General features: G+C 46.8%; 1 long non-coding RNA gene across 1 annotated transcript; it reads left to right on the top strand.

Moving 5' to 3' along the window:
* Nucleotides 1-27901: 27901 nt before the first annotated feature.
* On the top strand, nt 27902-36374 carry LOC144726195 (uncharacterized). The gene is made up of 3 exons (XR_013587244.1): nt 27902-28331; nt 30125-30215; nt 33876-36374. It is a non-coding gene; the product is annotated as an uncharacterized LOC144726195 (long non-coding RNA).
* Nucleotides 36375-72089: the final 35715 nt, after the last annotated feature.

Here is a 72089-nt window from a genome sequence, read left to right as displayed (position 1 = left end):
CACAGCTACACTTGGTTACAATGTTTACAAAACCGCACCCAGTATTCTCCGTTCATGTAATAACAACACACGATACCCTCTAGGCAACAAGTTCCTCAAGAGCATCACCCCAACGTCAGAGCTGCAGAGCGTGCTACGGTTGCTATGATGGTTTTGAATTTACGGTACGGTCTGCCTGAACATATCACTGCATCAATAACCTTGGACCAATTTAATCGAAATCTAAATTTTTATTTAGACTGGAAGAATCTGATGAGCTACGAAGTTCTTTTTCACAAACGTCCAGTAGGGGCGGGTCAGAAAGTTACAACAAACAATACATAAACCGATAGGAGTTAAAAGTGTAGGAAAGCTAAGCAAGTCACTAAATACAAATAAATAAACTAAATACTGTAAGTAGAAATTGCATAAATACATCAAAACGCAAGAACAGTTGCAGGACTGTTTTTATTATTATTTATTTTTTATAAATTTTCTATCTACGTGAATTTACCAGTAACTGCTGTGGTGCTGATGGCAGCTTCTCCAAGACAAGCGGTGGCTGCTGTGGGACTGGCGATGGCTGCTGCGGAACTGGCGGTGGCGGTGGTTGCTGTAGGACTGGCACTGGCTGCTTGGAGATCGGGGTGGTGGTGGTGGTGGCGGATGCTCTGGGACTAGCGGCGGCGGCCGCGGCTGTTGCGTTCCTGGCGTTGCCGGTAGCAGCTGCTGCTGCCGCTGTTTTTGCCGTCGCCCTTGCAGTTGCTCCCGTTGGGGTGGTTCGCCATCTTGAGTTTCTGGAGATAAACAAGATGAGGGCGCTCAAGTCCAAACCGCTCGACATTGAGTGAATGAAACAAAACTGGTCTAAAGTAGACACAAGAACATTGCTGTACTTCACCATTCCTGTAATGTAAAATTATGCACTGCCAGGGTGTACATTCTCCCCGGGCAGTTCCACGCACGTGGGGTAACGTTTCAAAACCATCCTTTACCTTGCGCGCCGGTGAAGAGAGCTGCTGTTCAGTGACGAGGTCCTGGGTCTCCATCGACGAGTGGGAACGTTTCATGCACAACTTAGACGTCGCCTTGACGTGCTCCAGCGGGCGGTAGCTGTCCGCTGGTGGCGCATTCAATTCTGGGGACCTGAATGCCCGCACCACACATCGCAAACTGCGGTTAACACCACCGCTCGCTCCACCGCTTAGCTGTCTGGCCGGACACTCATCGAGCCGCTAAGCTCCAAATTAGCCGGAACAACTCAACTGCCTAGAAAGGAGACACTGCTGCTGATGCCCGCGTAAGACAATATCTGTGCAGTGAGCTTGTCTGGGGGACGGTTGTAAGTGGAGGTCAAAGTGGAGGGGAGAGAAGGCGACTTACCGAATATAGAAGAGCATGTAGGCCTGCTCACTCATCGCAGCCTTGGTGTCGACGAGCCGCATGATGGAGTCGTTCATACGGCACCATTTTCCATCGCTGATCTGTGCACAGTTAATACACAGCTACACTTGGTTACAATGTTTACAAAACCGCACCCAGTATTCTCCGTTCATGTAATAACAACACACGATACCCTCTAGGCAACAAGTTCCTCAAGAGCATCACCCCAACGTCAGAGCTGCAGAGCGTGCTACGGTTGCTATGATGGTTTTGAATTTATGGTACGGTCTGCCTGAACATATCACTGCATCAATAACCTTGGACCAATTTAATCAAAATCTAAATTTTTATTTAGACTGGAAGAATCTGATGAGCTACGAAGCTCTTTTTCACAAATGCCCGGTAGGGGCGGGTCAGAAAGTTACAACAAACAATACATAAACCGATAGGAGTTAAAAGTGTAGGAAAGCTAAGCAAGTCACTAAATACAAATAAATAAACTAAATACTGTAAGTAAAAATTGCATAAATACATCAAAACGCAAGAACAGTTGCAGGACTGTTTTTATTATTATTTATTTTTTATAATTTTTCTATCTACGTGACTTTACCAGTAGCTGCTGTGGTGCTGATGGCAGCTTCTCCAAGACAAGCGGCGGCTGCTGTGGGACTGGCGATGGCTGCTGCGGAACTGGCGGTGGCGGTGGTTGCTGTAGGACTGGCACTGGCTGCTTGGAGATCGGGGTGGTGGTGGTGGCGGATGCTCTGGGACTAGCGGCGGCGGCCGCGGCTGTTGCGTGCCTGGCGTTGCCGGTAGCAGCTGCTGCTGCCGCTGTTTCTGCCGTCGCCCTTGCAGTTGCTCCAGCAGTTGTTCCCGTTGGGGTGGTTCGCCATCTTGAGTTTCTGCAGATTAACAAGATGAGGGCGCTCAAGTCCAAACCGCTCGACATTGAGTGAATGAAACAAAACTGGTCTAAAGTAGACACAAGAACATTGCTGTACTTCACCATTCCTGTAATGTAAAATTATGCACTGCCAGGGTGTACATTCTCCCCGGGCAGTTCCACGCACGTGGGGTAACGTTTCAAAACCAGCATTTACCTTGCGCGCCGGTGAAGAGAGCTGCTGTTCAGTGACGAGGTCCTGGGTCTCCATCGCCAAGTGGGAACGTTTGATGCACAACCTAGACGTCGCCTTGACGTGCTCTAGCGGGCGGTAGCTGTCCGCTGGTGGCGTATTCAGTTCTGGCGACCTGAATGTCCGCACCACACATCACAAACTGCGGTTAACACCACCGCTCGCTCCACCGCTGAGCTGTCTGGCCGGACACCCATGGAGCCGCTAAGCTCCAAATTAGTCGGAACAACTCAACTGCCTAGAAAGCAGACACTGCTGCTGATGTTCGCGCAAGACAATATTTGTGCAGTGCGCTGGTCTGGGGGACTGGTGTAAGTGGAGGTCAAAGTGGATGGGAGAGAAGGGCGACTTGCCGAATATATAAGAGCATGTAGGCCTGCTCACTCATCGCAGCCTTGGTGTCGACGAGCCGCACGATGGAGTCGTTCATACAGCACCATTTTCCATCGCTGATCTGTGCACAGTTAATACACAGCTACACTTGGTTACAATGTTTACAAAACCGCACCCAGTATTCTCCGTTCATGTAATAACAACACACGATACCCTCTAGGCAACAAGTTCCTCAAGAGCATCACCCCAACGTCAGAGCTGCAGAGCGTGCTACGGTTGCTATGATGGTTTTGAATTTACGGTACGGTCTGCCTGAACATATCACTGCATCAATAACCTTGGACCAATTTAATCAAAATCTAAATTTTTATTTAGACTGGAAGAATCTGATGAGCTACGAAGCTCTTTTTCACAAATGTCCAGTAGGGGCGGGTCAGAAAGTTACAACAAACAATACATAAACCGATAGGAGTTAAAAGTGTAGGAAAGCTAAGCAAGTCACTAAATACAAATAAATAAACTAAATACTGTAAGTAGAAATTGCATAAATACATCAAAACGCAAGAACAGTTGCAGGACTGTTTTTATTATTATTTATTTTTTATAATTTTTCTATCTACGTGACTTTACCAGTAGCTGCTGTGGTGTTGATGGCAGGTTCTCCAAGACAAGCGGTGGCTGCTGTGGGACTGGCGGTGGCAGTGGTTGCTGTAGGACTGGCACTGGCTGCTTGGAGATCGGGGTGGTGGTGGTGGTGGTGGCGGATGCTCTGGGACTAGCGGCGGCGGCTGTTGCGTGCCTGGCGTTGCCGGTAGCAGCTGCTGCTGCCGCTGTTTTTGCCGTCGCCCTTGCAGTTGTTCCCGTTGGGGTGGTTCGCCATCTTGAGTTTCTGGAGATAAACAAGATGAGGGCGCTCAAGTCCAAACCGCTCGACATTGAGTGAATGAAACAAAACTGGTCTAAAGTAGACGCAAAAACATTGCTGTACTTCACCATTCCTGTAATGTAAAATTATGCACTGCCAGGGTGTACATTCTCCCCGGGCAGTTCCACGCACGCGGGGTAACGTTTCAAAACCATCCTTTACCTTGCGCGCCGGTGAAGAGAGCTGCTGTTCAGTGACGAGGTCCTGGGTCTCCATCGACGAGTGGGAACGTTTCATGCACAACTTAGACGTCGCCTTGACGTGCTCCAGCGGGCGGTAGCTGTCCGCTGGTGGCGCATTCAATTCTGGGGACCTGAATGCCCGCACCACACATCGCAAACTGCGGTTAACACCACCGCTCGCTCCACCGCTTAGCTGTCTGGCCGGACACTCATCGAGCCGCTAAGCTCCAAATTAGTCGGAACAACTCAACTGCCTAGAAAGGAGACACTGCTGCTGATGCCCGCGTAAGACAATATTTGTGCAGTGAGCTGGTCTGGGGGACGGGTGTAAGTGGAGGTCAAAGTGGAGGGGAGAGAAGGGCGACTTGCCGAATATAGAAGAGCATGTAGGCCTGCTCACTCATCGCAGCCTTGGTGTCGACGAGCCGCATGATGGAGTCGTTCATACGGCACCATTTTCCATCGCTGATCTGTGCACAGTTAAAACAAAGCTACACTTGGTTACAATGTTTACAAAACCAAAGAATATAAATTACTGCAGTCACGAAAGTTTTAAGTAAAAATGTAGTTGCAAGACTGTTTTATTTATTCCTCCCTATTTGAAATTTGTAACATGGGCGCATTGCAGATGTGCGTTATTGTTTGATGGTAACAAATGGAATTACCTTATTGTAGCAATAATAATGGCCGCTGTTTGAGTCGGCTCCCTTGTGCACCAGCACCGAGTACAGGGAGTAGATCGCGGGCTCGCCCTGAGACGTTGAGGTGAAGGGTTGCATGTCCAGGTGCTCCGGGTAGGTGATGTTCTACAGGCAGCGCACAGGAGGGGGAGGCAGCGCGGCAGAGACGAACGTTAGGAGAGGAAACGGAAGGGGTTGTGGGGTGGGCAGCAGAGATGGGCACCATCTCAGTTACACGTCAAAGTGATGACGTGATGTCTCGCTAATTTGAGCGTTCAAGACGGTGCTCATCTCCTGTTTATAGCCCTGAGCAAGTGGTGGAAATTCTACATTCATATGACGGGGGTGAGTCTATCTGTTGGACCTATTTCAGCATGGAGAGGCATTTTCTCCAGCGGTGAACTGACAAAGGGCTATCATTAAATAAATGAATGAGAACGATGTGGAGGGGCAGAATCGTTACCTGGTTGATCTTGACGCCGTAGAGGTTGTACCGCTTGATGGAGACTGTGAGGACGTTGGGCAGGCGGTGGATAGCCATCGTCTTTGTCGCTTTCCCCTTGTGACAGCACCTGCACGACAACAACAACGCCAGACATTGCACGCGTTCCCCAACCGATGAGGGCAACTTTTGAACGACATTTCTTCTCATTTTTTCTTTACTATTATTTTAGTAATTTTTATTATTATTTATGAAATACTTTTTAGTAAAACTAATATTATGTTCTAAAATATTTATCATCATTAATATTCTTCTGTTTATATTATCGTGAGATATATTTTTCATCTGCAGACTTTTGAAGCGACAAATGTTTGCAGGGTGTCGAAACACGACGGCCCGCTCACCTTGCACAGGTGTATTCATCCAGAATCTCCTCGTTGAAAAACTCCCCAAACGCCTCCACCAGATGCGATGAGTTCTGTTACCCAACAGAGTGAAAGGCAAATTAAGACTCTTAAGAAGCATTCCATAAACATTGTATCGTGACGGAAACTCCGAAAACCCGCATCTTGTATTAAATCGTACGACCGCAATAAACGAGATGACGCACGCTACTGGCAGTGTGTTTGGATGTTAAGTGGCTGATCGATGTGTCTGCGTGATGTATTTTAGGCACAGAAGGGGGCACAGGTGGTACATCAGCCAGTAATCTCATTCAGTCAATCCATGGCACCTGGGTCTGTCCCGTGACCTGCCAGCAGGCGTTCGACACTTCACGTGGCCTTAAAGTGCACTCAGCCTAGCACAAGTGCCATGGTGACATCACCGCCATTTAGTGGCGAATGGCGGTTGTTGTTGATGTGTGCATGTTGAACCTCCTTCGCACCGTATGTACATGTATAACTGTTAAGAAATGTTTTTTGCATTGCTTACATTAATATAGAGTGCGATGTCCAGGCATGTGTCGTAGGTGTTGGAGTCATTGCAGCACTGCATGCACTCCACTGCAAAGCAAACACACATTAGGGAGGGACGTCACATGTGTCTTAGTCAAACTAAATGCACGCTCCCCACTGACATAAGTAATTGCTACTTTTCACCAACTGGTAAAAGGTTATTCCGTGTAGCACGTGTGTGAGTGTAAATGCTGCAACGCGGGCAGGTCTACACTGTGATGGTGCACTTACTGTTCTCGGTTAACAAGTTTCTAGAGGAGTGCGCAAAACTTACCACGTGAACGAAGGTAACCCCCGAAGATCTGGTAAATGAGGGTGGTAGCCTCCGTGTATCTGTCCAGCCTGCCAGTCACAGAGAACGACACCACACGGTGGTTACAGCAGCAGTAGTAGCACCTTTACCGTATGCACACGCATGTGTGAAAGTTACACCATTGCCCGAGCTGTTGATTCACTCTTTCCCTTCAGCACTGCAACGCGTGCTCTGTAGCAACGAAACGTGGTCGCGTCTGCACAGGGCAGCCACCTTCACGGCACAGCCACAGAGCTGGGGGCAAGCTGGCAGCCATCACGCGGTGCTGTTGCCCGGCAGTTTTGTTGTGCTCGGCGTGCCACGTGCTACCCGTCAACACGAGGAATGATGTGAAGGGGCCACCGACATCGATACATTTATCCCCCGGTATTTATCGGCAACGTGAAATGCGCAAACAAAAGATGGCCCACGTCAGGGCCAAGGTGAAAGAACCGTGGTGCCAGCAGGGTCGGTCCTCTGCATCTCCCAGGTTTTCACACAAAAGTGTGAGTAGCTTTTCACAGACGTTGAAGTACAATCGTGCAGAAAACCGAGAGGAAGCCGTGAGGTACCGAACTGCAGAACAACTGCCGCATGTTGACTGGCGCGCAGTACTCACTCGCTGTGGCCATAGAGGCATGAGGCTTGCATGGCATCTACCACGTATCGCAGAAACTCGTGGGCATCTTCCTGTCTCCCAATGCGCAGGTGTTTGGCGATGCCTGCAGAGAAATGGACATGGGGACAAAGTGACAGGTACAGGATCTGATGACATCTTTCAAGAGCTCCCCAACAGTCGTTTCAAAAGGAGCGGTGCAAAGGATTTGGAACACAGACGGCGAAAGATCGCGGCGATAACTTAGTATTGGGACTCACGCGTGATGTTGTTAGTGATGACGCTGGGTGTCAGAACTGTCTGCGAGTTGTTGAATGTGCTGACGACGTGACGCTCCATGACGCACATCAGGCAAAAGTCGCTCCGTTGGCCTGCGAACGAGGGCACAGGTGGCACAATCCGTCAGCGCACGCCACTCGCACTCAGCCCAGTTGGGGAGTAACAACAAACGCGAGGAAACCTGGCACTAGCAACAATCGCAATTAATGTTGCGTCTAAGTACCAATTGCATCACAATATGCTTTATAAGCCCAAGTTGAATCTGTGCAGCCTATTAAACACATGTTCGCCACGTGTGCACGTGTTTATCAAAAACACAATACTGATTTATACTGGAGGAATCCGATGAGCTATGGAGCTCTTTTTTTGCAGATGTCCAATAATGGTACGGGGTGAGAAGGTTACAACAACAAAAATACAAAAACACGATAGGAGTGCAAAATATAGGAAAGGCAAACAAACCACTTAAAAACATACATAAATTAAACTATGTTTTTATTTTACCAGGTAAAGCCGACTGAGCTATTAGCTTCTTCAAAAGCGATCTGACCACGAATGATAGCTCAACGAAGTAGCTTATCAAGTGTGAAATTCATATCAGCCAAAATAACCGTGATAATAACGTAGCCGATGGGTAAACGAGAGTGCCAGGGGGGAAGGTACTTACAGGTGCTGCAGTGCTCTTGCAGCAGCAGGTAGTTGGCGAGCGGCGGCGTGTAGGCGAGGCACTGCAGCGTGGCGTTGAGGAAGCAGGTGTTCCCCAGGTTGCGTAGGCCGGCACCCTTGCCCACGTCGCTCTCCCACCTGAGGTTCAGGCGCTCCAGGGCAAACAGCGAGAGCCGTGCCGCTGGAATGCCGTCGTCGTCCTCTGCACAAAGGGCACGGTGGTGGCGAAAGCTGGCGTCATCGCAGAGCGCTGCACTGCCGATGGGGCTGGCGTGGATATCCAGTGGCCCCAGCCAGCACCCGTGCTGCTACTCTTAACCAGAAATATTTTTCTCCACATTTAAGTGTCTAAAGTTCGTGAAAAATGTGATGCGCCTGTCACGTTGACTGATAGGTGTTTTGAGCTCCTCGTGTTACTCTTGAATGGCAAAAGTTGTGGTTGCAAAGCGGCCTTGCTTTGGTGGCTACCACCCTAACAAGATACCACAAGGTTGTGTAATCGCACACTCACCTTGCGGTGCAGGCAGCACAGACACGCTGATGTTCTCTGTGGCTGGCACCGGGGAGGGTTCCGGACGGCCATGGTGAAGGCAGCTGGGTTGCGTGTAGAGCCTCTCGTCGGCCGCCGCCAGCACCTCGTTGGACGAGGTGGGGGCCAAGACCGTGAGGTCGTTGCCGAACGAGGTGCCCTCCGCTCCACACGCCACAGTCGTGGTTGGGTCCTGCTACAGCAACGCAGTCAAAACATCGACAATTGCTCCCATCTTGACTTGCATCCCAACACACGTGGGACTCATATTCTTGGTTCTTTCGGTAAAGTCACGTAGAAGGGAAACAATAAAATAATACAAATTTTAACGATAAAATTCTCACGACGTTTCGATTGCAACACAAGCAATCATAATCATCATTGGAACCTCATTTGCCAGAAGAAAAAATATGATAATTGTTTTTTTACCCTTTTATCTGGCAACAAAACTGACACTTTTTTTTACAAGGAGTCCTGTTTGCAGTCGTAATGCAAACAAAAAACATAACTCTGATAATGTATGCACTGTCCTTGAAGTTGATTGGTCCACACCTGAGACAGCTTTCCTTAGAGCCTAGTCTCACATGGTGTTGGACCAGATGTTATGTTTCGGCTTGGGTCTAATTGTCCACGCTCAACTAACGTTGGCTGTAAATCACCACGGTCCCTTACGTTATGGCAAGCTTCGGTGCCACTTCCTGGAGTCGTGGAGTTCTGTTATTACTCGTACATTTAATGAAAGCGTGTTTAAAAAAAGTATTTTTAATATTTAATAAACAAGGTACCGTATTTACCGTTTAATACTTCGCGCTACCTTTACCCTACCGGGTAATTCTTCCGAGCTACCTTTACCCTACCCTTGACCTTACCCCTTGGCATGTTGACACCTTTACTCTTTTACCCGGTAAAAAGGGTAAATTACCTTACCTTGCTGAGGCCTACTCCCCACCGAACACCGAGCTACGCCGCGATTGGTTGGCGATGTCGGGGAGGGTGGGGGGGAAGGGTAAACACGCCCACTCATCCAACTGCCCCCCCCCCCCTGAACGGCGCGCTGTCCAACCAAGTTCATACCTGCCCACTCCGAAGGAACGTGTTAAGGGCACCACGGGGTGAGCAGCCCCTCCCCACCCAGCCCAACCCCTCCCACCCTCCCTCCCCACCCAGCCCCACCCTCCCCACCCAGCTCCTCCCTGCACGACGGACGGACAAAATAATCCCCTGTGGGCTGGTGTAACCAGGAGGTTACTACCAGTAAAAATACAAATTAAATAACGACGATGTCATTATTTCAATTCCTGTGCGCATACAGCGGGAATATGAATTATAATTCACTTCTCAACATTCCTGAGAATGTATTGGTTGGACAGACGGGCGAACGGACAGACCGAATCATTATTCCTCTGTTTAAAAAAAATCCGCTTAAAACATTAAGTTATCATCATACCTAAAATTGGGGCAAAATGTTTCCCAGTTTACCAGAAACCTCAGCCTGGATCTGCCCTTGGGGTTTGGGGGTGGGGGCGCCCATTGGGTGGTTGGCCGAGGGCGTTGCCAGTTGCTGGCAGCAGCTGCTCTAGGGCCGCTCATCTCACTGAGTGCAAATTCATTTTAATCATAGCGACTTTCTGCTCACGTTTTAAGCGAAAATTGGTGAACAAAACGACGCGTCCTTCAGGGTTATAAACAGCTCATTTTGTAGTATTCACATCAATAGGGAATCCAGTAAGTCAATACTTATCATAATAATGTAATAATTACCACAATTGCGCATTTGCAACAAACATAAGTCAAGAACCGCGTGTTTACATTGTTTCATTCACTCTCACAGGTGAGAAAAAAATAAAAGTTTGCAAAACTAATTTTCGATTGAAACTTTTCGTTTACTTTCTTCCCGACAGAAAGGAAACTCCAACAGCTATTAGAATGATGAAGGTGATTTACAATTTTTCATTCTTTATTTGCAGGTTTGTTATACATTACTCTCGGAGAAAAGAAAATTACATTCGGTACGTCACATTCCGTAATTTTGAGTTCATTCAGATGAATCCAGAAGAGTCGCAGACGAAAGAAGACGTCGATTAAACGGAGGAACACGGCATAGATGGCGTCATCGACAAAGTCACAACACAGTGGATCGTTTACGACGTGAAAATACCCGTCACGTGACGGGCAATTACGCGATGCTCCTCACCAGAACTAAAGCGGGAAGTTATTTTTCCCCAATTACATTCCTTATATAATGATCAAATAGAGCAAGTCAAGATCTATAAGTATCTTGGGTTCATCCTTGATTCAAAACTGAATTTTGAAGATCACATTGATTATATTGGTAAAAAGACGTTGTGATGTCTGTCTGCTTGTATGTCTGTCTATAGTTTTCTAGTTAGATTTTTTGTTGCTATTTCTTTTATACCTGATGATGATTGCTTGTGTTGCAATCGAAACGTCGTAATATGTTATTTTAATTTATTATTTTATTTTTAGACGTGACTTAACCGAAAAGAACCAAAGAATAATTCCTGCAGTCACGAAAGCTCCTAAATTAAGATTAAGACAAAAATAGGTTTTCTGTATCGACACAAGCACTGCTTCCCCCCTATGTTCCGTTTGGAATTGATAAAAGCTACCATACTATCTCTACTTGATTACTGTGACATCGTGTATAAATCAGCCCCAAGTACTGCACTGAAGAAGCTTGACTCAATGTATCACCCGGCCTTAAGATTTGCACTGAACTGCCCATATAGGACTCACCACTGTGATCTCTACATTGGGTCAAACTTAACATCTCTTAATGTTCGACGGCTTGTGCACCAGATCTTTTTTATTCATAATGTACTTACAAAAAAATCCGCAGATTATCTGCGGGACCTCCTCTCAGTTTCAAAGAACAAATTTGACCTCAGGTCTTCGCTCATTTACCAACTTCAGATTCCCTATTGCCGTACAAATACTGGAGGAAGGGCCTTTTCTATTGATGCCCCCAGGGTCTGGAATGCTATTGCCAATAAACTGCAACTTGAATCACTACCTATGATATCTTCACTCAAAACTGCTCTAGAGGAGATGTACACCCCTAGCTGCCACTGCTATTTAGTGGCCTAAAATAAAATGTTTCGCTCCGGATGATCGCTGCAAAGTATGACCTGTGGTTTGATTTAGTGTGCTGATCTTAAAGGTGCACCAAAAATTGTTGATACTCCGACTGATGCTCCTGCTGTTGTGGAGTGGCTCATGCAGCCAGCTATGGCTGCAGGGTTTGGAAGTACATGTTGTTTGTCGTTTATTGTGAAAATTCAGTCACAGTTCCTATGATCATCGCTTTTATGGCTTTGTTTTGGTAATTTCGAAAAGTTTTTTGGTTTGACCTTGTTTGTTTGTTGTAGTACGGAATTAGACTGATGGCCTTAATCTAAGTTGTCTTGTGGTTGTTGTTGTTTGACTTGCATCCCACTGGGATTTTTGCACACAGCGTTGGTGTACGGTGCTTTTTCTGCAATGTTTTGCCGTCTTTTCTTGGATTTTCTGTTTGCACATAGTCACATAGTCACTTTATGATGTTTTCTTGATCATGTTTTTTTGTTTGTCGTGGTTGCACCCGATTCAAGAGCCGAATGGCTCACAGGGCTATACCTAATAAATTAACTTGAACTTTATGTTATTATTAATATCTATTTTTCTTCTTCCCTTTCAGATGACATTGAAAAAATGGACAGGAAATTGACCAGAGACGAACGAGTTTGATTGTCATTCGTATGCAAAAAAAGGCAGCTGTGATTGCTCATTCGTGCATCGTGCATCAATGTAAACAGAAGTCAGTTTTAAAATTTTTTAAACAAACAACATAATGCTTTGTTACCTGTTAAAATAAAAATGATGACACTATGTGGCATGACTTTTGCTCTACCCTCTATAGGTGACATTATGAAGGGCCAATTGTGATGTGCTTTGCAGAAAGGCCATTGCCTGAAACGTCGCTTTTTTATATCTAACCACACATTATATATTTATTACACATTATTATCGGAATCAGAATAGATATTTAGACTGGAGGAATCCGATGAGTTATAAAGCTCTTTCGTATAGGTATCCAGTTGGGGCAGGTAAGAATGTTACAACAACAAACAATATCAACACATGATAGGAGTGCAAAATACAGGTTGGCCCAAAAGTTTCATTCATCGTGCCACTGAAATTGCAACGTTTGAATCATTTAGTCTAAAAGTTAAAACATTTTTTGTTATTATTATTAATACCATAACAAAACAATCCTCTGTGATTTGATTAAATAAATCAATAAGATCTGTGTGTCCTAACTTGTGGGCCACCCTCTATCGGCGACGATATGAAAGGGCAAACAACTGTGATGTGCTCTGCAGACGGACCATTGCCTGAAACGTCACCTATCATTATCCAATACCCACCCCAGTGTACTCCCAGCGTTGTGGTTGGTTTAGCGGCCCCACCGCCGCCTGCGCGGCTCCCGTCAGCTCCGGCACGGCGACCCGCGCCATGCCTCGGGCTTCATCCGGGGAGGGGGTCCCGGGCACAGCCCCGCGGGATCCCTGGGGGGTGTCGCCATCTGCAAGAAGGAGAAGAAGCAAGGCGATCACATTTTGTACTTCTGGGTCTACATTTCCCATTATAGATAAAACATGGCCCCAGCCAGCACCCGTGGTGCCAGAAAGATTTTGCTCCACATTGAAGTATGAAGCTCAAATTCGAGAATAATGTGATGTGCCTGTCACGTTGTCTGATAGGTGTTTTAAGCTCTCCGTGTTACTCATGATGGGCAACAGCAGTGGCTCCAAAGTGGCCCTTCTGTTGGTGGCTGCCACCCTAACGAGAGGTCACGAGGTCGCGTGGTCGCACACTCACCTTGGGGTGCAGGCAGCACAGACACGCTGATGTTCTCGCGTGCTGTGGCTGGCACCAGGGAGGGTTCAGGCCGGCCATGGGGAAGGCAGCTGGGTTGCATGTAGGGCCTCTCGTCGGCCGCCACCAGCACCTCGTTGGACGAGGTGGGGGCCAAGACCGTGAGGTCTTTACCGGACGAGGTGCCCTCTGCTCCAGCTGACAAAGTCATGGTTGGGCCCTGCCACAGCAACACAGTTAACACATCCACAATTAATCCTCCCCTCCGGGCTGGCATCCCAACACACGTGGGAATGAATTATCTCCAAAATGTATCAAATGTAGTCCATGAACCGATAAGTGATCTGCATTAAATGTCTCAGAAATATATATATACGATTGATTTTTGGAGGAACCCCAAACTGACAAAATATTCAAAGAAGAGGCCATTGACTAAAGTAGAACGCGTTCAGTTCGTTGTTATACTGGTAGGAACGAAGTGAACCAGCCTACAATAGATTATATCGTCCGTCCGTCCGTCCGATGTCCGATTAGGTGTAGCAACATTGCCCCCTACTGAAAACACTTGGCAGGACCCTACAAAAACCTTTAGACTCAGTGACGCTTTCCTGGCTAAACAAGTGTAACATTCCCTTAGAATTCCCTGAGATAGCTTTTAATTAAAACATTTAAATTAAAAATTAACTCACAGCGGCCTAAAGCCTACAGCTAGGCCTAAAGCCTAGAACTAGGCCTCAAACTCTCCCTTAGTATCGTCCGATTAGGTGTAGCAACATCGCCCCCTACTGCTAACACTTGACAGGACCCTACAAAACCTTTACACTCAGTGAGGCTTTCCTGGCTAAATAAGTGTAATAATACATTATGTTTATATTCTTTGGTTATTCGTTCCTACCAGCCAACCCCGCAGGGACCTGTTGTATGCAAAAAAGGTAGCTGTAATTTAAAAAAGGTGCTAAATGCATTTCAAAATGGTAATGGATATCAGTTTTAACATTTGTTAAAATTAAACTCAATGACCCTTTGTGATTTGTTAAGATAAATACAATAACTTTGCGTGTCCTGACTTTTGGGCCACCCTCTATAGGCCACGTTATGAAAGGGTCTAACAACTGTTGACATGCTCTGCACAAGGGCCATTGCCCGATACGGCGCCAATCATGGTCATATAATAACAATTTCCCCCACTCGTGCATTCCCAGCGTTGTGATTGGCTGAGTGGCGCCAGCGGGCCCCGCCCCGCCCGCCACCCGGGGCTCCTCCCCCTCACCTGAGGCTCCGCCCTCAGACGCGGCCCCGCCGCCGCCTGCGCGGCTCCCGTCAGCTCCGGCACGGCGACCCGCGCCGTGCCTCGGGCTTCATCCGGGGAGGGGGTCCCGGGCACAGCCCCGCGGGATCCCTCGCGGGGGTCGCCAACTGCAAGAAGGAGGAGAAGCACAGCGATCACATTTCACACTGCGGACAAACACACGGCTCTACATTTCCCACTGTAGACAGACATGGGCCTGTCGATCGCTTCTGAAGAACTAAATAGCCCAGTGGGCTTCACCTGGTTTAATAAAAAACAGTGGAGCTCATTTCGTTTTCGGGATTAGCTTAATTCTCTCATACTTTTAACTTGTTGTTATTGGTGTAATTTTCTGAACCCGTTTAAAAGCTTCATAGCTCATCGGATTTATCCACGATTTTTTGTGAGTGAAGGTTGGTAACTCATGGGGGGTCCGTTGCCCCCCCCCCCCCCGTGAGTGGCGGTTGGTCGCTCACGGGGGCTCCACGACCCCGTGAGTGACGGGGGTCAACGCGACCGCTTGAACCCCGACACGAATCACGGCCTACAACGACCACTTGGCCCAACCCCAAACCTCCACACGCAGAGCGATCTTTAGAAGTTGCTGCTGGTTGCTGGCCGCTCGACGTTTCGGGCCTTTTGAGTGACTATTTATCGCGAGATTGGTTATTTAAAGCGACCAATCGCGCAATTAAACCGTACGGGTGGTGGTGCTGCTGCTGCGTCGGCAGTGGTGAACAGGTTGGACCAGAACACAACCACTCAGCACGATCCGTGTCGATAGCGACACTGCGGCCTCCATAGGTGCAGGTGGACGTGGGTCATGGCCCGACTTCAACAGCCCCATCTAATGTATCTGTTTCCCTTCCCAGCAGTGCTGTTGACGTGGTGTCGATTTATTTTCACGTCGTCTTCTGACCAAATATGGACGAATAAATACTTTAACGATCGTTTTACCTCAAAGGGACATTTGTGAATGTGTGTCTGTTCGAAATGTTTAACATACTTACCGACATGCAACAAACTTGAAATTTGGCATGTGGGTAACTTCCAGACAGTACGCAATGGAAAACATATGAAAATAGACTTTTGTATTTGGGGGGGGGGGGGGGCACAATAATGGATACATTTTGCACGGCCAGTGAGCGGTGATGTCACGCAGTGTGCCTAGTGACGTCACGCAGTGTGCATACTGACGTCACGCACCCCCCCCCCACCCTCCGTGTATTAATCGAAGATAATAATCCAAGTCCCGGGCGAAGCCGGGTAGTAAAGCTAGTACAATATTAATTCTAGATCTAGTACAATATAATTAAAGTCACGTAGGTATACATTTTAATAAATTAAATCACGACGTTTCGGACGCAACACAAGTGTCCGTCATCAGGTGGGACAACCACAGCAAGAAACAATTGCTGAAGTCCGTGACTTTACCGAAAGAACCAAAGAGTATGGATCCCTGCAGTCACGAAAATTTCAAATGTAGAATATAATTAAACATTGAGCTTAATCTACTATGCTGCCTGTCTCGTATGTGTCGTGCGTGTGCGCGTGTGCAGGGGAGAAATTTACATTTTTGGGGTAAAAATGTTGATAATTTCCCTTTAAAATCCGACGCTCACCTTGGGGAAGCTGTCGTGGCATAATCGGTCGATGGGATTCTCAGGTTGTTGAAAGTGTCGCCGCTGTTCACGTTCAAGAGAGCAGGGACGACGCAGAATCACACAAACACGTCTGGTCTTCTCACCGTGCTGGAGTTCTGTGACCGTTACCGGCCTCACGTGACCGTAGTGTCCCTTGACAACGACCACGATCATCAACATGGCGACATTCAAACTCGGCACGTGGTCCCTCGTCATCGTTACAACGTTGGAGACGCGAAAGGCACGTGGGGGGCACGGGGAGGGGAGGGGCTCGTGGGGAGCACGTGGGGGGGGGCTCGTGCCATCTCCCCCCCCCCGCCCCCCCGTGAGTGACGGTTGGTCACTCACGGGGGGTCCACTACCCCGTGAGTGACGGTGGTCAACGCGACCGCTTCACCCCGACACGAATCACGGCCTATAACGACCACTTGGCAGAACAAAACCACACGCACGCAGAGGGATCTTGAGCAGTGCTCTGAGTTGTTGGCCGCTCGGCGTTTTGGGCCTCTCCACTCAGCAGCTGCGACCCAAATCGACGTGGATCGGGGGCTCAGGGGATGCGTTGCGAGGGTGGAACGAGAGGCCTCGAGAGTGAAGAAGAAGCGAGGGGGAGAGCGAGGCGAGCTTGGGGTGAGACTCTGAGCGGCAGAAGGGGAAGAAGACGTGGAGTGGGGAACACGCGCAGGGTGAGGACATCATCATCATCCACATGATCATCATCCACATAATCTTCGCCCACATCATCATCCACATCATCTTCATCCATATCATAATCTACATCATCAACTTCATCCACATCATCATCACCATCCACATGATCATCTGCATCATCTACATCATCATCCACATCATAATTATCCACATCATCCACATCATCATGGTCCACATCATCAACATAATTTTGCACATCTTCATGTTCTTGGTTCTTTCGGTAATGTCACGTAGATTTAAAAAAATAAGAAAAAAATCAATAAATAAAAATGTATATTAAACATTTCATAATAAAATTATACATTGAAAATAATAATAGCAAAAAATCCCCAATAAAATTAAAAATAGTAAAATATAAAATGAATGGAAAATAATAAAAGCAAAAAACCCACGACGTTTCCATCGCATCACAAGTGGTCTTCATCGCCTCATCGCTTGATGAAGACGGCTTGTTTTGCGATCGAAACGTCGTGGGTTTTTAACTTTTATTATTTTCAATTGATTTACATTTTTTTACTACAGTTTATTTTACTCTTTTTTTTCATTTTTATTGTGAGAGAGCGCCGACGGTTTAGGGGTAGGCCCTCATACAGCAGTTGATTCATCCACGCGTGGCCGGCGTGACGAGGTTTGGTCATACAGCCACACCCTCACGGTGCGTGAGAGGCGTTCATCTAGCAGTGGATTGAACAAGCCGCGTAGATGTCAATGTATGGGGTGCGTAATGTAGGTGTCCCTGTGTGCATCTGTGTGTGTGCGTTCGGTGTTTGATTTACGTTTCTCTCACAGCTGATGTTGCAACAATCTTCCTGCTGAATATTTGACCATCTGTTCATACAGGATTCGGATTATCCCCATAGTGCGGTGTTGTCTGTACGATACCCGTTGAATCAAAGTAGAGTACAAAATATATGGCTGCTATAAATATCCACACGATGATAAGCTACTTGGTTGAGCTATCATTTGTGATGGCCAAAGTCGCTTCCGATAAAAGAGCTCCGCAGCTCAGTGCGCCTTACCTGGCGGAATACAAATAGTTGACTAAGTTGAGTGCGATGACGCAGCAGCTGCAGGCGCAGCCCTGCAATTGCTTGCTCGCTCCACTGTTGACGGACCGGCCTCCACCTACAGCGAGCTCTCGAGAGTCTCTCCTCTAGAGGGATATCTCTGTCCGGCTCTCCCACCACGGCCAGAGCGACTCGAAGAGGCGGGGGTGCCCACACTTTACCCCACCGCGCCTTGGCGCGCTGCTGGGTGGGCAGAGGCGGCCGGGGGCGGGAGGGAGAGTGAATACACGTGGCCCCATCGTCTCAACTGCCAGCGAGTACCTCTGATTATTATTCTTATTACTATTCTCACCGTGGTCAATAGTAGCTCTGTATCTTATAATGCTGCTCTCTGTTGTGTGTAACGGGCAAGGTTTGCAGAAGTGTGTAACTCTGTGCAGTGTGCTCAAATGTGCATTCACGTGTTCATTGGAGAAACTTCGCCCCTTGTTAATGTGTCAGTGTTTATGTCTCCTGGAAGTGATATGTTGGATGTCATAGACGGTCCCTTTTATTTTAAACCAATGTTTACTTCAACGGCTTCAATATAATTTAATGATTATCATGATGATGATCAAAATATAAACGTTTTCATACCCTTTCCGGCAATAACACTGGAGGTGTTAAGATGCGCAAACACCAAATAGACACCCCGACTGCAGGGCATCGAGTCTGCATTGACCACACGTCGCGCTTGTGGTCAAGCATCCAAAGCGACGTGCTCTGATGATGCACGCCTTGTCCCTGATACGACAATGGCCTCTAGCAGAGACGTCCTCCTTCATGTCCTTGACCCACCCACCAGTTGTCAGGCCAGAGAACAACGAGACGAGGAGGCGAACGGCAGCACAGAGGCAATGCAAACACCAATCCGTGAATGTGCGGCTAATGCAGACACGACGCCTCGCAATCGGTGAGTCCATTTGGTGTTTAGGCGTCTTGATACCTCCAGCGTTATTGCCGGAAAGGGTAAACGCCTCTCTTCTGCCTACATCGCCATGTCGATACCGGCAACACAACTGGTCCCGTGGATGTGTAGCTCGTGATGTATATAGTGTATGCGGAGAGACAGATATGAAAGAGACTACGCCACTTGATCTGTTTCTATTCGATAACCTCCTACCACTGTGAGGCAGGCGAGGCGTTCACTTGTGTGGGGTGCCACGGTGGCGAAATGTTAACTTCCTCGCCTGGTATACAGGAGGTCGTGTGTTCGGTTCCGATGCTGACGCCTGCTGTTGTATATTTGGAGCTTACGATGTCTCTCTCCCCGTGATCGCGTGGATTTGTCTCCAGGTCCTCCGCGTTTTCCCTCTACATTTAACAAACACGCGTCTCTTTATTTGTGTCTGCCATAAATGTCTCCGTGATGAGCCACTTCGTTGAGCTATCATTTGTTATAGCCAGGTCGCTGCTGAAAAAAAAGATCTACATAGCTCAGTGGGGCCTTACCTGGTAAAACATATATAATTATTTTAGTTTAGAATCTCAACCAGCACTGCTTCGTATTGAGCTGCATGCGACTGCACCGGCAGTGGTCTGTCTACAGACACAGGACTCACGAGCTGGCCTTGCAGTCACGTCAGCTCATTTTCCCTCGAGCAAGAGACGACGGTGGTTGACTGTACGGTCCACAGCTTGAGTTGCACTGTGGCTGCTCTTTAATGTACCTCTCTCTCTGCGAGTCTCGTATGGGTCTCTACGAGTCTCCATGTATCACAACGTGTGTGGGGGTTTACTCTACGGTCCACAGCTTGAGTTGCATGACCACTGCTGCTGCGTGTTGTGTCTCGTCTCTAATGTTCCATTCGTTAAGACGTGAGCATCGTTCCGTTGATGTTCTGGTGCGGTTCATGGTGACAGCGGTGTATTTGCAGAGGATTGTCCATGCCAGGAGGTGTGCGGTGGTTGATGCTTGGGTCTCGATCGAGGCGTTCATTCCGGACGTCTGCGCTGTTCCACCGTTAGCCGGCGATCTTACAGATCTGTGCGAGAGCCACAGCCCCGATCGATCTGAGGTTCATCCACGTACTCGATAGCAGCGATTTCTCAACCCGTTTCGTTCCAACGGGAGACTTTCGAGCTCGCTCGATCTTCACGGCGCACCGAACCAAAGAGTCGGTCCTGCTAATTAGCACAACTTTGCGGCGGCACACTGCTCGAGATGCCACGAGGAGGTTGGGGCAGCTCAGAGGTCCTAGCGCCGAGCTGGCGCCACTGACACCCTGGGTTGGAGTGAGGGCTGCAGCCACTGCCTGTGATTGAACCGGGTTCTCGAGTTTAACGAGTGGATGGCTTTGGCCCAGCTAACAATGACTGTACCCATGAAATATTAGAATCAGGATTTTTACTTTATTTGGATGAATTTCACCGAAACATGCGATAAATGCCAATGTCACAGCAGTGCGTTTAAAGGGAGGGAATGGGAGAGGAGGCCATGGGGATTACGAGGGCACATCGGCAGCATAGAGCTGTGGATGAAGAAGAGAGCTGTGGATGAAGAGGAGAGAGTTGTGTGTGAAGGAGGGAGCTGTGTGTGACGGTGAAGGTGGAAACAATTGACTGGAACCCTTCCCTGTCTCCGCGTGTTGGCGAGGGGAGCGTTGGCTACACCGTGCAGAAGTCTCCGATGTTGCTCCCCTGTAATGGGGGATTAGCCGTCAACATTCGTGTGTCCCCCTCTTGAAAGCCTTTTTGGGAACGTGTATTTCTCGTTTTATTCCATGCAAGGGAGTTGTGAGATCATATTCGTCTACGTCAGGGATCGGGCAAACCTGCGGCTCTGGAGCCGCATGCGGCTCTTTAAGCGATCGCTTCGTGCCGTTATTTATTAAGGACCCACTCTCTTGTATTAACGTGGCATGGCGGCTCTTGAAATTTAGATAGATGTTTTTTACTATAATTTACCAAATTAGAAAAAAATAACGGCCCGTCCATGCGGAAAGCGGCGTCCTGTCGCGTGTTAAAATAAATTGCCCGTGAATTCAGAATTGGTTCCACGGCTCGTGACGGCCAGACAGGAGCGTGCTGCCACGCCTGGGAATGACCATCAAGGAGGATTGAGCAACAGGAACCTTGCGATGCGACTGTGTCAGCCACCACCACGACGACAGACTCTGCGGGATGCGTGTGTACTTTTTATTCTAAACAGAATATGTACAAAACACAGACGAGAGAACACGCTATTTTTGGAAGCGCCGTCTTTAAAAATGAACTATACACCCCATTTCTGGTGCTGAGCACACGCAGCCTTCGTGTAACAAAGCCCATCATCGTTACCATCGTCGTCATCATCATAATCGATTTAAAAAACCAACCCCCCATCCCACCCAAGCTCCTATAGCTAAACGATACCGCGCCCTCTAAACGTTTTGCATCGACGCTATAAAACCCACCTCCCCACCCCGTGCGTTTCGTAATTTTTGAAGGCGAGAGCGATCCTGGTGTAAAAAAAGAGGCGCTTGGAGAACGTGAGAGACGCACGGACGGACAACACGAGACGGCACGAGAGCGGCGACGGGCTACGGCGACGGTCACAGCGCTGAGATGACGGACGACGATGCCGCCACGAACACACGTGTACAGAGCCACACTGCCACACGCGCCCGTGCGCATACACGGCCACGCGTGGCCACGTGTGGAGGGGGGCGGGGCGGAGGTGGTGGAGGGGCGATACCGAGAGCCTAAACCTCCGTGGTCATCACCTCGATAGTCATCTCATTGAAGGCCACCTCTGATCATCTGTGGTCACCTCCACGGTCATCATTTTGATAGCCATCTTGTTGATCATGTCTATGATCATCTCCATTATCTTCACGGTCATCTCGAGGGCCATCTCCATGATCTCCATGGTCATTTTCATGATCGCGATTGTCAAATCCATGAATATCCCGATGGTAATTTCCATGATCATCTCGATGATCATCTCCATTATCATATCTATGATCATCTCCATTATCATGTCGATGATCATCTCAATTATGATTATCTCCATTATCATATCTCCATTATCATCTCCATGGTCATTTCCATTTTCATATCGATCATCTCGATGGTCATCTCGATGGGCATCTCCATGGTCATTTTCATGATCATCTCGATGGTCATCTCCATGGTCATCTCCATGATCATCTTGATGGTCATCTCCATGATCATTTCCATGATCATATCGATGGCCATCTCCATGATCATCTCCATGATCATCTCCATGATCATCTCGATGGTGATCTCGATCGTCATCTTCATGGTCATCTTGATGGTCATATCCATGATCATCTCCATGGTCATCTCGATGGTCATCTCCATGATCATCTACATAATCATCTCGATGGTCATCTCGATAGTCATCTCCATGGTCATCTCGATGATCATCTCGATGGTCATCTCCATGATCATCTCCATGGTCATTTCCATGATTATCTCTATGGTCATCTTGATGGGAATCTCATTGGTCATCTTGATGGTCATCTCCATAATAATCTCCATAATCATCTCGATAGTCATCTCCATTATCATCTCCATGATCAGCTCGATGGTCATCTCGATGGTCATCTCGATAGTCATCCATGATCATATCGATGGTCATCTCGATAGTCATCTCCATGATCATCTCGATGGTCATCTCCATGATCATCTCGATGGTCATCTCGAAGGTCATTTCCATTGTCATTTCTATGATCATCTCGATGGTCATCTCCATGGTCATCTCGATGGTCATCTCCATGATCATCTCCATAATCAGCTCGATGGTCATCTCGATGGTCATCTCCATAATCATCTCGATGTTCATCTCCATGATCATCTTGAAGGTCATCTTCAAGATCATCTCCATGATCTTCTCGATGGTCATCTCGATGGTCATCTTCATGATCATATCGATGGTCATCTCGATGGTCATCTCCATGCTCATCTCCATGAACATCTCGATGGTCATCTCCATGATCATCTCTATGATCAGCTCGATGGTCATCTCGATGGTCATCTCCATGCTCATCTCCATGAACATCTCGATGGTTATCTCCATGATCATCTCTATGATCATATCGATGGTCATCTCGATGGTCATCTCCATGCTCATCTCCATGAACATCTCGATGGTCATCTCCATGATCATCTCTATGATCAGCTCGATGGTCATCTCGATGGTCATCTCCATGCTCATCTTCATGAACATCTCGATGGTCGTCTCCATGATCATCTCTATGATCAGCTCGATGGTCATCTCGATGGTCATCTCGATAGTCATCTCCATGATCATCTCGATGGTCATCTCCAAGATCATCTCGATGGTCATTTCCATTGTCATCTCTATGATCATCTCGATGGTCATCTCCATGGTCATCTCGATGGTCATCTCCATGGTCATCTCCATAATCATCTCGATGGTCATCTCGATGGTCATCTCCATAATCATCTCGATGGTCACCTCGATAGTCATCTCCATGCTCATCTCCATGAATATCTCGATGGTTATCTCCATGATCATCTCCATGATCATATCGATGGTCATCTCGATGGTCATCTCTATGCTCATCTCCATGAACATCTCTATGATCATCTGCATGATCATCTCCATGATCATATCGATGGCCATCTCCATGATCATCTCCATGATCATCTCCATGATCATCTCGATGGTAATCTCGATCGTCATCTCCATGGTCATCTTGATGGTCATATCCATGATCATCTCCATGGTCATCTCGATGGTCATCTCCATGATCATCTACATAATCATCTCGATGGTCATCTCGATAGTCATCTCCATGGTCATCTCGATGATCATCTCGATGGTCATCTCCATGGTCATCTCCATGGTCATTTCCATGATTATCTCTATGGTCATCTTGATGGGAATCTCATTGGTCATCTTGATGGTCATCTCCATAATAATCTCCATAATCATCTCGATAGTCATCTCCATTATCATCTCCATGATCAGCTCGATGGTCATCTCGATGGTCATCTCGATAGTCATCCATGATCATATCGATGGTCATCTCGATAGTCATCTCCATGATCATCTCGATGGTCATCTCCATGATCATCTCGATGGTCATCTCGAAGGTCATTTCCATTGTCATCTCGATGATCATCTCGATGGTCATCTCCATGGTCATCTCGATGGTCATCTCCATGATCATCTCCATAATCAGCTCGATGGTCATCTCGATGGTCATCTCCATAATGATCTCGATGTTCATCTCCATGATCATCTTGAAGGTCATCTTCAAGATCATCTCCATGATCTTCTCGATGGTCATCTCGATGGTCATCTTCATGATCATATCGATGGTCATCTCGATGGTCATCTCCATGCTCATCTCCATGAACATCTCGATGGTCATCTCCATGATCATCTCTATGATCAGCTCGATGGTCATCTCGATGGTCATCTCCATGCTCATCTCCATGAACATCTCGATGGTTATCTCCATGATCATCTCTATGATCATATCGATGGTCATCTCGATGGTCATCTCCATGCTCATCTCCATGAACATCTCGATGGTCATCTCCATGTTCATCTCTATGATCAGCTCGATGGTCATCTCGATGGTCATCTCCATGCTCATCTTCATGAACATCTCGATGGTCGTCTCCATGATCATCTCTATGATCAGCTCGATGGTCATCTCGATGGTCATCTCCATGCTCATCTTCATGAACATCTCGATGGTCGTCTCCATGATCATCTCTATGATCAGCTCGATGGTCATCTCGATGGTCATCTCGATAGTCATCTCCATGATCATCTCGATGGTCATCTCCAAGATCATCTCGATGGTCATTTCCATTGTCATCTCTATGATCATCTCGATGGTCATCTCCATGGTCATCTCGATGGTCATCTCCATGGTCATCTCCATAATCATCTCGATTGTCATCTCGATGGTCATCTCCATAATCATCTCGATGGTCACCTCGATAGTCATCTCCATGCTCATCTCCATGAATATCTCGATGGTTATCTCCATGATCATCTCCATGATCATATTGATGGTCATCTCGATGGTCATCTCTATGCTCATCTCCATGAACATCTCTATGATCATCTGCATGATCATCTCCATGATCATATCGATGGCCATCTCCATGATCATCTCCATGATCATCTCCATGATCATCTCGATGGTGATCTCGATCGTCATCTCCATGGTCATCTTGATGGTCATATCCATGATCATCTCCATGGTCATCTCGATGGTCATCTCCATGATCATCTACATAATCATCTCGATGGTCATCTCGATAGTCATCTCCATGGTCATCTCGATGATCATCTCGATGGTCATCTCCATGGTCATCTCCATGGTCATTTCCATGATTATCTCTATGGTCATCTTGATGGGAATCTCATTGGTCATCTTGATGGTCATCTCCATAATAATCTCCATAATCATCTCGATAGTCATCTCCATTATCATCTCCATGATCAGCTCGATGGTCATCTCGATGGTCATCTCGATAGTCATCCATGATCATATCGATGGTCATCTCGATAGTCATCTCCATGATCATCTCGATGGTCATCTCCATGATCATCTCGATGGTCATCTCGAAGGTCATTTCCATTGTCATCTCGATGATCATCTCGATGGTCATCTCCATGGTCATCTCGATGGTCATCTCCATGATCATCTTGAAGGTCATCTTCAAGATCATCTCCATGAACATCTCGATGGTCATCTCCATGATCATCTCTATGATCAGCTCGATGGTCATCTCGATGGTCATCTCCATGCTCATCTCCATGAACATCTCGATGGTTATCTCCATGATCATCTCTATGATCATATCGATGGTCATCTCGATGGTCATCTCCATGCTCATCTCCATGAACATCTCGATGGTCATCTCCATGATCATCTCTATGATCAGCTCGATGGTCATCTCGATGGTCATCTCCATGTTCATCTTCATGAACATCTCGATGGTCGTCTCCATGATCATCTCTATGATCAGCTCGATGGTCATCTCGATGGTCATCTCGATAGTCATCTCCATGATCATCTCGATGGTCATCTCCAAGATCATCTCGATGGTCATTTCCATTGTCATCTCTATGATCATCTCGATGGTCATCTCCATGGTCATCTCGATGGTCATCTCCATGGTCATCTCCATAATCATCTCGATGGTCATCTCGATGGTCATCTCCATAATCATCTCGATGGTCACCTCGATAGTCATCTCCATGCTCATCTCCATGAATATCTCGATGGTTATCTCCATGATCATCTCCATGATCATATCGATGGTCATCTCGATGGTCATCTCTATGCTCATCTCCATGAACATCTCTATGATCATCTGCATGATCATCTCCATGATCATCTCGATAGTGATCTCGATCGTCATCTCCATGGTCATCTCCACGATGATATTGATGATCATCTCCATGGTCATCTCGATGGTCATATCCATGATCATCTCCATGGTCATCTCGATGGTCATTTTCATGATCATCTACATAATCATCTCGATGGTCATCTCCATGGTCATCTCCATGGTCATTTCCATGATTATCTCTATGGTCATCTTGATGGGCATATCATTGGTCATCTTGATGGTCATCTCCATAATAATCTCTATAATCATCTCGATGGTCATCTCCATGATCATCTCCATGATCAGCTCGATGGCCATCTCGATGGTCATCTCGATAGTCATCTCCAATATCATTTCGATGGTCATCTCGATAGTCATCTCCATGATCATCTCGATGGTGATCTCCATGATCATCTCAATGATGATCTCCATGATCTCAGAATGGAATCGTAGTCACGTGCGTCTTCAAAATTAGCAGCCGGTGTACATCCCTTATGTTTTTTCTTCCAATAACTGAAAAATAAAGAGATTGTTTAAATAATAATCATCATCATCAAAGTTACGCCTTGTCCAATATCCAGTAGCATCCGAGCGTAATTGTGTTAAAGAGTACAAGCTTTTAAATACACGGTGCGCAGTCGAGTTGACCCCGACACTGAAGCAAAGTTGTGAAGAACATGCACGAGTTTTGTGAACTTTAACCACAACCACCCCACCCCACCTATCCCCCCCTCCCCATGTCCCGTCAAACGAACACAAAAAACTGCGTCAAAATACCCCCGAACAGACGGACGGTGAAAAGTCCCGCGTGTTAAGATATGTTTGTGCGCCATCGCTAAGAAAATATTGCAGGTGAGTGTACAAGTGAGAGTGTAGGTGAGTGTACATGTGAGTGAGCGTGGAGGTGAGTGTACAGGTGAGAGTGCAGTTCAGTGTACAGGTGAGCGTGCAGGTGAATGTCACATGTACACTCACCTGTACACTCGCCTGCACTCTCGCCTGGACACTCACCTGCACGCTCATGCACATATACACTCGCCTCCTCGCTCACTCACATGTACACTTACCTGCACGCTCACTCACATGTATACTCACCTGCATGCTCGCCTGTACTCTCACCTGCACGTTAACTGTGCAGGTGAGTGTACATGTGAGTGAGCGTGGAGGCGAGTCTACAGGCGAGAGTGCAGTTGAGTGTCCATGTGAGAATGCAGGTGAGTGTACAGGCGTGAGTGCAGGTGAATGTACAGGCGTGAGTGCAGGTGCATGTACATGTAAGCGTGCAGGCGAGTCAACGCACAGGTGAGTATACAGGTGAGTGTGCGTGCAGCTGAGTACAGGTGAGAGTGCGGGCGAGTATACAGGTGGCAGGGCAGGATGACCACGGGCTTAGAGGACTTCTCCAGGCAGAGGGGGCACAGCAGCTGGCGCGCTGCAGCAGCCACCCACAGGCGGACAGCCTCGTCGCTGCAGCTGTCACGTGCCCGGCCTCCCTCTCCTCCTCCGCCCCATGCCACGTGGAGACAGAGAAAGAGAGGGAGGGGCATTCACACCACGAGGTCACGTGGGCAAGGGAACAACAAATCCCCCCCCCCTACACCAACTCCCAACATGGACTCGTCCATCGCTGGTCCCACCTCCCCCACGGAAAATCATCGAAGTCAACGTACAGTAGGACAGTCCACACAAGCGGCATCAACAACAACAGCAGCAGCCGTCACCATTCGCCACTAAGTGGCGGTGACGTCCCCGCGGCGTTGGTGCCAGGCTAGGTGCACTCTTAGGCCACGCGAAGTGTCGAAGGCTCGCTGACAGGAGGTCACGGGACAGAACCTTGCAGGTGCCATGGGGTTGACCGACTCGAGATGGCTGCAGACGCCACCAGCTGTGCCAACTCGCCGCGTTTTAGCCGCCCGCCTCTCCGCTCGTTGTTGTGAGCGTCCCTCACGAGCCTCCTCCTCCTCCACAGAGGCCGATCTTGACACCGCCGGAACCGCTCATCGGCAAGTCCACTCAGCTCCACATCCTCCAACCAGGTACCTTTGTAGACCCGCAGTGATGCCCCATGCCGTGTTGGCAGTCCACTGCTGGATGAAGGCTTCGGGTCGCCACGGTGGCTAGGAGATGTTAACTACCTCGCCCGGTGTGCAGGAGGTCGTGGGTTCGACCCCGACGCCTGCTGCTGCTGTAGATTTGGAGTCTGCGGTGTCTCTCTCCACGTGGTCGCGTGGATTTCTCTCCCAGTGCTGCGGTGTTCCCATCCACATTTAGAATCGACGTGTTGAGAATATGTGGCTGCTCTAAATGTCCACACGAGAAGCCACTTTGTTGAGCTATCATCTGTGGCTAGGTCGCTTCTTATAAAAGCGCTTTGTAGCTCAGTGGGACTTACGTGGTTGAAATAAAATAACAGTAAAAATAACAGCACCACCACTCCACGTACACAGAACATCTGCCGTGATCCTGACTGCAGTGCTCATCTCGATATGGTCGATGAAAGTGAATTACGTGACGGCCGCTACGTTAAAAGGTTTCGTTACCTTTGGGTGGCATCAGTTGCTGCTCTGGCCCATCGGGAAATACAACAATGCCTTGATGGAGGCTCCATTGAAGATGCGTGCGACCCTCTCGACTGGCCTTCTGACCCGAATGTTCGGTCCAACTCGAGCTGAATATCGAGTGGAACTGGGTGACCCTGGGGCTATTTGCTAAAACGCAACAATTTCGATTTAAAGCATTTGTGACTGCAGGGATTCATATTATTGGTTCTTTCGGTAAAGTCACGTAGAAGGAAAATAATAAAGTAATAATTCTAGATTTGAAGCTTTCGTGACTGCAAGGAATCATATTCTTAGGTTTTTTCGGTTTTTTCGGTACCGAAAAAACCTAAGAATAATAAAGTAATAAAAATAAAACAATTAAATTCTCACGACGTTTCGATTGCAACACAAGCAATCATCATCAGGTGTGAAAACCTCAATTTTCTTGCTGTGTGTTTCACACCTGATGATGATTGCTTGTGTTGCAATCGAAACGTCGTGAGAATTGTATTGTTTGTTTTTATTATTTTATTATTTCCCTTCTACGTGACTTTACCGAAATAACCAAGAATATGAATCCCTGCAGTCACGAAAGCTTTAAATCGAAAAAGACCCCAACATTCGTCAATGATGACCGATTCCATTCATAAAGTGCGCTCTTGCCGCCGTGTGCGCTGAGTAGTTCTCAGTATTAAACACTCGTTGACTGCTCTATACAGGGTGGGATAGAGATCTCTACTTAACCCTGCAGGGTCACCCCTCTAATAGTGAAGGCGTTCACACTTGAGCTGCGGTTGCCCTGAGCCAGTAGTTGCATCATTAACTGTGCGAAATCCTTTTCAAACCATTACTATAAAAATGCAGAATTTTCCATTAAGTTACTTTTCTTGGATTTAGCAGAATTCCACAGTAGCTCTCTCAATAGCTGTAGCGTTTGAGTAACGATCTTTTAAATGTTTGCGTTGTTAAATCGTATGACTCGTAAAACGATAATTAAATGACCACTTAGTGTAGGACGATCATTGAATGTTTGAACTATAAAATTCTGCAATGTTAATTTAATGCTGAGGGTGTTGACAAGGAAAGTAGTGGATGTGTGGGGTTTAAATTGTCAACTCGTGCCCGCACTGCATCGTGTGGCGGGTTTCTGACAGCTGCAGCATCACCACGACGCTCTCATTGCCGCTTGGTGAATATCCGTGGCGGGTTCCCTTTCGTTTTTTATTCATTGAATGAGACGTCACCCTCCCTGCACCTGGCCACCCACTTGTGTGTTTGTGTGCCTTCAGGTGTCACAGCAGAGCAATTGCAGAGGGATGCTGCGATTATACTGGCGTGGGCTCAGCATAGATGGCGGCCCTCTGTCAATCCACAGCGGAGGTAAGAGCCCCCCACTCTGTGTCAGTAAATGGGGGGGGGTGTTTGGTCATACTTCACCACGCTGGTCAGTATGAGTTGGTGTGAAGGTGAGGCAGCCCAAAGATCTGTTCAGATGTCACTCAGCACTGACGTTAGCCGTGGCCGGGAATCGAACTTAGCTGGCAGTGGTCAGTGTGCGCTAACGGCCGGGCCACCGCTTCACGGGTGAACGGGTTGATTAGATGAGACGATGACGTTGCGTTTCATATCAGTGGCGACTCCTCCACGTGGCTGGGCGATTGAGAAACCGCACCCACAGCAGTTGTCCCAGTGTACCGGCACCCCCCCAGTGCTGGAGTCAACATTCTCTGGGCCCCGTTTTTCTTCACACGCCGCCCTGGATTTGGGCCCAGCAAGAAACGCATCGCCACCGAACGCGTTACGGTCAAATGTTGTAAGCGGCAGGTATATCTAACTTTATATTTGACGACCTCATCTTCCAAGACGTCCTGACCAGTGTGGAGGAGTAGTACCAATTACCCTCACAGGGGCTCTCTGCAGCTCCCTCTCGTGGAGGCCCCATTTGCCGGCAGTGGCGTGAACAACCGCAGGGGCTGTACCTTTACCTTTTATCCACTTTTTATATTCAACATTTAATTAGGTCACCAACGCGGTTTTGACCTCTTACCCACAAACATTTCTGACAAGTACAGCAAATGCACGTGTACACAAGTGTACTCCTGTGCTAGTTGCACGCCACTTCTGCCTTTTGTGTTTAGTTTGTTGTCGTTCCCCCATACCTCAGATTAGCACTGTTGGCTGTGTACGGTGCTAAAGAAGTTAAACATAAACACACACACACAAACACGTGCACACAGACATACAAAGACAAAGATCCCCCATATAGACAATCAGGCTGTTGGGGCAAGTGCTGTTAGCGAGCACACGCACATATATACACACATAAATACACACATAAACACATACACACACACATAACCAGACACATACACACACATCCACACCCATACACACACATACACCCACACACAAAGACACATACACACACACACTGCGATGGCAAAGTAAGAAATGGGAACGAGACCAGTTTTGTCACGACAAGTATATATTGATGTCAAGTGCAAATACAAAACGAGGTAGACAAAATCTCTGGAAAACATTAATCTCGCTTTCCCTTCCCACACTTTGAGCTGCTTTTGTACAAACGATAAAAACCCCGAGGAGACCGAAGTGTCACCGATCTACATTCACGATTTCAGAAACTACTGTTTCTGGAGGTATCATGGACGATGGAAATAAAGTGCTTGGCGAAGTTCATCATTTATCCGTATATTTCACGTGGTAACGGCTTGGCGCTACGGTTAGCGTGTCCATTGAAATGTGCACGCCCCGTACGTAAAAAAAGAGTAACAGATATGTAGTTTAAAAAATGCCGACGTATTCACAGTTCAATAAATAAATAAATACTTTGCAACAGCGGTGACTTTTTAAATCCCCGAGAGAACACGAAATAAAAGCCCCGCATTTTAAATGAACAGAGACAAGAACCGTACGGGAATACCTTGCACGACCTCACTGAGACCGCACTCCGGCCTCGCGTTGCGGAGGATGCAACCTCTGTCTTCATTTGTTATGGGACAGTTCATTTTGTGGTCACCATCACAATAACGTTCCTGGTGCCAACTCGCTTGACGATTGGCCAGGGAATAAACAGCAACCCCAAGACATAATGGGTTGGTGCCGCCTGCATGGATCTCGGCTCCTGTTTCCCAGAATGGGTGGCGTGATTTTAAGCACTTTCGTGCTGGGTTTTTCAAGTCTTCTTGGATTAAAACTTGATTTGAAGCTTTCATGACTTCAGGAATTACTCTTTGGTTATAGTAGTAGGTTTTTACCCTTTAAACTGGTACAAAACTGACACCTTTATACAAGGCATCATGTTTGCAATAACCACAACACAAGCAGTCAAAATGCAAACAAAAAGAAACAACTCTGATAATGATGTGCACTGTCCTTGAAGTTGATTGGTCCACACCCGAGACAGCTTTTCTAAGAGCCTAGTCTCCATTGGTGTTGGACCAGAAGACGCCAAAAGGCGTACAACTCAAAAACAGCGCACTATCAGAGTATTGAGAGCTCGGGGTAAGCATTTACACTATGAGACCTCCTTTACGAGTGGCAAAATATAGTAGTAGGATTTTACCCTTTAAACTGGTACAAAACTGATACCTTTATACAAGGCATCATGTTTGCAATAACCATAACACAAGCAGTCAAAATGCAAACAAAAAGAAACAACTCTGATAATGATATGCACTGTCCTTGAAGTTGATTGGTCCACACCCGAGACAGCTTTTCTTAGAGCCTAGTCTCCATTGGTGTTGGACCAGAAGACGCCAAAAGGCGTACAACTCAAAAACAGCGCACTATCAGAGTATTGAGAGCTCGGGGTAAGCATTTACACTATGAGACCTCCTTTACCAGTGGCAAAATATAGTAGTAGGTTTTTACCCTTTAAACTGGTACAAAACTGACACCTTTATATAAGGCATCATGTTTGCAATAACCACAACACAAGCAGTCAAAATGCAAACAAAAAGAAACAACTCTGATAATGATGTGCACTGTCCTTGAAGTTGATTGGTCCACACCCGAGACAGCTTTTCTTAGAGCCTAGTCTCCATTGGTGTTGGACCAGAAGACGCCAAAAGGCGTACAACTCAAACACAGCGCACTATCAGAGTATTGAGAGCTCGGGGTAAGCATTTACACTATGAGACCTCCTTTACCAGTGGCAAAATATAGTAGTAGGTTTTTACCCTTTAAACTGGTACAAAACTGACACCTTTATATAAGGCATCATGTTTGCAATAACCACAACACAAGCAGTCAAAATGCAAACAAAAAGAAACCACTCTGATAATGATATGCACTGTCCTTGAAGTTGATTGGTCCACACCCGAGACAGCTTTTCTTAGAGCCTCGTCTCCATTGGTGTTGGACCAGAAGACGCCAAAAGGCGTACAATTCAAAAACAGCGCACTATCAGAGTATTGAGTGCTCGGGGTAAGCATTTACACTATGACACCTCCTTTGCCACTGGTAAAGGAGGTCTCATAGTGTAAATACTCTTTGGTTCTTTTGGTAAAGTCACGTAGAAAATACATAAATTAAATAATAGAATACGATGTTTCGATTGCAACACAAGCATTCGTCATCAGGTAGAAAACTAACCGAGTGAACTTCAAAATATTTTCTTTCTTCGTGGATTGTGAGGTCAGAGTTGCTTTAAATGTTTTCTATCTCGTCGGACGGCGGTCAGCATTGGACGGGCGTGCCATGAGGCCCTGAGCTAGTGATTGCAGCTCTTTATTGTGTTGAGAATGTGGTCGTGGAGTGAGAATGTCGAGTCCAAGGTGATTCCAATGATGTTCAAGTGATTTCAGAGGCTGGTGGTGGAGCCGGCGATGAGTACATTTTGGGGGGCGAGCGACGCCATGGTGAGCCTCTGCCTGGTGCCTTCGTAAAATGTCTCTCAAAATTAGTTTGATCTTGAGAGGAAGCAAGAGGTTAGACACGTGATCATGGATTTTAACCAGCGACTTCTCTTGGTGGGGCGAGTGCCAGTTGTTACACCGGTGGTGGCTGCTGTGCGACCAGAGTGGCGGTGGCTGTGGTGGGACTGGTGGCGGTGGCTGCTCTTGGACTGGCTGCTGTTGGACTGGCTGCTGTTGGACTGGCTGCTGTGGGACACGCGGTGGCAGCAGCTGCTGTGGTGCTGACGGCAGCTTCTATGAGACCGGCGGCGGTGGTGGTGGTGGCTGCTGCAGGACTGGCGGTGGTTGCTGGTGGAATGGCAGCGGCTGCTGTGAGATCGGGGTGGTGGTGGTGGCTGCTCTGGGACTAGCGGCAACGGCTGTTGCGTTTCTGGTGTTCCCGGTAGCTGCTGCTGCTGTTCCTGCTGTCGCACTTGCAGTGGCTCCGGCAGTTGTTCCCGTTGGGGCGGTCCAACATCTTGGGTTTCTGGAGATAAAGAAGATGATGGCGCTAAAGTCCAAACCGCTCGACATTGGGAGAATGAAACAAAACCGGTCTAAAGTATAAACAAGAAGATCGTTGTACTTCACCATTCCCTTAACATAAAATGATGCGCTGTCAGGGTGTACATTCTCCCTGGGCATTTCCACGCACACTGGGCGACGTTTCAAATCCATCCTTTACCTTGCACGCCGGTGAGGAGAGCTGCTGTCCGGAGACTGGGTCCGGGGTCTATCTTCGCCGAGTGGCACCGTTTGAGGCACGACCGGGACGTCGCCTTGACGTGCTCCAGCGGGCAGTAGCTGTCCGCTGGCGGCGCGTTCAATTCTGGGGACCTGCATGCACGCACCAACGCGTCGCAAACCGTTAACACCTGCCTTTAAAGGAGACACTGCTGCTCGCATAAGGCAATATCTTTCCAGTGAGCTGGTCTGGGGGACGGTTGTAAGTGCAGGTTAAAGTGAAGGGGAGAGAAGGTGACTTACCGAATATAGAAGAGCATGTAGGCCTGCTCGTTCATAACTGCCTTGGTGTCGACGTGCCGCACGATGGAGTCGTTCATGCAGCACCATTGTCCATCGCTGATCTGCGCACAGTCAAAGCACAGCTACACTTGGTTACAATGTTTACACAACTGCACCCAGATTCCTCCGTACATGTAATAACAACACACAATACACACTCTAGACAACAAGTTCGTAAAGAGCATCACCCCATCGTCAGAGCTGCAGAGCGTGTTACGGTTGCTGTGATGGTGCTGAAGTTACGAAACGATCTGCCTGAACATATTTCTGCATGGATGACCTTGGACCAATTTCATCAGAATCAGAATCTTTATTTGTACTGAAAGAATTCGATGGTCTACGAAGCTCTTTTAAACAGATGTCCAGTAGGGGCGGGTCAGAAAGTTACAACAACACTACAATACAACACCGATTGGAGTACATCAAGACGCAAGAACAGACGCAAGACTTTTAATTATTCTTCTCTATCGGACATTGGTAAGATTATGGGCTCATTGCAGATGTGCGATGTTTTTGTTTGATGGTAACAAATGGAATTACCTTATTGTAGCAATAATAATGACCCCTGTTGGAGTCAGCTCCCTTGTGCACCAGCACCGAGTACAGGGAGTAGATCACGGGCTCGCCCTGAGACGTTGAGGTGAAGCGTTGCATGTCCAGGTGCTCCGGGTAGGTGATGTTCTACAGGCAGCGCACAGGAGGGGGAGGCAGCGCGGCAGAGACGAACGTTAGGAGAGGAAACGGCAGGGGTGGTGGGGTGGGCAGCAGAGATAGGCACCATCTCAGTTACACGTCAAAGTGATGACGTGATGTCTCGCTCATTTGAGCGTTGAAGACGGTGCTCATCTCCTGTTTATAGCCCTGAGCAAGTGGTGGAAATTCTACAGTCACATGACGGGGGGCGAGTCTATCTGTCGGACCTATTCCAACATGGAGGGGCATTTTCTCCAGCATTGACCTGACAAAGGGCTGTCAAATAATTTAATTAGAACGATGTGGGGGAGCAGAATCGTTACCCGGTTGATCTTGACGCCGTAGAGGTTGTACCGCTTGATGGAGACGGTGAGGACGTTGGGCAGGCAGTGGAGAGCCATCGTCTTCGTCGCTTCCCCTTTGCAGCAGCACCTGCACGACAACAACAACGCCAGCCATCGCACGTGTTCCCAAACTTTTAAACAATAAGTCTACTCACTTTTTGTTGTTCGTTATTTTTTATTCATTTCTTAAAATAAAAAATTGTTACTTTTATTATATATTGTAAGTTATTTTCAATGTATTTATATAATATTTTTATTAATATATTTTATTATAATTTGATTTAATCTGCAGACTTTTGAAGCTACAAATGATTCCAGGGTGTCAACACACGATGCCCACTCACATTCCGCAGGTGTATTCGTCCAACGTCTCCTTGTTAAAAAACTCCTCAAACGCCTCTACAAGATCTGATGAGTTCTGTTGGCCGACAGAGTGAAACGCAAATGAGGACTCTAAGAAGCATTCCATGAACATCTGCAGAATGTTATTGTGACGGCAACTCTGAAAACCCGCATCTTGTATGAAATCGTACGACAAAATAAAGAGATCACGTACGCTACCGGCAGTGTGTTTGGATGTTAAGTGGCTGATTCATGTATGCGTGTGTGTGGTGGATGTTGGCACAGCAGGGAGCACAGGTGGTGCATCGGCCAGTCATCTCGGTCAACCCATGGCACTTGGGTCTGTCCCGTGACCTGCCAGCGGGCGTTCGACACTTCATGTGGCCTTAAAGTGCACTCAGGTTGGCACAAGCACCGTGGTGACATCACCGCCACTTAGTGGAGAATGGGGGTTGTTCACGTATGTGATGTATGCACGTTTAACTTATTTCGCACCGTACATAGATCTATAACTGTTAAGCGATGGCTTCGTCATTGCTTACATTAATATGGAGTGCAATGTCCAGGCACGTGTCAAAGGTGTCGGAGTGGTTGCAGCACTGCATGCACTCCACTGCAATACACAAGCACACACGCATTAGGAAGGGACGTCACATGTTACTTAGTAAAACTAAATGCACGCTCCCCACTGACATTGGTAATTGGTAGTTTTCACCAACTGGTAAAAGGTTATTCTATGTAGCACGTGCGTGAGAGTGCAACCGCTGCGACGCGAGCGCGTCTACACTGTGATGGTGCGCTTGCTGCTCGCGGTTAACAAGTTTCTAGAGGAGTGCGCACAACTCACCACGTGATCGAAGGTAACCCCCGAAGATCTGGTAAATGAGGGTGGTAGCCTCCGTGTATCTGTCCAGCCTGCCACGTCACAGAGAACGACACCACACGGTGGTTACAGCAGCAGTAGTAGCACCTTTACCGTATGCACACGCGTGTGTGAGAGTTACACCATTGCCCAAGCTGTTGATTCACTCTTTCCCTTCAGCACTGCAACGCGTGCTCTGTCGCAACCAAACGTGGTAGTGTCTGCACAGGGCAGCCACCTTCACGGCACAGCCAGAGCTGGGGGCACGCTGGCAGCCATCACGCGGTGCTGTTGCCCGGTAGTTTTGTTGTGCTCGGCGTGCCACGTGCCGCTCGTCAACACGAGGAATGTCGTCACGGGGCCACCACACATTGAGACATCGATTTTCCGATATTTATCGGCAACGTGAAATGCGCAAACAAAAGATGGCCCACGTCAGGGCCAAGGTGAAAGAACCGTGGTGCCAGCAGGGTCGGTCCTCTGCATCTCCCAGGTTTTCACACAAAAGTGTGAGTAGCTTTTCGCAGACGTTGAAGTACAATCGTGCAGAAAACCAAGAGGAAGCCGTGAGGTACCAAACTGCAGAACGACTGCCGCATGTTGACTGGCGCGCAGTACTCACTCGCTGTGGCCATAGAGGCATGAGGCTTGCATGCCATCTACCACGTATCGCAGAAACTCGTGGGCATCTTCCTGTCTCCCAATGCGCAGGTGTTTGGCGATGCCTGCAGAGAAATGGACATGGGGACAAAGTGACAGGTACAGGATCTGATGACATCCTTAAAGAGCTCCCCAACAGATATGGCAAAAGGAGTGGTGCAAAGGACTTGGAACACAGATGGAGAAAGATCGCGGGGGATAACTTCTCAGAGTGCAAGTGTGAACGTAGTTGTGGGACTCACGCGTGATGTTCTTAGTGATGACCTTGGGTGTCAGCACTCTCTGCGAGTTGTTGAACGTGCTGACAACGTGATGCTCCATGACACACATCAGGCAAAAGTCGCTCTGTTGACCTGCGAACGAGGGCACAGGTGGCACAATCCGTCAGCGCACGCCACTCGCACTCAGCCCAGCTGGGGAGTAACAAGAAAGGCTAGAATCCTGGCACCAGCAACAATCGCAATGAATGTTGCGTCTAAGTACCAATTGCATCACAAGATGATTTACAAGCCAAAGCAACATTTGTCCGACCTATTAAAAATTATCGCCACATGTGCTCGTGTTTATCAAAATCTGAATATTTATACTGGAGGAATCCGATAAGCTAAGAGGTTTTGTTTAAAAAATGTCGAGTAGGGGCACTGGGTCAGAACATTACAACACCAAACAATACAAAAAACGATAAGAGTACAAAGTATTGGTAAGGTAAACAAATCACCTTTTAAAAATCTACAAATAAAACTAAACTTATTTTTTCATCTTACCAGATAAAGCCCACTGATCAATTAGCTTCTTCAGAAGCGACCTGGACCACAAATGATGGCTTAACGAAGTGGCTTATCACGTGGGAAATGTATCGCAGCAAAATAACTGACACAATAACGTAGCCCATGGGTAACGAGAGTGCCAGGGGGGAGGGTACTTACAGGTGCTGCAGTGCTCTTGCAGCAGCAGGTAGTTGGCGAGCGGCGGCGTGTAGGCGAGGCACTGCAGCGTGGCGTTGAGGAAGCAGGTGTTCCCCAGGTTGCGCAGGCCGGCACCCTTGCAGACGTCGCTCTCCCACCTGAGGTTCAGCCGCTCGGGTGCAAACAGCGAGAGCCGTGCCGCCGGAATGCCATCGTCCTCCTCTGCACAAAGGGTACGGTGGTGGCGGAAGCCGGTGTCATCGCAGGGCGCTGCTCTGCCGATGGGGCTGGCGTGGATATTCAGTGGCCCCAGCTATCACCCGTGCTGCTACTCTTAACCATGAAGATTTTGCTCCACATTTAATTTTCAGGTTCAAGTTCGCGGGAAATAGGATTTGCCTGTCGCGTTGGCTGCTGGGTGTTTTCAGCTCCCTGTGTTACTCATGAACGGCAACAGCAGTGGCTCCAAAACGGCCCTTGCGTTGGTGGCTGCCACCCTAATGAGATGCCACGACGTCGCGTGATTGCACACTCACCTTGGGGTGCAGGCACAGACACGCTGATGTTCTCTGTGGCTGGTACAGGGGAGGGTTCCGGCCGGCCATGGGGAAGGCAGCAGGGTTGCGTGCAGAGCCACTCGTCGGCCGCCGCCAGCACCTCGTTGGACGAGGTGGGGGCCAAGACCGTGAGGTCGTTGCCGGATGAGGTGCCCTCTGCTCCACACGCCACAGTCGTGGTTGGGTCCTGCCACAGCAACGCAGTCAACACATCCACAATTACTCCTCCCATCTCGACTGGGATCCCAACACACGTGGGACTGTTTTATCACCAAAAGAAATACAATTTTAGTCCATGAACCTATGGGCGATCTGCATAAAATGTCTCAGAAGTAAATTTATATTTACATTATATTTTTAAAGTAACCTCAAACTCACTTTAACTCGTAAAATATTATATGAAGAACGGCCATTGACTAAAGATGAACTAATTCAATTTGTTATGCATGCGAGAGAGAAGGCAGCTGTAGTTTAAAAGAGGTCATAAATGCATTTCAGAAGATAAATCTAACATTAATGTTAATCAAATTCATTTTTAACATTTGTTAAAATTAAATTAAATAATCCTCCGTGATTTGTTCAAATAAATACAATAACCCAATGTATCCTGATTTTTCGGCCACCCTCTTACAAACGACGTCATGAAGGGCCAACTGTGATGTGCTCTGAAAAAGGGGCATTGACTGAAATGTCGCTTTTATATATTTAAGAATACTTTATATATGTAATACACGTTATTATCAAAGTCAGAATATTTATACGGGAGGAATCCGATGAGCTATAAAGCTCTTTTTCACATGTCCAGTCGGGGCGGGTAAGAATGTTACAACAACGAACAACACACACATAATAGGAGTGCAAAATACAGGTTGGCCCCAAAGTTAAGACACGGTTATTTAATTTATCTTAACACTGACATTACACCGTTCTAATAATTTATTTTTAAAGTAAACAATTTACCTATCATTAATATTGATAACATCCTCTGTGACTGGTTCAAATACATACGGTAATTCATCTTCTTGTTTTTTTCGGTAAAGTCACGTAGAAGGGAAGTGACTTTACCGAAAAAACCAAGAAGATGAATTCCTGCAGTCACGAAAGCTTTAAATCGAAATTTACATACGGTAACTCTGTGTCCTGACTTTTGGGGCAACGTTCTATAGGCGACGTTATGTAAATGAAAAAAAAAGATTTGTGATGTGCTCTGCAGAAGGGCCATTGTCTGAAACGTCGCCTATCATTTTACTGTAACAAGTCCCCCACCCCCCGTGCACTCCCAGCGTTGTGATTGGCTGAGTGGCGCCAGCGGGCCCCGCCCCACCCGCCACCCGGGGCTCCTCCCCCTCACCTGAGGCTCCGCCCTCAGATGCGGCCCCGCCGTCGCTTGCGCGGCTCCCGTCAGCTCCGGCACGGCGACCCGCGCCGTGCCTCGGGCTTCATCCGGGGAGGGAGTCCCGGGCACAGCCCCGAGGGATCCCTCGCGGGGGTCGTCAACTGCAAAAAAAAGAAGCACAGTGATCACATTTCGTACTACGGATAAACACACGGCTCTACATTTCACACTGTAGATCAAGGGTGGCACAGTCGAGTTTTTTACAATCGGGTTTAATTGTCTTTTTTTATTAAACCCGATCATCTGAGATTGGGAGAAATCCGGTTTCATTGGTTTTAATTGCAGAACCGCACTTATCAACGATGGGCTTTATCCATTCCAAGCTAAGGAACTCACTGGCGTCCACGATTGTGGAGAAGCTCGTGTTCATCAAAACCAACCTGCCCGCCGCATTCTACGGCTACCCCGTGCCCGACGGCCCCGAGTACGATAGCAGCACCGATGAGGGAGGAAGCAGCCTAAGCCTATCAGAGTTTCGTATTCATTAAACCAGGTTTTAATTCCCCGAAATCGGGTTTAATTGTATTAAAGAAAAAACCCGATGCCTGCCGCTGGAAAAATCGGGGTTTTTCCACCCATGCTGTAGATAAACATGGCACTGGATTCAATGGCCCCATCCAGCACCCGTGCTGCTACTCTTAACCAGAAATATTTTACCCCACATTGAAGTGTAAGGCTCAAGTTAGCGACAAATGTGATGTGCCTGTCACGTTGGCGCTGGGTATTTTGAGCTCCCCCTGTTGCTCATGAAGGGCAACAGCAGTGGCTCCAAAGCGGCCCTTCTGTTGGTGGCTGCCACCCTAACGAGAGGTCACGAGGTCGCACGCTCACCTTGGGGTGCAGGCAGCACAGACACGCTGATGTTTTTGCGTGCTGTGGCTGACACCAGGGAGTGTTCTGGCCGGCCATGGGGAAGGCAGCTGGGTTGCATACAGAGCCTCTCGTCGGCCGCCACCAGCACCTCGTTGGACGAGGTGGGGGCCAAGACCGTGAGGTCGTTACCGAACGAGGTGCCCTCTGCTCCAGCTGCCACAGTCATGGTTGGGCCCTGCCACAGCAACACAGTCAACACATCCACAATTAATCCTCCCATCCGGACTGGCATCCCAACACACATGGGAATGAATTATCTCCAAAATGTATCAAATGTAGTCCATGAACCGATAAGTGATCTACATAAAATGTCTCAGAAATATATATAGACAATTGATTTTTAGAGGAACCCCAAACTGACAAAATATTCAAAGAAGAGGCCAATGACTAAAGTTGAACTCGTTCAGTTCGTTGTTATGCATGCAAAAACGGTAGCTTTAATTTTAAAAAAAGGTGCTAAATGCATTTCAAAATGGTAATGGATATCAGTTTTAACATTTGTTAAAATTAAACTCAATGACCCTTTGTGATTTGTTAAGATAAATACAATAACTTTGCGTGTCCTGAATTTTGGGCCACCCTCTACAGGCCACGTTATGAAAGGGTCTAACAACTGTTGACGTGCTCTGCACAAGGACCATTGCCCGAAACGGCGCTGATCATGATCCAATAACAATTTCCCCCCATTCGTGCACTCCCAGCGTTGTGATTGGCTGAGTGGCGCCAGCGGGCCCCGCCCCGCCCGCCACCCGGGGCTCCTCCCCCTCACCTGAGGCTCCGCCCTCAGACGCGGCCCCGCCGCCGCCTGCGCGGCTCCCGTCAGCTCCGGCACGGCGACCCGCGCCGTGCCTCGGGCTTCATCCGGGGAGGGGGTCCCGGGCACAGCCCCGCGGGATCCCTCGCGAGGGTCGTCAACTGCAAAAAAAGAAGCACAGTGATCACATTTCGTACTACGGATAAACACACGGCTCTACATTTCACACTGTAGATCAAGGGTGGCACAGTGGAGTTTTTTACAATCGAGTTTAATTGTCTTTTTTTATTAAACCCGATCATCTGAGATTGGGAGAAATCCGGTTTCATTGGTTTTAATTGCAGAACCGCACTTATCAACGATGGGCTTCATCCATTCCAAGCTAAGGAACTCACTGGCGTCCACGATTGTGGAGAAGCTCGTGTTCATCAAGACCAACCTGCCCGCCGCATTCTACGACTACCCCGTGCCCGAAGGCCCCGAGTACGATAGCAGCACCGATGAGGGAGGAAGCAGCCTAAGCCTATCAGAGTTTCGTATTCATTAAACCAGGTTTTAATTCCCCGAAATCGGGTTTAATTGTATTAAAGAAAAAACCCGATGCCTGCCGCTGGAAAAATCGGGTTTTTTCCACCCATGCTGTAGATAAACATGGCACTGAATTCAATGGCCCCATCCAGCACCCGTGCTGCTACTCTTAACCAGAAATATTTTACCCCACATTGAGGTGTAAGGCTCAAGTTAGCGACAAATGTGATGTGCCTGTCACGTTGGCGCTGGGTATTTTGAGCTCCCCCTGTTGCTCATGAAGGGCAACAGCAGTGGCTCCAAAGCGGCCCTTCTGTTGGTGGCTGCCACCCTAACGAGAGGTCACGAGGTCGCACGCTCACCTTGGGGTGCAGGCAGCACAGACACGCTGATGTTCTCGCGTGCTGTGGCTGACACCAGGGAGTGTTCTGGCCGGCCATGGGGAAGGCAGCTGGGTTGCATACAGAGCCTCTCGTCGGCCGCCACCAGCACCTCGTTGGACGAGGTGGGGGCCAAGACCGTGAGGTCGTTACCGAACGAGGTGCCCTCTGCTCCAGCTGCCACAGTCATGGTTGGGCCCTGCCACAGCAACACAGTCAACACATCCACAATTAATCCTCCCATCCGGACTGGCATCCCAACACACATGGGAATGAATTATCTCCAAAATGTATCAAATGTAGTCCATGAACCGATAAGTGATCTACATAAAATGTCTCAGAAATATATATAGACAATTGATTTTTAGAGGAACCCCAAACTGACAAAATATTCAAAGAAGAGGCCAATGACTAAAGTTGAACTCGTTCAGTTCGTTGTTATGCATGCAAAAACGGTAGCTTTAATTTTAAAAAAAGGTGCTAAATGCATTTCAAAATGGTAATGGATATCAGTTTTAACATTTGTTAAAATTAAACTCAATGACCCTTTGTGATTTGTTAAGATAAATACAATAACTTTGCGTGTCCTGAATTTTGGGCCACCCTCTACAGGCCACGTTATGAAAGGGTCTAACAACTGTTGACGTGCTCTGCACAAGGACCATTGCCCGAAACGGCGCTGATCATGATCCAATAACAATTTCCCCCCATTCGTGCACTCCCAGCGTTGTGATTGGCTGAGTGGCGCCAGCGGGCCCCGCCCCGCCCGCCACCCGGGGCTCCTCCCCCTCACCTGAGGCTCCGCCCTCAGACGCGGCCCCGCCGCCGCCTGCGCGGCTCCCGTCAGCTCCGGCACGGCGACCCGCGCCGTGCCTCGGGCTTCATCCGGGGAGGGGGTCCCGGGCACAGCCCCGCGGGATCCCTCGCGAGGGTCGTCAACTGCAAAAAAAGAAGCACAGTGATCACATTTCGTACTACGGATAAACACACGGCTCTACATTTCACACTGTAGATCAAGGGTGGCACAGTGGAGTTTTTTACAATCGAGTTTAATTGTCTTTTTTTATTAAACCCGATCATCTGAGATTGGGAGAAATCCGGTTTCATTGGTTTTAATTGCAGAACCGCACTTATCAACGATGGGCTTCATCCATTCCAAGCTAAGGAACTCACTGGCGTCCACGATTGTGGAGAAGCTCGTGTTCATCAAGACCAACCTGCCCGCCGCATTCTACGACTACCCCGTGCCCGAAGGCCCCGAGTACGATAGCAGCACCGATGAGGGAGGAAGCAGCCTAAGCCTATCAGAGTTTCGTATTCATTAAACCAGGTTTTAATTCCCCGAAATCGGGTTTAATTGTATTAAAGAAAAAACCCGATGCCTGCCGCTGGAAAAATCGGGTTTTTTCCACCCATGCTGTAGATAAACATGGCACTGAATTCAATGGCCCCATCCAGCACCCGTGCTGCTACTCTTAACCAGAAATATTTTACCCCACATTGAGGTGTAAGGCTCAAGTTAGCGACAAATGTGATGTGCCTGTCACGTTGGCGCTGGGTATTTTGAGCTCCCCCTGTTGCTCATGAAGGGCAACAGCAGTGGCTCCAAAGCGGCCCTTCTGTTGGTGGCTGCCACCCTAACGAGAGGTCACGAGGTCGCACGCTCACCTTGGGGTGCAGGCAGCACAGACACGCTGATGTTCTCGCGTGCTGTGGCTGACACCAGGGAGTGTTCTGGCCGGCCATGGGGAAGGCAGCTGGGTTGCATACAGAGCCTCTCGTCGGCCGCCACCAGCACCTCGTTGGACGAGGTGGGGGCCAAGACCGTGAGGTCGTTGCCGAACGAGGTGCCCTCTGCTCCAGCTGCCACAGTCATGGTTGGGCCCTGCCACAGCAACACAGTCAACACATCCACAATTAATCCTCCCATCCGGACTGGCATCCCAACACACGTGGGAATGAATTATCTCCAAAATTTATCAAATGTAGTCCATGAACCGATAAGTGATCTGCATAAAATGTCTCTGAAATATATATAGACGATAGATTTTTAGAGGAACCTCAAACTGACAAAATATTCAAAGAAGAGGCCATTGACTAAAGACGAACGAGTTCAATTCGTTGTTATGCATGCAAAAAAGGTAGCTGTAATTTAAAAAAGGTGCTAAATGCATTTCAAAATGGTAATGGATATCAGTTTTAACATTTGTTGAAATTAAACTCAATGACCCTTTGTGATTTGTTAAGATAAATACAATAACTTTGCGTGTCCTGACTTTTGGGCCACCCTCTATAGGCCACGTTATGAAAGGGTCTAACAACTGTTGACGTGCTCTGCACAAGGACCATTGCCCGATACGGCGCCAATCATGGTCATATAATAACAATTTCCCCCACTCGTGCATTCCCAGCGTTGTGATTGGCTGAGTGGCGCCAGCGGGCCCCGCCCCGCCCGCCACCCGGGGCTCCTCCCCCTCACCTGAGGCTCCGCCCTCAGACGCGGCCCCGCCGCCGCCTGCGCGGCTCCCGTCAGCTCCGGCACGGCGACCCGCGCCGTGCCTCGGGCTTCATCCGGGGAGGGGGTCCCGGGCACAGCCCCGCGGGATCCCTCGCGGGGGTCGCCAACTGCAAGAAGGAGAAGAAGCACAGCGATCACATTTTACACTGCGGACAAACACACGGCTCTACATTTCCCACTGTAGACAGACATGGGCCTGTCGATCGCTTTTGAAGAACTAAATAGCTCAGTGGGCTTCACCTGGTTTAATAAAAAAGAGTGGAGCTCATTTCGTTTTCGGGATTAGCTTACTTTTCTCATACTTTTCACTTGTTGTTATTGGTGTAATTTTCTGAACCCGTTTAAAAGAGCTTTATAGCTCATCGGATTTATCCACGATTAATAAAGTTCATGATTTTGAATTGGTGAGTGAAGGTTGGTAACTCACGGGTGGTCCCTTGCCCCCCCCCCCATTGCCCCCCCCCCCTGCCCCCCCCCGTGAGTGACGGTTGGTCGCTCACGGGGGGCTCCACTATCCCGTGAGTGATGGTGGTCAACGCGACCGCTTGAACCCCGACACTCTCACACTCACTCTCAACGACCACTTGACCCAACCCCAAACCTCCACACGCAGAGCGATCTCTAGAAGTTGCTGCTGGTTGCTGGCCGCTCGGCGTTTCGGGCCTTTTGAGTGACTATTCATCGCGAGATTGGTTATTTAAAGCGACCAATCACGCAATTAAACCGTACGGGTGGTGGTGCTGCTGCGTCGGCAGTGGTGAACAGGTTGGACCAGAACACAACCACTCAGCACGATCCGTGTCGATAGCGATTCTGCGGCCTCCATAGGTGCAGGTGGACGTGGGTCATGGCCCGACTTCAACAGCGCCATCTATTGTATCTGTTTCCCTTCCCAGCAGTGCTGTTGACGTGGTGTCGATTTATTTTCACGTCGTCTTCTGACCAAATATGGACGAATAAATACTTTAACGATCGTTTTACCTCATCTATATACAAAAACGGTACATTATTGAATGTGTCTGTTCGAAATGTTTAACATACTTCCCAACATGCAACAAACTTGATATTTGGAATGTGGGTAACTTCCAGACAGTACGCAATGGAAAAAATATAAAAATAGACTTTTGTATTTGGGGGAGGGGGTACATTAATGGATACATTTTGCACGGCCAGGGAGCGGTGACGTCACGCAGTATTCCTAGTGACGTCACGCAGTGTGCATACTGACGTCACGCACCCCCCCCCCCCACCCTCCGTGTATTAATCGAAGATAATAATCCAAGTCCCGGGCGAAGCCGGGTAGTAAAGCTAGTACAATATTAATTCTAGATCTAGTACAATATAATTAAAGTCACGTAGGTATACATTTTAATAAATTAAATCACGACGTTTCGGGCGCAACACAAGTGTCCGTCATCAGGTGGGACAACCACAGCAAGAAACAATTGCTGAAGTCCGTGACTTTACCGAAAGAACCAAAGAGTGTGGATCCCTGCAGTCACGAAAATTTCAAATGTAGAATATAATTAAACATTGAGCTTAATCTACTATGCTGCCTGTCTCGTATGTGTCGTGCGTGTGCGCGTGTGCAGGGGAGAAATTTACATTTTTGGGGTAAAAATGTTGATAATTTCCCTTTAAAAGTCCGATGCTCACCTTGGGGAAGCTGTCGTGGCATAATCGGTCGATGGGATTCTCAGGTTGTTGAAAGTGTCGCCGCTGTTCACGTTCAAGAGAGCAGGGACGACGCAGAATCACACAAACACGTCTGGTCTTCTCACCGTGCTGGAGTTCTGTGACCGTTACCGGCCTCACGTGACCGTCGTGTCCCTTGGCAACGACCACGATCATCAACATGGCGACATTCAAACTCGGCACGTGGTCCCTCGTCATCGTTACAACGTTGGAGACGCGAGAGGCACGTGGGGGGCACGGGGAGGGGCTCGTGGGGAGCACGAGGGGGGGGGCTCGTGCCATCTCCCCCCCCCCGCCTCCCCGTGAGTGACGGTTGGTCACTCACGGGGGGTCCACTACCCCGTGAGTGACGGTGGTCAACGCGACCGCTTCACCCCGACACGAATCACGGCCTATAACGACCACTTGGCAGAACAAAACCACACGCACGCAGAGCGATCTTGAGCAGTGCTCTGAGTTGTTGGCCGCTCGGCGTTTTGGGCCTCTCCACTCAGCAGCTGCGACCCAAATCGACGTGGATCGGGGGCTCAGGGGATGCGTGGCGAGGGTGGAACGAGAGGCCTCGAGAGTGAAGAAGAAGCGAGGGGGAGAGCGAGGCGAGCTTGGGGTGAGACTCTGAGCGGCAGAAGGGGAAGAAGACGTGGAGTGGGGAACACGCGCAGGGTGAGGACATCATCATCATCCACATGATCATCATCCACATAATCTTCGCCCACATCATCATCCACATCATCTTCATCCATATCATAATCTACATCATCAACTTCATCCACATCATCATCACCATCCACATGATCATCTGCATCATCTACATCATCATCCACATCATAATTATCCACATCATCCACATCATCATGGTCCACATCATCAACATCATTATGCACATCTTCATGTTCTTGGTTCTTTCGGTAATGTCACGTAGATTTAAAAAAATAAGAAAAAAAATCAATAAATAAAAATGTATATTAAACATTTTATAATACAATTATACATTGAAAATAATGATAGCAAAAAATCCCCAATAAAATTAAAAATAGTAAAATATAAAATGAATGGAAATAATAAAAGCAAAAAACCCACGACGTTTCCATCGCAACACAAGTGGTCTTCATCGCCTCATCGCTTGATGAAGACGGCTTGTTTTGCGATCGAAACGTCGTGGGTTTTTAACTTTTATTATTTTCAATTGATTTACATTTTTTTACTACAGTTTATTTTACTCTCTTTTTTTCATTTTTATTGTGAGAGAGCGCCGACGGTTTCGGGGTAGGCCCTCATACAGCAGTTGATTCATCCACGCGTGGCCGGCGTGACGAGGTTTGGTCACACAGCCACACCCACACGGTGCGTGAGAGGCGTTCATCTAGCAGTGGATTGAACAAGCCGCGTAGATGTCAATGTATGGGGTGCGTAATGTAGGTGTCCCTGTGTGCATCTGTGTGTGTGCGTTGGGTGTTTGATTTACGTTTTTATCACAGCTGATGTTGCAACAATCTTCCTGCTGAATATTTGACCATCTGTTCATACAGGATTCGGATTATCCCCATAGTGCGGTGTTGTCTGTACGATACCCGTTGAATCAAAGTAGAGTACAAAATATATGGCTGCTATAAATATCCACACGATGATAAGCCACTTGGTTGAGCTATCATTTGTGATGGCCAAAGTCGCTTCCGATAAAAGAGCTCCGCAGCTCAGTGCGCCTTACCTGGCGGAATACAAATAGTTGACTAAGTTGAGTGCGATGACGCAGCAGCTGCAGGCGCAGCCCTGCAATTGCTTGCTCGCTCCACTGTTGACGGACCGGCCTCCACCTATAGCGAGCTCTCGAGAGTCTCTCCTCTAGAGGGATGTCTCTGTCCGGCTCTCCCACCACGGCCAGAGCGACTCGAAGAGGCGGGGGTGCCCACACTTTACCCCACCGCGCCTTGGCGCGCTGCTGGGTGGGCAGAGGCGGCCGGGGGCGGGAGGGAGAGTGAATACACGTGGCCCCATCGTCTCAACTGCCAGCGAGTACCTCTGATTATTACTCTTATTACTATTCTCACCATGGTCAATAGTAGCTCTGTATCTTATAATGCTGCTCTCTGTTGTGTGTAACGTGCAAGGTTTGGAGAAGTGTGTAACTCTGTGCAGTGTGCTCAAATGTGCATTCACGTGTTCATTGGAGAAACTTCGCCCCTTGTTAATGTGTCAGTGTTTATGTCTCCTGGAAGTGATATTTTGGATGTCATAGACGGTCCCTTTTATTTTAAACCAATGTTTACTTCAACGGCTTCAATATAATTAAATGATTATCATGATGATGATTAAAATATAAAAGTCTTCATATCCTTTCCGGCAATAACGCAGGAGGTGTTACGATGCGCAAACACCAAATAGACACCCCGACTACAGGGCATCGAGTCTGCATTGACCACACGTCGCGCTTGTGGTCAAGCATCCAACGCGACGTGCTCTGATGATGCACGCCTTGTCCCTGACACGACAATGGTCTCCAGCAGAGACGTCCTCCTTCATTGCCTTGACCCACCCACCAGTTGTCAGGCCAGAGAACAACGACATGAGGAGGCGAACGGCAGCACAGAGGCGACGCAAACACCAATCCGTGAATGTGCGGCTAATGCAGACTCGACGCCTTGCAATCGGTGAGTCCATTTGGTGTTTGGGCGTCTTGACACCTCCTGCGTTATTGCCGGGTAAAACGCCTCTCTTCTGCCTACATCGCCATGTCGATACCGGCAACACAACTGGTCCCGTGGATGTGTAGCTCATGATGTATGTAGTGTATGCGGAGAGACAGATAGGAAAGACACTACGCCACTTGATCTGTTTCTATTCGATAAACTCCTACCACTGTGAGGCAGGCGAGGCGTTCACTTGTGTGGGGTGCCACGGTGGCGAGATGTTAACTTCCTCGCCTGGTATACAGGAGGTCGTGGGTTCGGTTCCGATGCTGACGCCTGCTGTTGTATATTTGGAGCTTACGGTGTCTCTCTCCCCGTGGTCGCGTGGATTTGTCTCCAGGTCCTCCGAGTTTTCCCTCTACATTTAACAAACACGCGTCTAGAGTATTTGTGTCTGCCATAAATGTCTCCGTGATAAGCCACTTCGTTGAGCTTTCATTTGTGATAGCCAGGTCGGTGATGAAAAAAAAGATCTACATAGCTCAGTGGGGCCTTACCTGGTAAAAAATATATATTTATTTTAGTTTAGAATCTCAAGCAGCACTGCTTCGCATTGAGCTGCATGCGACTGCACTGGCAGTGGTCTGTCTACAGACACAGGACTCACGAGGTGGCCTTGCAGTCACGTCAGCACATTTTCCCTCGAGCAAGAGACGACGGTGGTTGACTGTACGGTCCACAGCTTGAGTTGCGCTGTGGCTGGTCTTTAATGTACCTCTCTCTCTGCGAGTCTCGTATGGGTCTCTACGAGTCTCCATGTATCACAACGTGTGTGTGGGTTTGCTCTACGGTCCGCAGCTTGAGTTGCATGTCCACAGTCGCACTACTGCTGCTGCGTGTTGTGTCTCGTCTCTAATGTTCCATTCGTTAAAACGTGAGAATCGTTCCGTTGATGTTCTGGTGCGGTTCATGGTGACAGCGGTGTATTTGCAGAGGATTGTCCATGCCAGGTGGTGTGCGGTGGTTGATGCTTGGGTCTCGAACGAGGCGTTCATTCCGCACGTCTGTGCTGTTCCTCCGTTCGCCGGCGATCTTACAGATCTGTGCGAGAGCCACAGCCCCGATCGATCCGAGGTTCATCCACGTACTCGATAGCAGCGATTTCTCAACCCGTTTCGTTCCAACGGGAGACTTTCGAGCTTGCTCGATCTTCACGGCGCACCGAACCAAAGAGTCGATCCTGCTAATTAGCACAATTTTGCGGCGGCACGCCGCTCGAGATGCCACGAGGAGGTTGACTGTACCCATGAAATATTAGAATCAGGATTTTTACTTCATTTGGATACATTTCACCGAAACGTGCGATAAATGCCAATGTCACAGCAGTGCGTTTAAAGGGAGGGAATGGTAGAGGAGGCCATGGCGATTACGAGGGCACATCGGCAGCATAGAGCTGTGGATGAAGAAGAGAGCTGTGGATGAAGAGGAGAGAGTTGTGTGTGAAGGAGGGAGCTGTGTGTGACGGTGAAGGTGGAAACAATTGTCTGGAACCCTTCCCTGTCTCCGCATGTTGGTGAGGGGAGCGTTGGCTACACCGTGCAGAAGTCTCCGATGTTGCCCCCCTGTAATGGGGGATTAGCCGTCAACATTCGTGTGTCCCCTTCTTGAAAGCCTTTTTGGGAACGTGCATTTCTCGTTTTATTCCATGCAAGGGAGTTGTGAGATCATATTCGTCTACGTCAGGGATCGGGCAAACCTGCGGCTCTGGAGCCACTTGCAGCTCTTTAAGCGACCGCTTCGTGCCGTTATTTATTAAGGACCCACCGTCTTGTATTCACGTGGCATGCCGGCTCTTGAAATTTAGATAGATTTTTAAAAATATAATTTACCAAATTAGACAAAAACAATGGCCCGTCATGTTATTTTGGTTGCTGACCCCTGGTACGTGAGGAACGCGGCATTCTCTCGCGGATTAAAAATAAATTGCCCGTGAATTCAGAATTGGTTCCACGACTCGTGACGGCCAAACAGCAGCATGCTGCCACGCCTGGGAATGACCATCAAGGAGGAGTGAGCAACAGGAGCCTTGCGATGCGACCGTGTCAGCCACCACCACGACGACAGACTCTGCGGGACGCGTGTGTACTTTTTATTCGAAACAGAATATGTACAAAACACAGACGAGAGAACACACTTATTTTTGGAAGTGCCGTCTGTAAAAAAATAACTATACACCCCCCTCCAACCCCATTTCTGGTGCTGAGCGCACGCAGCCTTCGTGTAACAAACCCATCATCGTTACCATCGTCGTCATCATCATAATCGATTTAAAAAACCAACCCCCCATCCCATACAAGCTCCTACAGCTAAACGATACCGCGCCCTCTAAACGTTTTGCATCGACGCTATAAAACCCACCTCCCTGCCCCGTGCGTTTCGTAATTATTGAAGGCGAGAGTGATCGTGGTGTAAAAAAAGAGGCGCTTGGAGAACGCGAGAGACGCACGCACGGACGGACAACACGAGACGACACGAGAGCGGCGACGGGCTGCGGCGACGGTCACGGCGCTGAGATGACGGACGACGATGCCGCCACGAACACACGTGTACAGAGCCACACAGCCACACGCGCCCGTGCACATACACGGCCACGCGTGGCCACGTGTGGAGGAGGGGTGGGGCGGAGGTGGTGGAGGGGCGAAACCGAGAGCCTAAACCTCCGTGGTCATCACCTCGATAGTCATCTCATTGAAGGCCAGCTCTGATCATCTGTGGTCACCTCCACAGTCATAATTTCGATAGCCATCTTGATGATCATGTCTATGATCATCTCCATTATCTTCACGGTCATCTCGAGGGCCATCTCCATGATTGTCAAATCCATGAATATCCCGATGGTAATTTCCATGATCATCTCGATGATCATCTCCATGATCATCTCCATGATCATCTCGATGGTGATCTCGATCGTCATCTCCATGGTCATCTCCATGATGATATCGATGATCATCTCTATGGACATCTCGATGGTCATATCCAAGATCATCTCCATGGTCATCTCTATGGACATCTCCCTGATCATCTACATAATCATCTCGATGGTCATCTCCATAGTCATCTCCATGGTCATCTCGATGTTCATCTCGATGGTCATCTCCGTGGTCATCTCCATGGTCATTTCCATGATTATCTCTATGGTCATCTTGATGGGAATCTCATTGGTCATCTTGATGGTCATCTCCATAATAATCTCCATAATCAGCTCGATGGTCATCTCGATGGTCATCTCGATAGTCATCTCCATGATCATCTCGATGGTCATCTCGAAGGTTATTTCAATTGTCATCTCTGAGATCATCTCGATGGTCATCTCGATGGTCATCTCCATGATCATCTCCATAATCATCTCGATGGTCATCTCGATGGTCATCTCCATAATCATCTCGATGGTCATCTCCATGATCATCTTGAAGGTCATCTTCATGATCATCTCCATGATCATCTTGATGGTCATCTCGATGGTCATCTCCATGATCATATGGATGGTCACCTCGATGGTCATCTCTAAGTTCATCTCCATGAACATCTCGATGGTTATATCCATGATTGATCATATCGATGGTCATCTAGATGGTCATCTCCATGCTCATCTCCATGAACATCTCGATGGTCATCTCCATGATCATCTCCATGATCATCTCCATGATCATCTCGATGGTGATCTCGATCGTCATCTAAATGGTCATCTCCATGATGATATCGATGATCATATCCATGGTCATCTCGATGGTCACATCCATGATCATCTCCATGGTCATCCCGATGGTCATCTCCATGATCATCTACATAATCATCTCGATGGTCATCTCGATAGTCATCTCCATGGTCATCTCGATGTTCATCTCGATGGTCATCTCCATGGTCATTTCCTTGATTATCTCTATGGACATCTTGATGGGCATCTCATTGGTCATCTTGATGGTCATCTCCATAATAATCACCATAATCATCTCGATGGTCATCTCCATGAACATCTCCATGATCAGCTCGATGGCCATCTCGATGGTCATCTCGATAGTCATCTCCGTGATCATCTCGATGGTCATCTCCATGATCATCTCGATGGTCATCTCGATAGCCATCTCCATGATCATTTGAATGGTCATCTCCATGATCATCTCGATGGTCATCTCCATGGTCATCTCGATGGTGATCTCTATGATCATCTCCATAATCATCTCGATGGTCATCTCGATGGTCATCTCCATAATCATATCGATGATCATCTGCATGATTATCTCGATGGTCATCTCGATGGTCATCTCCATGATCATATCGATGGTCATCTCGATGGTCATCTCCATGCTCATCTCCATGAACATCTCGATGGTTATCTCCATGATGATCTCCAATATCATCTCCATGATGATCTCGATGGTCACGATCGTTATTTCCATGGTCATCTCCATGATGATATCGATGATCATCTCCATGGCCATCTCGATGGTCATCTCCATGATTATCTCCATGACCAGCTCGATGGTCATCTCAATGGTCATCTCGATGGTCATCTCCATGGTCATCTCCATGGTCATCTCCATGGTCATTTCCATGATTATCTCTATGGTCATTTTGATGGGCATCTCATTAATCATCTCGATGGTCATCACCATGATCATCTCTATGATCAGCTCGATGGTCATCTCGATGGTCATCTCGATAGTCATCTCCATGATCATCTCGATGGTCATCTCCATGATCATCTCGATGGTCATCTCGATGGTCATTTCCATTGTCATCTCTATGATCATCTCGATGGTCATCTCCATGGTAATCTCGATGGTCATCTCCATGATCATCTGCATGATCAGCTCGATGGCCATCTCGATGGTCATCTCGATAGTCATCTCCATGATTATTTCGATGGTCATCTCGATAGTCACCTCCATGATCATCTCGATGGTCATTTCCATGATCATCTCGATGGTCATCTCAAACGTCATTTCCATGATCATCTCGATGATCATCTCCATGATCATCTCGATGGTCATCTCAATTATCATCTCGATGGTCATCTTCATGATCATCTCGATGGTCATCTCGAAGGTCATTTCCATTGTTATCTCTATGATCATCTCGATGGTCATCTCCATGGTCATCTCGATGGTGATCTCCATGATCATCTCCATAATCATCTCGATGGTCATCTCGATAGTCATCTCCATAATCATATCGATGGTCATCTCCATGATCATCTTGAAGGTCATCTTCATGATCATCTCCATGATCATTTCCATAATCATATCGATGGTCATCTCGATGGTCATCTCCATGCTCATCTCCATGAACATCTCGATGGTTATCTCCATGATCATCTCCATTATCATCTCCATGATCATCTCGATGGTCACGATCGTCATTTCCATGGTCATCTCCATGATGATATCGATGATCATCTCCATGGTCATCTCCATATTCATCTCCATGGTCATTTCCATGATTATCTCTATGGTCATCTTGATGGGCATCTCATTGGTCATCTTGATGGTCATCTCCATAATAATCTCCATAATCATCTCGATGGTCATCTCCATGATCATTTTTATGATCAGCTCGATGGTTATCTCGATGGTCATCTCGATAGTCATCTCCATGATCATCTCGATGGTCATCTCCATGATGATCTCAATGGTGATCTCGATGGTCATTTCCATTGTCATCTCTATGATCATCTCGATGGTCATCTCCATGGTCATCTCGATGGTCATCTCCATGATCATCTCGATGGTCATCTCGATGGTGATCTCGATGGTCATCTCCATAATCATCTCGATGGTCATCTCCATGATCATCTTGAAGGTCATCTCCATGATCATCTCGATGGCATCTCGATGGTCATCTCCATGATCATTTCGATGGTCACCTCGATTGTCATCTCCATGCTCATCTCCATGAACATCTCGATGGTCATCTCGATGGCCATCTCCATAATCATCTCGATGGTCATCTCCATGATCATCTCCATGATCATATCGATGGTCATCTCGATGGTCATCTCCATGCTCATCTCCATGAACATCTCGATGATGATATCGATGATCATCTCCCTGGTCATCTTGAAGGTCATCTTCATGATCATCTCCATGATCATTTCCATGATCATATCGATGGTCATCTCGATGGTCATCTCCATGCTCATCTTCATGAACATCTCGATAGTTATCTCCATGATCATCTCCATTATCATCTCCATGATCATCTCGATGGTCACGATCGTCATTTCCATGGTCATCTCCATGATGATATCGATGATCATCTCCATGGTCATCTCCATGGTCATCTCCATGGTCATTTCCATGATTATCTCTATGGTCATCTTGATGGGCATCTCATTGGTCATCTTGATGGTCATCTCCATAATAATCTCCATAATCATCTCGATGGTCATCTCCATGATCATCTCTATGATCAGCTCGATGGTCAGCTCGATGGTCATCTCGATGGTCATCTCGATAGTCATCTCCATGATCATCTCGATGGTCATCTCCATGATCATCTCGATGGCCATCTCGATAGTCATCTCCATGATCATTTCGATGGTCACCTCGATGGTCATCTCCATGCTCATCTCCATGAACATCTCGATGGTCATCTCGATGTTCATCTCCATAATCATCTCGATGGTCATCTCCATGGTCATCTGCATGCTCATCTCCATGAACATCTCGATGATGATATCGATGATCATTTCCATGGTCATCTTGATGGTCATATCAATGATCATCTCCATGGTCATCTACATAATCATCTCGATGGTCATCTCGATAGTCATCTTCATGGTCATCTCGATGGTCATCTCCATGGTCATCTCCATGGTCATTTCCATGATTATCTCTATGGTCATCTTGATGGGCATCTCATTGGTCATCTTGATGGTCATGTCCATAATAATCTCCATAATCATCTCGATGGTCATCTCCATGATCATCTCCATGATCAGCTCGATGGCCATCTCGATGGTCATCTCGATAGTCATCTCCATGATCATTTCGATGGTTATCTCGATAGTCATCTCCATGATCATGTCGATGGTCATTTCCATGATCATCTCGATGGTCATCTCCATGATCATCTCGATGGTCATCTCCATAATCATCTCGATGGTCTTCTCCATAATCATCTCGATGGTCATCTTGATGGTCATCTCCATGATCATTTCGATGGTCACCTCGATGGTCATCTCCATGCTCATCTCCATGAACATCTCGATGGTCATCTCGATGTTCATCTCCATAATCATCTCGATGGTCATCTCCATGATCATCTTGAAGGTCATCTTCATGATCATCTCCATGATCATCTCGATGGTTATCTCCATGATCATCTCCATGATCATATCGATGATGATATCGATGATCATCTCCATGGCCAGCTTGATGGTCATATCAATGATCATCTCCATGGTCATCTACATAATCATCTCGATGGTCATCTCGATAGTCATCTTCATGGTCATCTCGATGGTCATCTCCATGGTCATCTCCATGGTCATTTCCATGATTATCTCGATGGTCATCTCGATGGTAATTTCCATTGTCATCTCTATGATCATCTCGATGGTCATCTCCATGGTCATCTCGATGGTCATCTCCATGATCATCTCCATAATCATCTCGATGGTCATCTCGATAGTCATCTCCATAATCATCTCGAAGCTCATCTCCATGATCATCTCGATGGTCATTTCGATGGTCATCTCGATGGTCATCTCCATAATCATCTCGATGGTCACCTCCATGATCATCTCGATGGTCATCTCGATGGTAATTTCCATTGTCATCTCTATGATCATCTCGATGGTCATCTCCATGGTCATCTCGATGGTCATCTCCATGATCATCTCCATAATCATCTCGATGGTCATCTCGATAGTCATCTCCATAATCATCTCGATGGTCATCTCCATGATCATCTCGATGGTCATCTCGATAGTCATCTCCATAATCATCTCGATGGTCATCTCCATGATCATCTCGATGGTCATCTCGATGGTCATCTCGATGGTCATCTCCATGGTCATCTCGATGGTCATCTCCATGATCATCTCCATAATCATCTCGATGGTCATCTCGATAGTCATCTCCATAATCATCTCGATGGTCATCTCCATGATCATCTCGATGGTCATCTCGATGGTCATCTCGATGTTCATCTCCATAATCATCTCGATGGTCATCTCCATGATCATCTTGAAGGTCATCTTCATGATCATCTTCATGATCATCTCGATGGTCATCTCGATAGTCATCTCCATGATCATTTCGATGGTCACCTCGATGGTCATCTCCATGCTCATCTCCATGAACATCTCGATGGTCATCTCGATGGTTATCTCCATGATCATCTTGAAGGTTATCTTCATGATCATCTCCATGATCATCTCCATGATCATATCGATGGTCATCTCGATGGTCATCTCCATGCTCATCTCCATGAACATCTCGATGATGATATCGATGATCATCTCCATGGTCATCTTGATGGTCATATCAATGATCATCTCCATGGTCATCTACATAATCATCTCGATGGTCATCTCGATAGTCATCTTCATGGTCATCTCGATAGTCATCTCCATGGTCATCTCCATGGTCATTTCCATGATTATATCTTTGGTCATCTTGATGGGCACCTCATTGGTCATCTTGATGGTCATCTCCGTAATAATCTCCAGAATCATCTCGATGGTCATCTCCATGATCATCTCCATGATCAGCTCGATGGCCATCTCGATGGTCATCTCGATAGTCATCTCCATGATCATTTCGATGGTCATCTCGATAGTCATCTCCATGATCATGTCGATGGTCATTTCCATGATCATCTCGATGGTCATCTCCATGATCATCTCGATGGTCATCTCCATAATCATCTCGATGGTCATCTCCATAATCATCTCGATGGTCATCTTGATGGTCATCTCCATGATCATTTCGATGGTCACCTCGATGGTCATCTCCATGCTCATCTCCATGAACATCTCGATGGTCATCTCGATGGTCATCTCCATAATCATCTCGATGGTCATCTCCATGATCATCTTGAAGGTCATCTTCATGATCATCTCCATGATCATCTCGATGGTTATCTCCATGATCATCTCCATGATCATATCGATGGTCATCTCGATGGTCATCTCCATGCTCATCTCCATGAACATCTCGATGATGATATCGATGATCATCTCCATGGCCAGCTTGATGGTCATATCATTGATCATCTCCATGGTCATCTACATAATCATCTCGATGGTCATTTCGATAGTCATCTTCATGGTCATCTCGATGGTCATCTCCATGGTCATCTCCATGGTCATTTCCATGATTATCTCGATGGTCATCTCGATGGTAATTTCCATTGTCATCTCTATGATCATCTCGATGGTCATCTCCATGGTCATCTCGATGGTCATCTCCATGATCATCTCCATAATCATCTCGATGGTCATCTCGATAGTCATCTCCATAATCATCTCGAAGGTCATCTCCATGATCATCTCGATGGTCATTTCGATGGTCATCTCGATGGTCATCTCTATAATCATCTCGTTGGTCACCTCCATGATCATCTCGATGGTCATCTCGATGGTAATTTCCATTGTCATCTCTATGATCATCTCGATGGTCATCTCCATGGTCATCTCGATGGTCATCTCCATGATCATCTCCATAATCATCTCGATGGTCATCTTGATAGTCATCTCCATAATCATCTTGATGGTCATCTCCATGATCATCTCGATGGTCATCTCGATGGTCATCTCGATGGTCATCTCCATAATCATCTCGATGGTCATCTCCATGATCATCTTGAAGGTCATCTTCATGATCATCTTCATGATCATCTCGATGGTCATCTCGATAGTCATCTCCATGATCATTTCGATGGTCACCTCGATGGTCATCTCCATGCTCATCTCCATGAACATCTCGATGGTCATCTCGATGGTTATCTCCATGATCATCTTGAAGGTCATCTTCATGATCATCTCCATGATCATCTCGATGGTTATCTCCATGATCATCTCCATGATCATATCGATGGTCATCTCGATGGTCATCTCCATGCTCATCTCCATGAACATCTCGATGATGATATCGATGATCATCTCCATGGTCATCTTGATGGTCATATCAATGATCATCTCCATGGTCATCTACATAATCATCTCGATGGTCATCTCGATAGTCATCTTCATGGTCATCTCGATGGTCATCTTCATGGTCATCTCCATGGTCATTTCCATGATTATATCTTTGGTCATCTTGATGGGCATCTCATTGGTCATCTTGATGGTCATCTCCATAATAATCTCCAGAATCATCTCGATGGTCATCTCCATGATCATCTCCATGATCAGCTCGATGGCCATCTCGATGGTCATCTCGATAGTCATCTCCATGATCATTTCGATGGTCATCTTGATAGTCATCTCCATGATCATGTCGATGGTCATTTCCATGATCATCTCGATGGTCATCTCCATGATCATTTCGATGATCATCTCAATAGTCATCTCCATGATCATCTCGATGGTCATCTCCATAATCATCTCGATGGTCATCTCGATGGTCATCTCCATAATCATCTCGATGGTCATCTCCATGATCATCTCGATGGTCATCTCGATGGTCATCTCGATGGTCATCTCCATAATCATCTCGATGGTCATCTCGATGGTCATCTCCATGATCATTTCGATGTTCACCTCAATGGTCATCTCCATGCTCATCTCCATGAACACCTCGATGGTCATCTCGATGGTCATCTCCATAATCATCTCGATGGTCATCTCCATGATCATCTTGAAGGTCATCTTCATGATCATTTCCATGATCATCTCGATGGTTATCTCCATGATCATCTCCATGATCATATTGATGGTCATCTCGATGGTCATCTCCATGCTCATCTCCATGAACATCGCGATGATGATATCGATGATCATCTCCATGGTTATCTTGATGGTCATATCAATGATCATCTCCATGGTCATCTACATAATCATCTCGATGGTCATCTCGATAGTCATCTTCATGGTCATCTCGATGGTCATCTCCATGGTCATCTCCATGGTCATTTCCATGATTATATCTTTGGTCATCTCGATGGTCATCTCCATGCTCATCTCCATGAACATCTCGATGATGATATCGATGATCATCTCCCTGGTCATCTTGAAGGTCATCTTCATGATCATCTCCATGATCATTTCCATGATCATATCGATGGTCATCTCGATGGTCATCTCCATGCTCATCTTCATGAACATCTCGATAGTTATCTCCATGATCATCTCCATTATCATCTCCATGATCATCTCGATGGTCACGATCGTCATTTCCATGGTCATCTCCATGATGATATCGATGATCATCTCCATGGTCATCTCCATGGTCATCTCCATGGTCATTTCCATGATTATCTCTATGGTCATCTTGATGGGCATCTCATTGGTCATCTTGATGGTCATCTCCATAATAATCTCCATAATCATCTCGATGGTCATCTCCATGATCATCTCTATGATCAGCTCGATGGTCAGCTCGATGGTCATCTCGATGGTCATCTCGATAGTCATCTCCATGATCATCTCGATGGTCATCTCCATGATCATCTCGATGGCCATCTCGATGGTAATTTCCATTGTCATCTCTATGATCATCTCGATGGTCATCTCCATGGTCATCTCGATGGTCATCTCCATGATCATCTCCATAATCATCTCGATGGTCATCTCGATAGTCATCTCCATAATCATCTCGATGGTCATCTCCATGATCATCTTGATGGTCATCTCGATGGTCATCTCGATGGTCATCTCCATAATCATCTCGATGGTCATCTCCATGATCATCTTGAAGGTCATCTTCATGATCATCTTCATGATCATCTCGATGGTCATCTCGATAGTCATCTCCATGATCATTTCGATGGTCACCTCGATGGTCATCTCCATGCTCATCTCCATGAACATCTCGATGGTCATCTCGATGTTCATCTCCATAATCATCTCGATGGTCATCTCCATGGTCATCTGCATGCTCATCTCCATGAACATCTCGATGATGATATCGATGATCATCTCCATGGTCATCTTGATGGTCATATCAATGATCATCTCCATGGTCATCTACATAATCATCTCGATGGTCATCTCGATAGTCATCTTCATGGTCATCTCGATGGTCATCTCCATGGTCATCTCCATGGTAATTTCCATGATTATCTCTATGGTCATCTTGATGGGCATCTCATTGGTCATCTTGATGGTCATGTCCATAATAATCTCCATAATCATCTCGATGGTCATCTCCATGATCATCTCCATGATCAGCTCGATGGCCATCTCGATGGTCATCTCGATAGTCATCTCCATGATCATTTTGATGGTTATCTCGATAGTCATCTCCATGATCATGTCGATGGTCATTTCCATGATCATCTCGATGGTCATCTCCATGATCATCTCGATGGTCATCTCCATAATCATCTCGATGGTCTTCTCCATAATCATCTCGATGGTCATCTTGATGGTCATCTCCATGATCATTTCGATGGTCACCTCGATGGTCATCTCCATGCTCATCTCCATGAACATCTCGATGGTCATCTCGATGGTCATCTCCATAATCATCTCGATGGTCATCTCCATGATCATCTTGAAGGTCATCTTCATGATCATCTCCATGATCATCTCGATGGTTATCTCCATGATCATCTCCATGATCATATCGATGATGATATCGATGATCATCTCCATGGCCAGCTTGATGGTCATATCAATGATCATCTCCATGGTCATCTACATAATCATCTCGATGGTCATCTCGATAGTCATCTTCATGGTCATCTCGATGGTCATCTCCATGGTCATCTCCATGGTCATTTCCATGATTATCTCGATGGTCATCTCGATGGTAATTTCCATTGTCATCTCTATGATCATCTCGATGGTCATCTCCATGGTCATCTCGATGGTCATCTCCATGATCATCTCCATAATCATCTCGATGGTCATCTCGATAGTCATCTCCATAATCATCTCGAAGCTCATCTCCATGATCATCTCGATGGTCATTTCGATGGTCATCTCGATGGTCATCTCCATAATCATCTCGATGGTCACCTCCATGATCATCTCGATGGTCATCTCGATGGTAATTTCCATTGTCATCTCTATGATCATCTCGATGGTCATCTCCATGGTCATCTCGATGGTCATCTCCATGATCATCTCCATAATCATCTCGATGGTCATCTCGATAGTCATCTCCATAATCATCTCGATGGTCATCTCCATGATCATCTCGATGGTCATCTCGATGGTCATCTCGATGGTCATCTCCATAATCATCTCGATGGTCATCTCGATAGTCATCTCCATAATCATCTCGATGGTCATCTCCATGATCATCTCGATGGTCATCTCGATGGTCATCTCGATGGTCATCTCCATGGTCATCTCGATGGTCATCTCCATGATCATCTCCATAATCATCTCGATGGTCATCTCGATAGTCATCTCCATAATCATCTCGATGGTCATCTCCATGATCATCTCCATGATCATCTCGATGGTCATCTCGATGGTCATCTCGATGTTCATCTCCATAATCATCTCGATGGTCATCTCCATGATCATCTTGAAGGTCATCTTCATGATCATCTTCATGATCATCTCGATGGTCATCTCGATAGTCATCTCCATGATCATTTCGATGGTCACCTCGATGGTCATCTCCATGCTCATCTCCATGAACATCTCGATGGTCATCTCGATGGTTATCTCCATGATCATCTTGAAGGTCATCTTCATGATCATCTCCATGATCATCTCGATGGTTATCTCCATGATCATCTCCATGATCATATCGATGGTCATCTCGATGGTCATCTCCATGCTCATCTCCATGAACATCTCGATGATGATATCGATGATCATCTCCATGGTCATCTTGATGTTCATATCAATGATCATCTCCATGGTCATCTACATAATCATCTCGATGGTCATCTCGATAGTCATCTTCATGGTCATCTCGATGGTCATCTCCATGGTCATCTCCATGATCAGCTCGATGGCCATCTCGATGGTCATCTCGATAGTCATCTCCATGATCATTTCGATGGTCATCTCGATAGTCATCTCCATGATCATGTCGATGGTCATTTCCATGATCATCTCGATGGTCATCTCCATGATCATCTCGATGGTCATCTCCATAATCATCTCGATGGTCATCTCCATAATCATCTCGATGGTCATCTTGATGGTCATCTCCATGATCATTTCGATGGTCACCTCGATGGTCATCTCCATGCTCATCTCCATGAACATCTCGATGGTCATCTCGATGGTCATCTCCATAATCATCTCGATGGTCATCTCCATGATCATCTTGAAGGTCATCTTCATGATCATCTCCATGATCATCTCGATGGTTATCTCCATGATCATCTCCATGATCATATTGATGGTCATCTCGATGGTCATCTCCATGCTCATCTCCATGAACATCTCGATGATGATATCGATGATCATCTCCATGGCCAGCTTGATGGTCATATCATTGATCATCTCCATGGTCATCTACATAATCATCTCGATGGTCATCTCGATAGTCATCTTCATGGTCATCTCGATGGTCATCTCCATGGTCATCTCCATGGTCATTTCCATGATTATCTCGATGGTCATCTCGATGGTAATTTCCATTGTCATCTCTATGATCATCTCGATGGTCATCTCCATGGTCATCTCGATGGTCATCTCCATGATCATCTCCATAATCATCTCGATGGTCATCTCGATAGTCATCTCCATAATCATCTCGAAGGTCATCTCCATGATCATCTCGATGGTCATTTCGATGGTCATCTCGATGGTCATCTCCATAATCATCTCGTTGGTCACCTCCATGATCATCTCCATGGTCATTTCCATGATTATATCTTTGGTCATCTTGATGGGCATCTCATTGGTCATCTTGATGGTCATCTCCATAATAATCTCCAGAATCATCTCGATGGTCATCTCCATGATCATCTCCATGATCAGCTCGATGGCCATCTCGATGGTCATCTCGATAGTCATCTCCATGATCATTTCGATGGTCATCTTGATAGTCATCTCCATGATCATGTCGATGGTCATTTCCATGATCATCTCGATGGTCATCTCCATGATCATTTCGATGATCATCTCAATAGTCATCTCCATGATCATCTCGATGGTCATCTCCATAATCATCTCGATGGTCATCTCGATGGTCATCTCCATAATCATCTCGATGGTCATCTTCATGATCATCTCGATGGTCATCTCGATGGTCATCTCGATGGTCATCTCCATAATCATCTCGATGGTCATCTCGATGGTCATCTCCATGATCATTTCGATGGTCACCTCAATGGTCATCTCCATGCTCATCTCCATGAACATCTCGATGGTCATCTCGATGGTCATCTCCATAATCATCTCGATGGTCATCTCCATGATCATCTTGAAGGTCATCTTCATGATCATTTCCATGATCATCTCGATGGTTATCTCCATGATCATCTCCATGATCATATTGATGGTCATCTCGATGGTCATCTCCATGCTCATCTCCATGAACATCGCGATGATGATATCGATGATCATCTCCATGGTTATCTTGATGGTCATATCAATGATCATCTCCATGGTCATCTACATAATCATCTCGATGGTCATCTCGATAGTCATCTTCATGGTCATCTCGATGGTCATCTCCATGGTCATCTCCATGGTCATTTCCATGATTATATCTTTGGTCATCTTGATGGGCATCTCATTGGTCATCTTGATGGTCATCTCCATAATAATCTCCAGAATCATCTCGATGGTCATCTCCATGATCATCTCCATGATCAGCTCGATGGCCATCTCGATGGTCATCTCGATAGTCATCTCCATGATCATTTCGATGGTCATCTCGATAGTCATCTCCATGATCATGTCGATGGTCATTTCCATGATCATCTCGATGGTCATCTCCATGATCATTTCGATGATCATCTCAATAGTCATCTCCATGATCATCTCGATGGTCATCTCCATAATCATCTCGATGGTCATCTCGATGGTCATCTCCATAATCATCTCGATGGTCATCTCCATGATCATCTCGATGGTCATCTCGATGGTCATCTCGATGGTCATCTCCATAATCATCTCGATGGTCATCTCGATGGTCATCTCCATGATCATTTCGATGGTCACCTCAATGGTCATCTCCATGCTCATCTCCATGAACATTTCGATGGTCATCTCGATGGTCATCTCCATAATCATCTCGATGGTCATCTCCATGATCATCTTGAAGGTCATCTTCATGATCATTTCCATGATCATTTCGATGGTTATCTCCATGATCATCTCCATGATCATATCGATGGTCATCTCGATGGTCATCTCCATGCTCATCTCCATGAACATCTCGATGATGATATCGATGATCATCTCCATGGTTATCTTGATGGTCATATCAATGATCATCTCCATGGTCATCTACATAATCATCTCGATGGTCATCTCGATAGTCATCTTCATGGTCATCTCGATGGTCATCTCCATGGTCATCTCCATGGTCATTTCCATGATTATCTCTATGGTCATCTTGATGGGCATCTCATTGGTCATCTTGATGGTCATGTACATAATAATCTCCATAATCATCTCGATGGTCATCTCCATGATCATCTCCATGATCAGCTCGATGGCCATCTCGATGGTCATCTCGATAGTCATCTCCATGATCATCTCGATGGTCATCTCCATAATCATCTCGATGGTCATCTCGATGGTCATCTCCATAATCATCTCGATGGTCATCTCCATGATCATCTCGATGGTCATCTCGATGGTCATCTCAATGGTCATCTCCATAATCATCTCGATGGTCATCTCGATGGTCATCTCCATGATCATTTAGATGGTCACCTCGATGGTCATCTCCATGCTCATCTCCATGAACATCTCGATGGTCATCTCGATGGTCATCTCCATAATCATCTCGATGGTCATCTCCATGATCATCTTGAAGGTCATCTTCATGATCATCTCCATGATCATCTCGATGGTTATCTCCATGATCATCTCCATGATCATATCGATGGTCATCTCGATGGTCATCTCCATGCTCATCTCCATGAACATCTCGATGACGATATCGATGATCATCTCCATGGTCATCTTGATGGTCATATCAATGATCATCTCCATGGTCATCTACATAATCATCTCGATGGTCATCTCGATAGTGATCTTCATGGTCATCTCGATGGTCATCTCCATGGTCATCTCCATGGTCATTTCCATGATTATCTCTATGGTCATCTTGATGGGCATCTTATTGGTCATCTTGATGGTCATGTCCATAATAATCTCCATAATCATCTCGATGGTCATCTCCATGATCATCTCCATGATCAGCTCGATGGCCATCTCGATGGTCATCTCGATAGTCATCTCCATGATCATTTCGATGGTCATCTCGATAGTCATCTCCATGATCATGTCGATGGTCATTTCCATGATCATCTTGATGGTCATCTCCATGATCATCTGGATGGTCATCTCCATGATCATCTCGATGGTCATCTCGATGGTCATCTCGATGGTCATCTCCATAATCATCTCGATGGTCATCTCGATGGTCATCTCCATGATCATTTCGATGGTCACCTCGATGGTCATCTCCATGCTCATCTCCATGAACATCTCGATGGTCATCTCGATGGTCATCTCCATAATCATCTCGATGGTCATCTCCATGATCATCTTGAAGGTCATCTTCATGATCATCTCCATGATCATCTCGATGGTTATCTCCATGATCATCTCCACGATCATATCGATGGTCATCTCGATGGTCATCTCCATGCTCATCTCCATGAACATCTCGATGATGATATCGATGATCATCTCCATGGTCATCTTGATGGTCATATCAATGATCATCTCCATGGTCATCTACATAATCATCTCGATGGTCATCTCGATAGTCATCTTCATGGTCATCTCGATGGTCATCTCCATGGTCATCTCCATGGTCATTTCCATGATTATCTCGATGGTCATCTCAATGGTAATTTCCATTGTCATCTCTATGATCATCTCGATGGTCATCTCCATGGTCATCTCGATGGTCATCTCCATGATCATCTCCATAATCATCTCGATGGTCATCTCGATAGTCATCTCCATAATCATCTCGAAGGTCATCTCCATGATCATCTCGATGGTCATTTCGATGGTCATCTCGATGGTCATCTCCATAATCATCTCTATGGTCATCTCCATGATCATCTCGATGGTCATCTCGATGGTAATTTCTATTGTCATCTCTATGATCATCTCGATGGTCATCTCCATGGTCATCTCGATGGTCATCTCAATAGTCATCTCCATGATCATCTCGATGGTCATCTCCATAATCATCTCGATGGTCATCTCGATGGTCATCTCCATAATCATCTCGATGGTCATCTCCATGATCATTTCGATGATCATCTCAATAGTCATCTCCATGATCATCTCGATGGTCATCTCCATAATCATCTCGATGGTCATCTCGATGGTCATCTCCATAATCATCTCGATGGTCATCTCCATGATCATCTCGATGGTCATCTCGATGGTCATCTCGATGGTCATCTCCATAATCATCTCGATGGTCATCTCGATGGTCATCTCCATGATCATTTCGATGGTCACCTCAATGGTCATCTCCATGCTCATCTCCATGAACATTTCGATGGTCATCTCGATGGTCATCTCCATAATCATCTCGATGGTCATCTCCATGATCATCTTGAAGGTCATCTTCATGATCATTTCCATGATCATTTCGATGGTTATCTCCATGATCATCTCCATGATCATATCGATGGTCATCTCGATGGTCATCTCCATGCTCATCTCCATGAACATCTCGATGATGATATCGATGATCATCTCCATGGTTATCTTGATGGTCATATCAATGATCATCTCCATGGTCATCTACATAATCATCTCGATGGTCATCTCGATAGTCATCTTCATGGTCATCTCGATGGTCATCTCCATGGTCATCTCCATGGTCATTTCCATGATTATCTCTATGGTCATCTTGATGGGCATCTCATTGGTCATCTTGATGGTCATCTCCATAATAATCTCCAGAATCATCTCGATGGTCATCTCCATGCTCATCTCCATGAACATCTCGATGGTCATCTCGATGGTCATCTCCATAATCATCTCGATGGTCATCTCCATGATCATCTTGAAGGTCATCTTCATGATCATCTCCATGATCATCTCGATGGTTATCTCCATGATCATCTCCACGATCATATCGATGGTCATCTCGATGGTCATCTCCATGCTCATCTCCATGAACATCTCGATGATGATATCGATGATCATCTCCATGGTCATCTTGATGGTCATATCAATGATCATCTCCATGGTCATCTACATAATCATCTCGATGGTCATCTCGATAGTCATCTTCATGGTCATCTCGATGGTCATCTCCATGGTCATCTCCATGGTCATTTCCATGATTATCTCGATGGTCATCTCAATGGTAATTTCCATTGTCATCTCTATGATCATCTCGATGGTCATCTCCATGGTCATCTCGATGGTCATCTCCATGATCATCTCCATAATCATCTCGATGGTCATCTCGATAGTCATCTCCATAATCATCTCGAAGGTCATCTCCATGATCATCTCGATGGTCATTTCGATGGTCATCTCGATGGTCATCTCCATAATCATCTCTATGGTCATCTCCATGATCATCTCGATGGTCATCTCGATGGTAATTTCCATTGTCATCTCTATGATCATCTCGATGGTCATCTCCATGGTCATCTCGATGGTCATCTCAATAGTCATCTCCATGATCATCTCGATGGTCATCTCCATAATCATCTCGATGGTCATCTCGATGGTCATCTCCATAATCATCTCGATGGTCATCTCCATGATCATTTCGATGATCATCTCAATAGTCATCTCCATGATCATCTCGATGGTCATCTCCATAATCATCTCGATGGTCATCTCGATGGTCATCTCCATAATCATCTCGATGGTCATCTCCATGATCATCTCGATGGTCATCTCGATGGTCATCTCGATGGTCATCTCCATAATCATCTCGATGGTCATCTCGATGGTCATCTCCATGATCATTTCGATGGTCACCTCAATGGTCATCTCCATGCTCATCTCCATGAACATTTCGATGGTCATCTCGATGGTCATCTCCATAATCATCTCGATGGTCATCTCCATGATCATCTTGAAGGTCATCTTCATGATCATTTCCATGATCATTTCGATGGTTATCTCCATGATCATCTCCATGATCATATCGATGGTCATCTCGATGGTCATCTCCATGCTCATCTCCATGAACATCTCGATGATGATATCGATGATCATCTCCATGGTTATCTTGATGGTCATATCAATGATCATCTCCATGGTCATCTACATAATCATCTCGATGGTCATCTCGATAGTCATCTTCATGGTCATTTCGATGGTCATCTCCATGGTCATCTCCATGGTCATTTCCATGATTATCTCTATGGTCATCTTGATGGGCATCTCATTGGTCATCTTGATGGTCATGTACATAATAATCTCCATAATCATCTCGATGGTCATCTCCATGATCATCTCCATGATCAGCTCGATGGCCATCTCGATGGTCATCTCGATAGTCATCTCCATGATCATCTCGATGGTCATCTCCATAATCATCTCGATGGTCATCTCGATGGTCATCTCCATAATCATCTCGATGGTCATCTCCATGATCATCTCGATGGTCATCTCGATGGTCATCTCAATGGTCATCTCCATAATCATCTCGATGGTCATCTCGATGGTCATCTCCATGATCATTTAGATGGTCACCTCGATGGTCATCTCCATGCTCATCTCCATGAACATCTCGATGGTCATCTCGATGGTCATCTCCATAATCATCTCGATGGTCATCTCCATGATCATCTTGAAGGTCATCTTCATGATCATCTCCATGATCATCTCGATGGTTATCTCCATGATCATCTCCATGATCATATCGATGGTCATCTCGATGGTCATCTCCATGCTCATCTCCATGAACATCTCGATGACGATATCGATGATCATCTCCATGGTCATCTTGATGGTCATATCAATGATCATCTCCATGGTCATCTACATAATCATCTCGATGGTCATCTCGATAGTGATCTTCATGGTCATCTCGATGGTCATCTCCATGGTCATCTCCATGGTCATTTCCATGATTATCTCTATGGTCATCTTGATGGGCATCTTATTGGTCATCTTGATGGTCATGTCCATAATAATCTCCATAATCATCTCGATGGTCATCTCCATGATCATCTCCATGATCAGCTCGATGGCCATCTCGATGGTCATCTCGATAGTCATCTCCATGATCATTTCGATGGTCATCTCGATAGTCATCTCCATGATCATGTCGATGGTCATTTCCATGATCATCTTGATGGTCATCTCCATGATCATCTGGATGGTCATCTCCATGATCATCTCGATGGTCATCTCGATGGTCATCTCGATGGTCATCTCCATAATCATCTCGATGGTCATCTCGATGGTCATCTCCATGATCATTTCGATGGTCACCTCGATGGTCATCTCCATGCTCATCTCCATGAACATCTCGATGGTCATCTCGATGGTCATCTCCATAATCATCTCGATGGTCATCTCCATGATCATCTTGAAGGTCATCTTCATGATCATCTCCATGATCATCTCGATGGTTATCTCCATGATCATCTCCACGATCATATCGATGGTCATCTCGATGGTCATCTCCATGCTCATCTCCATGAACATCTCGATGATGATATCGATGATCATCTCCATGGTCATCTTGATGGTCATATCAATGATCATCTCCATGGTCATCTACATAATCATCTCGATGGTCATCTCGATAGTCATCTTCATGGTCATCTCGATGGTCATCTCCATGGTCATCTCCATGGTCATTTCCATGATTATCTCGATGGTCATCTCAATGGTAATTTCCATTGTCATC

This window comes from Lampetra planeri, chromosome 23 (genome assembly GCF_965212315.1).
Source record: "Lampetra planeri chromosome 23, kcLamPlan1.2.h2, whole genome shotgun sequence".
Classification (NCBI taxonomy): Eukaryota; Metazoa; Chordata; class Hyperoartia; order Petromyzontiformes; family Petromyzontidae; genus Lampetra; species Lampetra planeri.
The sequence above is the reverse complement of the archived record's forward strand: the minus strand, read 5'-3'. Positions and strand labels throughout refer to the sequence as shown.